Genomic DNA, 72,089 nt, shown 5'->3' with positions numbered 1-72,089 from the left:
AACAATCTTTCTTAGAAATAGAAGAGATTTTAGAGGACATCTAGTCTAGCTTCTTATGGTAGCAGAAAAAAACCTTTTACAAACATCCTGATGAATCAACTTGTAGCCTTTGTTTATATGCTCAGTTCAGTGGGAAACTCACACCTTCCCGAGGCAGCTGACCTGGGATATAATTTGTTTCTGAGGACAACTGAAAAAAAAGACCGTTTAGCATGTAGTGTACCTGGAGATTGGTACTGACGTATCATTTCATCAGCATCTCACCTTTTATTATGATACTTGCATGGAAAATACCTTGTTTGGGTAGGCCAGAAACTATCTTCTGTTTCCCTTGACTCCCACTCCCCATGTTACACCAACAACTTAATCTCCCACCATCATTTGTTCTCCCAGAAACAGAATGAATATCCAGAAGTTGAAATGTGTGGAGATAGAGTCTAACTAGCAAATTTGGCTCCTGGGGCATGAAATACAGACTGTGCCATTAAATTGACTTTTGAATCACAATATGGTTCACAGTTGAGTGTTATAAATAGTGTGTTTCATCTGGTAATTTCTTATTGTGACACTAATTATTGCTTATTAGGTGTTCTGTATTAAAATCATTTGTTGGCTTTTTTTTTTTTGGTATTTCTTAAATTTGAGAGTTTGGGTACAAAGTCATATTACTGTGACCTGCTAACACTCTGCATGAAGGAAGAGATGGAATCTCCTGTGCACCAGTAACTAGAGCCTCCTGTGGCCCAGATGTAGGAAGCAAGGGGGGAGTCTCTTACACTGGTCCCACTTCCTAGTGATTTGAATTGAGGAAAAAGTAGGTTCTCCCATGGGTTGTGGTTTGGAATTTATATTCTGCCAGCACTCATTCAAATGCAGGAGTGGCTTATAATGGGATCTTTTTTTTTTTTTTTTTTTTTTTTTGGCTTAACAACAGGAATTTATTGGTTCACAGTTTCAGAGGCTAGAAGGCTTACTTCCTTCTGGGATCAGTATCTTCTGACTAGCCTGCAATCTGAGGATTCTTGGTTTCTCCATCACATGGCAATGCATAATGTGCCGTCTTCTTTCTCTTCCAGGTTCCATTAACTTCCATCTGGTATTTGCTCCCCATGGCTTCTCCTTCTGTATTCAATTTCTTTTGCTTTTAAGGACTTCAGCCATATTGGATTAAGGCTCACCCTCCTTCACTAATAACATCTTCAATATTTTATTACAAATGGGTTCACATCCACAGGACCAGGGGTTGGGACCTGAACATGCCTTTTGTGGGGGACATAATCCAATCCCCAATAAGTACCTATTATATACATTATACCATTAGGTACATGGGAGATAAAGAGATGCTGGAAGTTGGCAAGATTCAAATGAATTAATAAAGTAATAAGTTTATGTGAAAACTGCTTTATAAATTATGAAATCCTAGGCTGTATCGCTTTTTTGACACAGAGGCCACATTAAACCAGCAGGCTTTTACATCTTTATAAGCCCTGGGCTTATGAAACAGTGGTAAGTCTGCTTTGGACTTGGTTCACACTCTTAGCTCTCAAAAGCTGTGGGGACTGTGGTTGTGACTGTCCCATTCATGTCATCCTCTGTAAACCTACCGAAGTATAATCTTCACTCCAATTTGGGGATAAAAGGAAGCTGAGGCTAGTTTTGCCTTTTGAGTCATGCAGACATTGAGTGACTTGGATTTTCATCCTCACTGATTTCTTTTGCAAAATGCCCTGGCTTGTCAGGTGTGGGTAGAGAAACTATGGCAGGGCTCCCTTCTATTGCAAAGCAAAATGGAGTTTTACCGTCATGACAAATCTCTTTTTCTTTTCCTCTAGTTTTCATAAATGCCCAGGTGCATAAGCAAATGTCCTAGGACTGTCTGGGACTTGCTCAACATAACAATTTGTATGTTTTCTGTGTTTGAGGTGTTCTTTTGTCTTTTTCAATCATGGGATCTTTATAGGACATAAACTGCTGCTAGTGCTGAGCCTTGTTTGAGACTCTAGCAGGGGATAAGCAGAAGAGTAGGAAGCTAATATTTTAAAATTGCAGAGGAATGACTTACCTATGCTATCATAGGGAATTATGATCGTCCCAGTGTCGGTCCACATTTTGGTATAGATGAAGAGACACAGCGGCATCATTCCCAGTGCAAGCAGTGTGGAGCATGTGGTCATGCTGATGCTGAAAAGAAAGAGGCGAACTGATATGTCCATTGGTGTTTTCTAGCTGAGGGGCTTTTTCTTTTTTTGGCTCATGATTAGAAAGCCTGCAAAAGACTCTCTCAACCAGTGGCATCATCTGGTATGATGAGCATAAGTATACATGTGCACAAGTTTCTGCAGGGCTGGCTGTGGGCAAAATGGTGAGGATGCTATTTGGTATCTTGCTATTTTGTCTTGTGCTCTCCTTCCCTCCCCATTTGTTCTCAGGTATCGGAGAAGGGATTAGAAAACAGTATAAATACTGCACATTATTAAACAATGTACAAGGTGTCTGGATATGCCACCCTTTGAACCTCTGATCAGAGAACAACAAAAATATTTATATCAACCAGGGCTTCAGTGGGCTTTCTGTGGTGGAGACGGTATGAGAAGGGCCTCCCTGGACCTTTGGTGCAGAATGCATGTCTGCAGGAGGAGGCCTGAGTCCTTCCTTAAAGCAGACAAATTATTGCCCAAAGGATCATAGCTTGAGAAGAAAAGGAAGATGATTTAAAACACACACACACACACACACACACACACGAAAATGTGTAAGCAGGTAGGGTAAACCTTGGATTCTTAGACCTGAGAAAACCACTAAAAAATTTACCAAATATGGGTTCAGAAGAACTAGGGATTTCTATTACTCCTCCTGAGGGCGTTTGTTATCTTGGTAAGTAGATTTAGCTGACGAAGTGGATTTTGGCTTTTGACCTGCAGGAAGTAATATCAAGTGATGCTATTTGCATCTCTATTGCAACTGATGGAAGAGAGATTTTGGGGCAGTGGGCCTTCCTGGTCCCCTTCAGATTACATCAGGCACAGGAGCACATTCTTTGCCTGTGGAACGTCAGAAACCTGGGCTCTGAAGCCCAACCGACCGTCTGCGGTTGAAGAGGACGTTGCCACTTCCTATGTGAACTTGGGCAATTTACTTGAGTTGCCTGTCAAGCAAATTTCCTCATCTGTAAAATGAAGATGATAATAGTTGCCACCTCACAGATTGTGAGGATTAAATGAGCCAATGATGCCCAGTACTTAGGGCAATGCAGGGCACTTGTTAAGAAATAATTACTGTTATAGCCTTAAGTGTGTGTGTGTTCTGTGTTTTTGCATAATATAGAATCAGGAAACTGATGTATAAGGGCAGTTTTCCTGAGAGACACCCCCTAGGCACAGTATTGAGAACTATCAAAGTAATGATTTCTTAAAGGTCTTGTGTCCTGGAGGGAAAATGCTAAATATTTACTCCCTCTCCCCACCTCAAAAAGATACACTGTGCTGAGGAAAGCAGCCGAAGTTAGGAAATTCTGTTTTAATATATCTAAGCAAAGTTTTTACAAGGTGAAGTGGGGGTGGGAGAAGAAGTCTATTAGGTGCCTCAACTTCTCTAATGATCATTCTTTGCCAGGGATAACCTCACTTAAAATGTGTTTAAAAGATTTAGTTAAAATACTTGCATTAGTAGAGCTAAAACTATTGTGATATTATTAACCAATGCTGGAGATGTATGTAAAACACTTTCTAAAAAGTTCAATCTATTATGGTCATAGGTTAATTTAGTTTACCTATAAAATAGGATGCTAAGTCAGAGTCCTACGTCCTGAAAAACAAATTAATTAGTTATTAATAGTGCTTTGGGGTACTTTGTACTAATTATTAAAGTGCTGACGGTGGTAAATGATTTCCTCTCCTTTCCTTCCTGCCTCCTCTTCTTTCCTCCCTTCCTTCATCATTCTTTCTTTTCTTTTCTTTTAAAAAGTATATTAGAATGAATTTAAAGTTATTCCCATGAAACAATAATGTTTATTTACATGCATCCAAAATACTTTCCAGAGTGGAGAAGACAGGGAGCCCAGGATTCATCACACAGGACATCATGAAGAAAAGGCTGAGGATGTTTTGTTTTAAGCTGTGAGGACAACTTTTAGAAGAAAGTGTGTTTCTTTCTTTGTTTTTCTTTCCAATTTACTTTTGATGGTTTCAATTCTGATCTACTGATAAGACAAATTTATGAGGTAATATCATGGTTCTGAGTTTGGAGACAGCAGCTTCTTAATGACCAGGGTCTTGGAGAAGGAAATGGTTTAGATTTGGTGTATGATATTGACCATGAGGAGCTGAAACAGAGAATGGGGGCTTAAAATTGAACTTTTTCATACAAGAACAAAACTTTTTTTTCATACAAGAACAAAAGTTTCATACAAAAACTTTTAATACAAGAACAAAGTCAAACCACTCAAAATGAGATTAAAAACAATTCATAGGAAAAGGATTTTGAGGGGCAATATAGAGGAGAAAATTATTAAAGAAAAAAGATAATCATTTCATGTGAAAAAATTGGAAGTCCATAAATGGCAAAGATGTGAAAAGTAGCAATACTACCATGAATTTAAATTGGAATGAGAGATAATATAGTGTGTCTATAAATTAAAAAATCTTTTGGCTTTAATTCTTGGCTTGACTGCTAGGAAGAAATCTTGGGAAATAAAGGAAAGCAATCAATGAGAGGTCTGTGAGTGTTGAGGAATTCAATGTAGTCAGTGATAAGGAAGGCAAAACACTTGTAATTATTAGAAGTGAAGCAGCAAGTTTGAAGAATCAAAAGAAGTATAGGTAGATATGCTGGTTTGAATCTATTATGTACCCCAGAGAATCCTATGTTCTTTTAATCCAGTCTTGTGGGGGCAGACCTATTGTGGGTGGAACCTTTTGATTAGGTTGTTTCCATGGAGATGTGAACTCACCTATTCAAGGTGGGTCTTAATCCCCTTGCTGGAGTCCTCTATGAGAGGATAAAAGACAGATGAAACAAAGAGAGTTGAGAGATGCTTGGAGAGAAAATGCCCAGAGACATTTTGGAGAGAGAGAAAGCCATTTTGAAACTAGAATCCAGGGAAGAAGGAACCCATGTGACAGAGGAAACCCAGATGCCATTGGCCTTTCTTCAGAGAAGGTATCTACATCTTGATGCCTTAATTTGGAAGTTTTCATGGCCTCAGAACTGTAAATTTGCAACCTAATATATCCCCATTGAAAAAGCCAACCCATTTCTGGTATGTCGCATTGTGGCAGCTTTAGTAAACCTGAACAGCATTGAGACCAGAGAAGTGTCAAGTGATGGAAATAATGTAGAGCCATGGTTATGACCCTTGACAGGAGTTCTGTCAAGTTCTGGAAGTTCTGGAGTTGAATTCTGACTCTGACATGCACTGACTATATGACCTTGGTTAAGTTTCCAAATCTTATTTTTTTATCATCTGTCAAATGCAGAAAATATTAGTACCAACCTCAGAGGACTGTTTTGAGGATTAAATAAGCCATTGTATGCAAAGGGCTTCCTACTGTGCTGGGCACATACTAGTACCTAATAAATATTCGCTAGCAAAATAAAAATGAAAGTTATATGACAGAAACAAATTGTGATTGATTTGAGGGAAAATAAAGGAAAAAGCCAAATAGTATTGGGTTAGTTCTGTCCGAGTGGCAAGGAGATGGACATTTATGTGGTTGAAATGGAAAAGATTGCTTAGAATGTGTGATAAACTAGAGGGTCAGAGATCTGTAACAACTAAAATAAAAGTTGGCATTGGAATGGAAGATGAAAAATGTATAATGTTTGGTCAAAGAGAAAAGGGTGTGGGATGAAAATCTAGAAAATATTAAAAATGTGTAGAAAATTGGTGACAATGAAGAAATTGGAGAAACTGAGGAAGGATGCATAAGTAGAGATTCCCCAAAGAAGTAAAAAAAAGAAGAAATCGAGAAGAAAAAGTCCTTGCATTGTGTGACTGAGGCCATTGCTAAGAAAGGAGCAACTTGCTGTTAGCTTGTAGCTTGGGATAGGACAGACGCAAAGGTGCAAGGGAAGTTTCTGTGTCTTCTGAACCACAAGCCCTGACCAGCAGATTTATCTGAAAACATCATCTTCGCTTCTCCCTGAAACATTCTGTGCATAAGATGCCTGCAGCACAGCCATAATTTACGGGAAAATATTTGTGAACAGATTCGATTCAAAAACAACAATTTTCCAGACTGGGATGGTCAGAGAAGGAGTTGAAATACAACTTGCTGTATTATGGTGGATATGATTACATGGATATCAGAACAAGTATATCCTTCTATATTTTAAAATTTTTTTATTAAAATTATTTAAAACAACTAGAGATTGCAAAACCAAGGTCAGAAGAAATGATAGGGCGAGGGGGAAATATTTTGGTTTCTTCTCCCAGTAACCACATGCAGGAAAGAAAAAAACAGGTGTTGTCTTGCTGATATTTTGTGGTAAGAGTTGAATTAGTGAAGGTACCTATTAATATAAACAATCACATCACTGCTATTGCTAGAATTCAAGAGATGATGGAGAAGGTAAAGTTCCAAGAGTACAGAGTTGGAAATAGAAATGGTAGATAGGATTGCATCTAAAGAAATAAGCATGAGATTTCAGTTATCTGAGATCCACTCCCAAAGAAGAACACATTCTGGAAAACTCTTTCTCTGTGGCTGAGGCTTTGCTCCCTTGACTGGTTTTAAAGAAATATTTGAACAATTTTCCCTTAATGTTTACAATGTGTAATGTGATTGATCGTCTTACACAGCACCATAATTTAACTTTCTTCCATGATTCAGGGTATTGTGATACACATTCTTATTTGCTGTGCTAAACATACAGTGATGTCTTCTGGACTTAATGGGTTAACAGAGCTGTTTGTCCTTAAGATAAATGATGCAGAGACTGTTATGCTTTGTAAGTTCCTGTCTTTGCTTTGTAGGCATTTTGGTCTCCTCTAGGGTTAGGCTTTCTGGGTCACTTGCTGCTACTGGACTCATGTGTGCTTCTCCAGCACGCTGCTCCGTTCCTGAGTTCTTGTTTCTGATCCTCTGTGTGATGGGAAATTGTACAACAGAGCTTTAGAATTAGGAAAGTAAGTAGGTCCTGAGTGAAGAAAGTTTATCAGATTAATCAGAATTTACTTTGGGTTTGCAAAGTGTTTTCTTGAGTCTTGTGTGAGTCCTGGATAGGCGAGGCTGCTAGATAGATGACTTTGGGTAGAAGAGCTTATAATGAATGCTTTGCAAGACAAGGGACTCTGGGGGTGTGTGCTCTTTAAATAGCTAAAATTAAAAATTTTAATGTTGTATTGGCTTATTCTGATTTGTTGGGGGTTTATAAAACAGGTTCTAGCATGGTTTCATATTATCCTTTTGGATTTTGTTTCTTACTCCTTTTGTTATTTACAGGGATTGTTATACCAGGAAGACAGGATTATATAATCATCTCTGTTTCAAAAGAAATAAGATTTCCTTAAAACCACATAAAAGTGTGACTTGGAGCTTTTAGATTAGGTTTTAAAGCATTAAAAGTTTGCACAAGGGAATCCATTTCAACAGCCGTACATCCCAACATCACACATACGAATTCAGTCCGACGTCACATATATAATTCTATTGCACAAAATGGTTACACAGGGTGTAGTGTTACGTTGAGGTACAAGACTCTTCTGTTTTGTCCAAAAGTTACGAATATTGTGTAAAAGCTGTTTAGTTGAGGTCAAAGTCTCATATTCAATTTAGTTCATTCCCTTCAGTTTGGTAGGTGTTAGCTTTTACAATTCTCACCTATGTGAGTCTATGCCCAGGTCAAACTAAACTGAAGTTTAAAAAGAACTTATTGCTATATTGTGGTTCACAGATCAACTAAACCTAGTAGCACTTGGAATCCTTTGTCCTTTTACTGGACTTTCTTTAAAAAATCCATTGCAAGGTAGATACTGTATTTCCTTTTGTGAAAAACCAAGTAGTGGGATAGAATACACATTATATGACTTTCCTAAAGCTTCTGGAGAAATTTGTACAGTTAAGATGAGACAGCAGGCTCCCAATTGCCAAGTAGGCTCCCGATTACTCTGAAATGAACCCAGAATACAGTTTTATATTTTGCAGTGGTTACATTTCTATACTTTGAGCTTCTCTCTTCTGAGGTTAGTATCTGATGATTAATCGAGCTGATTGCCTACTGTACAGTATTTAATAAGTACATGTTAAATTAACACCTGGATGTTTCTCAGAAATGCATACCTTTCATAGGAAATGAAGAATTGTGAGGTAAGGAAAAACATATTTGTCTATCCAACTTAGAGCATTAAAATTCTTGGTCTAGTCACATTAATGCTTTGTCTGATTTCAATTAATTTTATACCAGTTCTAGTTCAGACTGGCACAGGATGAATTGGGCAAATATTGCAATTTAGATTACTCTGTGGGAAGCAGAGAAACTGTTTTCTGTTTATTTTATAGTAAAGTAAGCATAATTAAAAAAAAAGCTGCTGTGAGATGTTTTCCTTTTCTCCTTTAAAGCCAGTAAAGGTAAAGCAAGTGTAAGAATTCTTTCCTAGGTTTTATACCAAGAAAAAGCTTGTTTAAGGAATTAGTTGTCTTTGGTGGAGTTGACCATTGTTCCACTATAGAGACTAATGTTTAGTGAACAATTTGATTCCATTATTGCACTCAGAACTCCCCATCCCCACAAAGACAGATATTTTTGCTAATACCGACAGGGAAAACTTTCTCAGCAGCAGCTTGTGGCTTGGAAATGATTTCTTTTTTGGAAAACTTTGAATCTTTTCCTGGAGATAAACAGCAATTATCCAACTCCCTGTTAACTGAGTTAGATTAGAGAACACAAATACAAAAATTAACCCTCAAATTCTGATAGCTGAGCAGCCCTGCAGGATAGTGAGTGAACTCATTTATCTTCTCCTGTTCAATTCTTTAATCATACATTAGACCAATGGCATATTTGATGGAAATTCAGAAGGCCATTGGTTTCTGAAAAGATCAAGTCAATGTGATTGTGGTATTTTGAGGTTTGGATATCTTACCTCAAGTCCATGTCGCCATCGGCCCAATAGGCCAAGATATTGGAAGAGGTTCCTCCAGGACAGCACCCCATGATGAGCACCACCACAGCCTGGATGGGGAGGATGTTGAAGGCCACGGACAGGATAAATCCCATGAGGGGCATGATTCCAAACTGACAGAGGAAGCCAACGCATATGCCCCATGGCCGCTTTATGTGCCCTAGGAATTTCTTGATTTCTACATTGCATCCCATGGAGAACATCACCAAGGCCAACAGGATGGTAAGGATGATGCTCATGATGACACTTAGGATGTAGTTGAAATTGCTTTCAGGGAGCACACAGGAATCCCCTTGGCAAACTGCTGCATTGGCCAAACAGGCTGTCGAATTATTCATTGCTGGGTTTGCTGCCAAGCCCGTAGAAGCACCTGTCCTACTGTCTGTCCTGGCTCTGCTGCCAGTCAAGATAAGTAATGCTTATTTCAACCATGTCAAACTTTTAAACCCTCCTAAACACGTGTCATTTGGTGTCTCTTTCAAAAACCACCTCAGAACGGCAATAAAAAACAATTACTGCTAGTATGTCAGTTTCAAGAGGTAATATTACAACACAGCACAAATTATGAATCATAAAAGTTCAGCAAAATTACTGGTCCAGACAGAGAATTATAATTAATCATTTATTGGCATGATAATGAACCATGGCATATAAAAGAGCTGTGTTAATGTTTAATTCTATGAAGGTTTATTTAATAATTTCAGTTAAGTGACACTCAACAAGAACTCTGAATAGATGTATTTCTCAAGTGGAGCCGCTAGAGAGCGTATCGTTCCCTTTTAATTACTGGGAACTTGGATTCTGAAGAGTTGAGTGCCTTTGTGGCAAGTTTTATAGCAAATCAGTGGCAGACCCTGAACTAGAACCCAAATCTCTAATTTCCTCCCCTAATAGTTTTGGTACTCTGAGTCTGTCTCCTTGTAATTGGTGTAAAACTTCCATAAAGAATATTTAAGTTTAAGAAACTTCTAGGGCCTTGATACAATCCTATGGGAGAGGAACATTGAGGAGGATAGAATGTTTTCTATGTTGCATGGTGGGAAGGAGACTGACTTGTAGAACCACCTTCAATTACTTACACACACAACTGTGTATATGTCACCATAGTAACAAAGTGCTTTATAGATAGAGACCATACAATTATTTAGAGGGATGAACCTTACAGGGTTCAGTCAATGTGACAGGCTCTCTTTGTGCTTGGAGTCAGGAGTTGATATTAGAAATTTCTTTGGGGGGGGTGATTTTTGTAGATGTCAGATAGTCAACCTCATTAGGGGTAGAACACTGTAACTAGGCATATAGGGAAGATAAAAAAAAGCAGAGGTAGAGGAGAGTGTTCCTGCTCTCAAGAGTTTACAATCCCATCATTGAGTCAAACACAGAATAAGAATAAAATCAGTTATTTATATCATGATTCACAATTTATAAGACAAATTCTAATTTATTAATTAATTTAATCATCTTAGGTAGGCATTCACATCCCCATTGAATAGATGAGAACTTGAGGATTGAAGATATTGATTGATTCAAAGTTACCTAGCTAGTAATTGGAAAAAACTGGAACTTGGTTCTCTGACTATTGGCTTGGTGGAGACTTGGAACAATGCCTCAGAACAGAGTTTTTTAAAATTCAGTGTATATCGATTCACCTGGGGGTCTTGTTAAAATGCAGATTTTGTTTCTGTAGTTCTGGGGTGGGCCTGAGATATCTGCATGGCAACAACTCCCCAGATGATGTTGATGCTTCTTGTTCAGGGACCACACTTTGAGTAGCAAGGCCTTAGAATACCTAGCTGAGGGTATTGTACCCAATTTTGCATTAGCTTGTGAAAACTAAACTTACTAGTCACAACTAAGAGCAGCATTTACAGAGCAACTCAATTTGAGGAAATTAACCTGCTATAAATTGAGTAGATATGAGCTATGGGCAGGGGAGTGGGCCATCGAGTAAAGGAATACATATATAGAGCTGTTGGGGACCTAGGGATGATGTCCCTTTAATCTGGGTTTGAGTTGCTGGGAAAAACCTGAGCCACCTCCTTAAAAGGTGACAGTGATTCATATGCACGGTTAATGAGACTTCTCTCCCAGGACTGTACCTCTTCTGCTGTCACACTCCACTGCCTGCCTTTCTTGCTTGGGTGGCCTACCATTAGCTCTGGCCTGGCTGCCTGCCAATTTGTGGGAATCTCTCCTGTCTCTCCCTGCCCCCCCCTTCCCCACCCCTCCCTAAAGCTAAATGATTAGCCAGGTTAATTGCCATAGGCAGCCTCTCCTCCCACTCTTAGATGTGCAGTGATTTGACCCTGTTCCACCGGCCCCTTCCGAGCATCTCTGGAACTGACCTCTGGCCCACTTCTTTGATCAGGTGTCAGCCAGCCTGGGGCAGATGAGCCAACTGCTCCCCCTGCTGCTAAACCTCAGCATCTGTCAGTGTTGACTCTTCTCCCCCAAGACTGGGTGTGGTGGAGAGGAGAATGGGGACACCTGAAGCGTGTAGCGATCAGCTTACTCAGTCATCGCCTTGGTTTATCCTAACCTCAGTCGTGACATGAAACTCAGAAAGCTAACTGTATCAGTCAGCATTCTTTAGAGAAACAGAACCAACAGGATATAGATATAGATATATGTACATGTTATAAATACCTATTATTTATTAAGAGATTTGATATAAGAATTGGCTCACTTGACCGTATGGGCTGGCAAGTCCGAGTTCCATAGGGTAGGCTGGAGGCTGGAAATTCCGGTAAGAATGATGTCAGATTCCTGAGTACAAATTCCTTAGGCTGGAAACTTGGGAAGGGGTGGAAGGCATAGTTTTGAGGCAGCATTTCTTCTGATCCTGGGACCTTCATTTCTCCCTCTAAAGATCTCCGACTGGGTGAGGCCCACCCCCGTTACAGATGGTCATCTCCTTTACTTAACGTCAGTTGACTGTAGATGCTAATCCTACCTATGAAATACCTCCACAGGGACAACCAGGCCAGTGTTTGACCAAACACCTGGACACCATAAGCTAGCCAAATTGATACTTAAAGTTAACCTTCACATGAACCCAGGACCTACCAGCAAATAGCTTCTATTATTTAACCCAGTCTGGTCTCCAAAGGAAAATTGGAATCCTGTGGATTAGGAGAAAGGATTTGGATTTTGAAATTTCTCTTAAACTTCTGAAAGGCTACAGGGCATGGTACACAGAGCTCAAGACTGGCATATTTAGACACCCTCCTTTTAAGTCAAAAAGGTTTTCCAGGGTGGGCAACGTGATTTGGGCCATGCTTGTTGCTCAATTGGCCACATGAAATCCCCTTAACCTTTCTGCCCACGCTGCTGGAAGCAGAGAAGAGAAAGCGAAGAGAGCAGAAAGCAGGTTGAGAACAAAGCTTTTCTCAAATTTCAGATGACTTGCTAAGGAGATTTGAGGCTCCCAGGGGCAGGATGCTTTGCATATAGACAACTTGCAAATGAGCAGTCTGTTTGACTAGACAGAGTGTTACAATTCTAGTTTAAAAAAATGTGCCAATGCATTTCTAATTTTCGCATTGTTTTTACATAAATTTGCACATTAGGCTCAAGAGGACTTAAATTCAAGTATTGGAGTAATTCACAATTCATTTGTACCCTTAACTTCAGCTGCATTCAAATCCAGGCATCAGACCATGATAAATTGAAAATATCTAAATGTATAAAACTCATTCTTTTTAATTATAACATATATTTGGGGAACAGATTCACATCTGAGTGGGTGGCCAGGAGTTTGGGGCTTGATTTTCATTGTCATCTTCCTCCATTTTTTCTGCTCGGTTTCTTCATGCGTTGGGCTCACATACAGGGATTTTCACGAAAGCGGCAAGAGATTTCTTCTCCTGTCCTCTTGAGTAGAGACATAGAGGATTGTGGTTTTATTCAATTTCTCAGGTCCCCTTTGAAACCTCTGTACAGTCATACCCGCAGTGGTTCCTGTGTAGCAGCTTCAAGAAGTGAGGGTTTAATAGCTTTACAATGTGGTTGCCCTGAAGTTCACATGACAAAAGATGAGCTTTCTATTTTCTATTATGTATCATCAGGGATGGCTCTATTCAGATGAGAAAGCCATCTGGGATTTGACTGATTCTGTTAAACAGTTCCTTCTGACTGAAATGGTCTCCCTTTCTTTTTTTTTTCCAGTTCCTCCTACTGACTGATCTTTTATGGAACCTAAAAGTCTCCCAGAGTCGTTTTTCTATTGAGTCACTAGTGACCCTCTTTAAGGCAAAAATACCCTGGGATGAATGGCATATGGATGACTAGCTGTCCATTCATCTTGTGAGGCTTTAAAGGAAAAAGACAGCAAAGTATTGGGTAGAGGAAAGTGGTAGAGAGGGTCTAGAGTATACTGAAAGGATAAAGCACTGGATTTGGAATCAGATGATCAGAGTTTAGATCTGCTTCTTTTGAAAATACTTTGTAAACTGTTAAGGCCTTTGTGAATGTATGTGAAGACTTATTAAAGTTGGGAGGCCAGTATGGTCACTTTGGAAATTTTACAGCTAAACATACACACACTCTATGACCCAGTCATTTCAGTCCTGGGTATATATCAAAGGAAATCCATAAATTGAGTTCCCCAAAAGACATGAACTAGAATGTTCGCAGTAGCTTTATTCATAATAACTCCAAAGTGGAAACTATCCAAATGTCCATCAAAAATAGAATGGATAGGGCAATATATTCACACAATGGAATTCTATATATGAAGTAAGATAAATGATCTACCACCACAAATCTAATGCTGAGTGAAAGAAGCCAACACCAAGAGAGCACATACAAAAACAGGCAAAGCTAATGTATGGTGGGAGAAATCAGGATGGTTATTAGCCTTGGGAACAGTGAAAGAGTGGACACTGAAATGGTCCCAAGTATACCGTATCTAAAAAATATTTGGTAAGGACAGACGGGGGAAAATATATATATATCAAGACCTAGAGAAGGGAAGAGACAACACTGGACTTAAGAAGAAGTTGCAGGTTAGCAATATAGTGTGTAGAGGTTGGAAGTATAAGTGGGTGGGGGGATAGGGACTGGGAAGGTGGGGATAGTGGGGTGGATATTTTGCTTTCATCATTTTAACAAGGGTTGGTGCTGTTAACCATCCTGTGATTCAGTGATTTTGCTGCTGTTGTTACCAATAAAATATTTTCTAAGTGTCTAAACATATTCAGCTTTGTAAACCTTTAATAAAATATTTTTGGTTAATCAATCCTAGATAACTGTTCAAGCAGATCCTCCTGATAGAAGGCAGTCTTTGTAGCCTTTCTGGCCGTTAGTCACCCACAATCTTAAAGTAGAAAATTAATTCATGTATTTTGTTAGCGTCTCCTGTTGCCCCTTGCAAATGTGATAAAACTTTTGTTAGTCACATTTTTGACTTTGCATTTAGAATCTTGATAAATAGTAAATTTCTGGGAATCCGTGACATACCTTGTAGTATATTGAATTACTGTTCTCAGCTAATTCTCCTGGCTTCCCTGTAATAGCATCATACAGCCACACCTGCTGAAAAGTGACTCACAGTGTTTCCCTGTTGAAGGAACATACCTCCTCACCTGTGCCAGTTTGGATGTGTTATGTCCCCCAAAACTCCATGTTCTTTGATACAATCTTGTGGGGGAAGACATATTAGTGTTGATTAGGTTAGAACCTATTGGAGCTATGACTCATTCAACTGTGAGCAAGACCTTTCATTGGATTATTTCTATGGAGGTGTTGCCCCACCCATTCAGGGTGGTCTTTATTGGATTACTGAGTACTTTAAACAGAACCACACAGGCCCAGACTCAGAGCAACTGACAGTGACATTTTGAAGAAGAGCTGCAGCTGAGGGACACATTTTGAAGACGGCCTTTGGAAGTAGACTTTTGCTACAACAGAGTTCTCTCTGGAGAAACTAACAGAATACCCCCAGACGACTAGAGAGAAACATCCTGGGAGAAAGCCTTTTTGAAACACAACCTGGGAGCCAAGGAAGAAGAAACCAGCCTTGTGCCTTCCCGGATAGCAGAGGTGTTCCAGATGCCATTGGCCATTCTTCTGTGAAGGTACCCTATTGTTGATGCCTTACCTTGGACACTTTGTGGCCTTAAGACTGTAATCGTGTAACCAAATAACCCCCCTTTATAAAAGCCAGTCTATTTCTGGCATTTTACATAACAGGCAGCATTAGCAAACTGCAACACCACCCAGTTGCTAAGCTTGGGTGTCAAGCCAGTGCTTTGGCCAATTACATGTGAGAAAAAGCAATGGGTATGCCACTTCCAAGCAGAAGTTTTTAGAGCCGTTGTGTGTTTGCACAAGATAATTTCCCTTTGCGATGAGAATAGCAAGTCCTAACTAGCTGCTGATCCTTCATCTGGGTTCTGGAGTGAGAAAACACGGGGAGCAGAGCCACAGTTGCTCACAGTCAACATGAGCTATAAATAAGCCTCTGTGCTGTAAATCATGAGATTTTTGTTGTTGTTATTACATAAAATATTAGTCAGGGTTCTCTAGGGAAACAGAATCAACAGGATATCAAATGAGATTTTTATAAGAATTTTCTCATGCGACTGTGGGGATGGGCAAGTCCAAATTCTGCAGGGAACAGAAGCTGGGAACTCCTATGAAGGTCTTCTATGAATTCCCAAAGAGAAGCTGGTTGGCTGAAGTAGAGATGGAAATTCTCTCTTCTGACTGCTGAAATCATCACTTCTCTTTTTAAAGACTTCAACTGTTCGAATGAGACTTTGCTCATTTTTGAAAGCAGTTTCCTCAGTTGATTGTAGATGCAATCAGCCATAGATGCAATCAACTTACCGATGATTTAAATCCATGAAATATCCTCACAGTAACAATCAGGCCAGTGCTTCCTTAACTAAACAACTGGATACCAAAACCTGGCCAAGTTGACACCTGAATTTAACCATCACACATACCATAATCTAGTAAAAGCTGCATGATACGAAATATAGTAAAAAAGCTGCCTGATACTTATCTGCTGTAATTTTCAAGCCAATCAGATAAGGGTTTCCTGTAAGTTTATTAGGAATTGCCCCTTAATTAATTAAGTGATCATAAAATGGCACTATCATTAAGAAAAGTGGAGAACTTGAGTTCCTACCTGAATCTTTAAACTCTTTGCTTGATTCTGCCGTTGTATTTTCAATCATGTTCTCCCAGCACCAAGAAATGGCTGAAAAGGTAGATAGATAATTTCAAAGAATGTTATTAAGACCTTTGCTCTTTAATCATTTACTCTATAAATAGATCAAGTTTGGCTTCATAGAAAGGGTTGCTAGGGTCTTAAATTATGTCCATCAAGTTAATAACAGCTTGGGACATTGTGAGGTAGAACAATATGGATTATGACAGTGTAGGTAGGTATTAAAGCCACTATTTTTTAAAATGTAATTTTATTGAGATATATTCACACACCATATAATGCATCCAATGTATACAATCAGTGGTTCACAATATCATTACATAGTTGTGCTTCCTTCACCATAATCAATTGTAGAACATTTGCATTACTCCAGGAAAAGAAGTAAAAAGAAAAAAGAAAACCCCAAATATCCCATACCCCTTATCCTCCCCTTAGTGTTGTACTCTACCCAATTTAAGACTTACAATAAAGGTAGGTTAACTAAGACAGGGTAGTATTGTCAGAGATAGATATATAGATCAGTGGAACAGAATAAAACATCCAGAAGTAGATCCATATAAACACAGGCAACCAGTAAAGCCACTATTTTACTCACAGATAATTGATATTTGGAGGAATTAAGTGATATGCCCCAAATCACAATGAGTATATGATACACCTGGGAGTATCCCCTCCCTCCATCCCTCCCTCCCTTCCTTCCTTCCTACCTTCCTTTCTTCCTTCATTTATTTGGAGTTTCCTCAGAGCCTTGGACCACTCTGGGCACAGCACTGTATCAAGCAAATGCCAAGCTAAGGAAATGACTCTGTCTTGCTAATTTCCTATTGTTAATGAGAAGAATGGCTACACAGAAAATTTATTCATATTCAGTGCATGGACTATCCCCTCTCCCTCATTAGAACACTGCCTCTGGCAGTTGTAATGTCCCATGATGTGGCAGCAAAGGAAATACTTGAGACTTTGATGTCTGTATCTCAGAAAGCTAATCATTCCCTTATAGCTTAAGGCTGACTTAAGGCACTTAGTTCAATGGAATCTCTACTCTTTGCCCTGATTTGGTTGTTTAGCAGGAACTTTCTAAGAAACTCAGCTCAACTTCCTTACACGTAATGTCTTGTACCTGGATCCCTCATCTCAGCCAGATTGTGCACGTTACTACCAACTCTTTCCTCCTGATGCCTGACATTTCACACATGGAGAGATGCCCTTGGGAGTTAGTTGGCTTCACAGTTGTTTGTACCTCAGCGGGGATTACGGGCTTGACCATTGCACATCCAGTACATCAATCATGTCAGAAGGCCCATGCTCAGTGGTACTTTGAGCCTCTCTAATACAACACATGCCCTAACAAGTTGGAAGAGAGGGCTTTTTAGACTACAACTCTCCAAGTGGCAGTAGCAGATAATGAAGCAGAGTAAGCAGTGTTGGATCTATGCCCTTTGGTTGTTTCTTTTTTTCCATGTTTCTTCACTTGGATTTCCTTTTCAGTACCATAATAGCCTGTCTCACCATCTCCTCATCAGGCATATACTCTACGCTATATTAAGAATTCCAGTTTGAGGGAGAACTAGACCAAACAGACAATCTTTCTTTGACTTCCTTAGCACTTCTGAGACAGGCTTGGCTTTTCAAAGGAAGATCTATTAAATACTAAAAGTAAGGGAAAAAGTATAAATAAAATACAGGTGAGCTTAAAAACATCTTAGAAAGTTCCTGCTAAATAACCAAATCAGGGCAAAGAGTAGAGATTCCATTGAACTAAGTGCCTTAAGTCAGCCTTAAGCTAAAAGGGAATGATTAGCTTTCTGAGATACAGACATCAAAGTCTCAAGTTTATGGATTTTCAAGAATGCAAGAGGGGTACCTGGGTTGGGGAGAGATAGTGAGTGTAGAAAAGGTAGTCAAGGGCAGATTCTCAAGATATTTGCTTGACATGTGAAGGAATTTGGAGTTTTTCCTGTACCAGGTTTTTGATCAGGGTAATAGAATGAAGGAGCAGAAATGAATTTGGGATACTAATTAAAATTAGAAACAAAGAAAGCTTGATAACTGGTGGTCTTAGGTGTTAAAACTGAAGAAGTCAAAGATAGACTCAAACTTCAAGTTCCTATTTGATAAGCACGCCTCAACTTGATGAAGCACAAGAAAACCGGCTTGGGGTAAAAAGGATAAGATGAGTCATTTTTTTTCTTTGGTACATGTTGAATATGAGCTAATTTGGGACATTCAGGTAAATTTATCTTTTAAATTTAACTTCATAATTTTTATGTGATAAATATTTATTAGAATTCAACTAAATGCAAAATGTTGAAGAAGGAAATAAAAAAAAGTCCATATACATCCACCAGAAATAACTGTCATCAATATTAAGCAGGCATCAATCCAGAGGTACTCTTATGGAGATAGACAGAGAGAAGGATGAGGTCTTTCTGCTTGCATCACAAGAGATAGGCTTACAAAAATGGGGTCAGGATATGCATACTATTTTAAAAATTAAATGTATTTAAATCGTTTTTATATGATTTTAACGGAGTAAACAAAATTAAAGGAATTATAGAACTTTAGGTAAGTATTGAGAGGGTATTATAGAATGTGTGAGATGTTGAAGGCATTTTACAAACACATTCAATTGTATGCAATGCTGAGTGAGTCCTTAGGAAAAAAAGGATGAGAAAATCAACAGTCTCACAAATCTTCCCTACTTGACCTTTAACACTCAGATTTTGTTAACTACTGTATATTGAGCACCTGTATGAGCCAGGAACTGTTCTAGAGGTTTAGGATACAGCAATGAAAAAAAATCGATTGTTGTCCTTGTGTAGCTTGTAGTCTACTGAGGGGGAGATAGAAAATAAGCAATAGAAATAAATATGACAACTTAGAAAATGAAAAAAATAATAGAAAAAATAGAGTAAGAAGGACCAGGAGTACCAGGTATCAGAGTGAGAATAGAAGGTTGTGCTATTAAATAGCTCATTATAAAGATAAGATTCAAGAAAAGAGTTAGTCAATCAGATATGTGGGGATAACCATTCCAGGGACAGGGAAAAGCTAGCTTAAATTCCCAGGGTATGACATGTATTCCAGAATCAGCAAGAAGGCCAGCATGTCTGGAGTGGAGTGAGTAAAGAGGACATAGGAGAGGAGGACAGATCATTTACAGGCTAGAAGGGCAGATCAATAGGGCCCTGTGGGCCAGTGTAAGGACTTTGGTTTTATACACTGAGTGACATGGGAGCATTATTAGTATATTATTTTTTTATTGCAATGATTATAATATTTACATTCTACTCCATAGCTATAATTTCTGTAGCTGTTTAGTCTTTTTAAATGAATTTGGTGCTTATTATCAATCATTTTATGTTAGTGTTTTAGTTTTCCAATGCTGTGTAAAAAAACCACCCCCAAAACTCAGAGATTTCAAAGAGCCATTACTTTATCTCTCATGACTCTGTGGGTTAATTGGGCTCTGCTGGGTGGTTTTTCCACTCCACATGTTTCCAGATAGGGCTACAGTCATCTGGGAGCTTGCTCAGGCTGCAACATCTAAGATGACTCACTCACAGGGCTGGCAGTTGATGGTGGCTGTGGTCTGGAAGCTCATTGGGGCTGCCAACTGCAGCTCCTACACTTGGCCTCTCGGTGGGGCTTGGGCTTCTCAAAGCCTGGCGCTTGGGTTCTGAGCGAGAGCAGACCAAGGATGAACATACCATGCGAGAGGTAGCAAAAGCTGCCAGTCTCCTTAGAGGCGAGGCCTGGGACTGGCATTTCTGCTGCAGATTCAAGGGTAGGAGAAATAAACTCCACTTTTCATTAGAGAGAATGACAAAAAATTTGCAGCCGGTTTTAATTCACCACAGATGGCTTCTCTATTTTTGAGTTCAAAAAAATTTATGATTCTTTTTTCAATTTTGTGTAGTCCATTAATTAGTTTTATCTAGAAAAGCTTGTGCTGCTTATATTCCCTAGTACTTTCATGTTTGAGAATGTCTATCCTTTTCCCTTCCCATTCAAATAACTTTAGCAGGTAAAATATTCTTGTTCAACATTATTTCCACAGACCTTTATAGACATAACTTTATTGTCTTCTTGTAGTCAATGTTGCTGTGGAGAAGCCTGAGACTAGGCTAATCTTTCCTCTTATAAGGAGTATTTTTTTCCTGCCTGAGTACTGGAGGAATTCATCTTTTGTCTTTGAAGTTCAGAAACCTAATTAAATCATATCTCTGGGTTGATAATACTATATCTTTGAACACTATATACTCTTTTCATGTTTAGCTTCAAATATTCCTTTTCAGGAAGAGAGTTTTCTTGTACCCTATCTTTGAATACTTTCCTTGTTTTGTATTTCAGCTCTTATATTTATAGGAAAATGAATTATTTTATTTGAGAACCCATGTTAGCCCTCCTTTTCTGTTGTCTCCTTTCTAAGTTTTAAAAACATCTTTCCACCTTTTCTTTGCATTTATAGTGATTATCTCATATCTTTTCCATATCTGTTTAATTCCTTAACATTTCCAACTTTTTTTACTTTGAAAATGATTTTTTTTTGTACTCAGATTGTTAACTTAGTTCTGCAATCTCTCTTTTCATTTAATTAAGTATTTCTAAATATTAAAAATTTTATTTTACTGAATTTATTTTCAGTTGTTCTAAAGGGGGAATTACTCAAAAGGAATTTCCTTCTTTTCTGTATCTTGCATGCACTGCACTGTGATTTTCTTTTCCTTTCTTTTATTTTCCTTTCCTTCCTTATACATTCCTTTCTCAGGAGAATCCTAGTACAGTTGGTAAATATGAGGTCAATATGCTACAATCAAGTGCTTTTCCATATAACAGAAACAAACAGGATATAAATTTTTAAAATGAATCATTTAGGTATAGAAATAATCAAAACCCAAAAGATGTGTAAGGCCTTATGTAGAATATTATAAAACATTACTTGAAAGATAGTGAGGAAAATCTGAATAAGTACATCAAATATCATGTTCATGGATTAATGTTTGTCTCATTAATATGTCAGACTTTGAATTGCTCCATATTTTTGCCAATATATGGAGTAGTCTTTTTAATTTTATCCATTCTAGTTGATATGTAGCAGTATATACATATTGTGGTCTTAATTTGAACTACCCTGATGCATAATGATGTTGAGCACCTCTTATGTGCTCTAGCTATTCTAAAACCTTAGCAACAGAGAAAAAGAAAATTATATAGAGATTCAGTATTCATAATCCTTTGTTAAATTTTATCTTGTCTGTTGCTACCCCTTCCTCTAGTTCAATAACTTCCCTTATCTTCAGGGATGTCTAGGCACTGACCACCCTAGCTTGTTCATGTTGAAAAGCGGTGTCAACATTACGGGAAAAGGGGATGCAACTGGTTGATTTTCTTCAAAAGTCTGTTGCCTCTGGGTTTTGGGACTTAGCTGGCATAGGATCTCTCTGGAGGATTTAAGTTTCTGAAGAATAAACTTAGTGAAACTTTTATAAAGTCTCAGACAGGGACCTACCCGGGGTTTTTGGGACTACTGTCGACTTGAGCTTATCATGCTATGGCCATTTGGGATATTTTGATTATCTTCTTTAAGGAAGTGCCAGTTCAATTCTGGGAAGAATTAGTACAATTATGCACAAACTCTTCCAAAAAATTGAAGAGGAGGGAATGCTACCTAACTTACTCTTCTTGGAAAGTTTGATGGAATTTACTTGTGAAGCCATCTGATCCTGGGCTTTCTTTGTTGTAGGTTTTTGATGACCTTTTCAATCTCTTCACTTGTAATTGGTCTGTTGAGGCCTTCTATTTCTTCTAGAGTCAGTGTAGGTTGTTCTTGTATTTCTAGGAAATTGTCCATTTCATCTAAGTTGTCTAGTTTGTTGGCATACAGTTGCTCATAGGATATACTCTTATGATTTTTTTTTTAAATTTCTGTGGGGTCAATAATAATTTCCCCCCTCTCACTCCTGATTTTATTTGCATCTTCCCTCTTTTTTTCTTTGTCAGTCTAGCTAAGGGGTTGTCAATTTTATTGATTTTCTCAAAGAACCAGCTTCTGGTTTTGTTGATTCTCTCTATTGTTTTTTTAATTCTCAATTTCATTTATAGCTGCTCTAATCTTTGTCATTTCTTTCCTTCTGTTTTCTTTGGGGTTAGTTTGCTGTTCTTTTTCTTGTTCCTCCAGGTGTGCAGTTAGGTCTTTTTCTCTTTTTTTTAGAAATAAGTAATAAAGTTTATTAAAGAAAAAGAGAAAGATACATGTTAAAGAGATAATGTGGGCATATTCGAGGGAGAAGCATGCCTCCGTTAGGTCTCTGAGTTGAGCTCTTTCTTCTTTTTTAATGTAGGTATTTAGGTCAATATAATTCCCTCTAGGCACTGCCTTCACTGCATCCCCAAAGTTCTGATATGTTGTGTTCTCCTTTTCATTTGTCTCTAGATATTTACTGATTTCTCTTGTAATTTCTTTTTTGACCCACTGATTGTTTAAGAGCGTGTTGTTTAACTTCCATATATTTGTGAATTTTCTGTTTCTCCATCTGTTATTGATTTCTGGCTTCATTCCATTATGATCAGGGAAAATGCTTTGTATAATTTTAGTCTTTTTAAATTTATTGAGACTTGTTTTGTGACACAACATTTGGTCTATCCTGGAGAGTGATCCATGAGCACTTGAGAAGAATGTATATCCTGCGACTGTGGGGTGCAATATTCTGTAAATGTCTGTTAGGCCTAGTACATTTATCATATTATTCAAGTTCTGTGTTTCCTTATTGATCCTCTGTCTAGATGTTCTATCTATTGATGAGAGTGGTGCATTGAAGACTCTATTATTGTAGAGATGTCTATTTCTCCCATCAATTTTGCCAGTGTTTGTCTCATGTGTTTTGGGGCACTCTGGTTAGGCACATAAATATTTTTGATTGTTGTTTCTTCTTGATGGATTGCCCCTTTTATTAGTATATAGTGTCCTTCTTTGTCTCTTTAAACAATTTTTCATGTGAAGTCTATTTTGTCTGATGTTAGTATAGCTACCCCTGCTCATTTCTAGTTACGGTTTGTGTGGAATAACTTTTTCTAAACTTTCACTTTGAACCTGTTTGTGTCCTTGGGTTGAAGCTGAGTATCTTATAGATAGCATATAGATGAATCATTTTTTTTTCCTTAACCCATTCCACCAGTCTATATTTTTTGATTAGGGAGTTTAATCTATTAACATGCAACGTTATTACTGTAAAGGCAGTACTTTCTTCAACCATTTTATCCTGTGGCTTTTATATGTCATATTTTATTTTGTCTATTTTCTTTATCCTTTTAGTTACCCTTGCTTATCTTCTTCAATTCTACACTCTTTTCCAAACTTCTCTCCTCTGTCTTTTCCTTTCAGCCTGTAGCACTCTTTAGTATTTCTTGTAGGGCAGGTCTTTTATTAATGAACTCTCTCAGTTTCTGTTTATCTATGAATATTTTAAATTCTTCATTTTTGAAGGACAGTGTTGCTGGATAAAGAATTCTTGGCTGGAGGTTTTCCTCTTTTAGTATCTTAAATATGTCATGCCACTGCCTTCTATCCTCTATGGTTTCTGATGAGAAATTGGCACTTGACCTTATAAAGCTTCCCTTATATGTGATGAATTGCTTTTCTCTTGCTGCTTTCAGAATTCTCTCTTTGATTTTGGCATTTGACATTCTGATTAGTAAGTGTCTTTGCACACGTCTATTTGGATTTATTCTGTTTGGAGTACATTGTGCTTCTTGGATGTAACATTTACGTCTTTCACAAGAGTTGGGAAATTTTTTTATTTTTTAAATTTTTATTCATTTTATTGAGAAATATTCACATACCATGCAGTCATACAAAAAAAGCATACATTCAATTGTTTACAGTACCATTACATAGTTGTGCATTCATCATCAAAATTAATTTTTGACATTTTCATTACCACACACACAAAAATAATAAGAATAAAAATTAAAGTGAAAAAGAGCAATTAAAGTAAAAGAGAACACTGGGTGCCTTTTTTTGTTTTGTTTTGTTTTGTTTTTTCCTTCCCCCATTTTTCTACTCATCCATCCATAAACTAGACAAAGGGGAGTGTGGTCCATATCGCTTTCCCAATCACATTGTCACCCCTCATAAGCTACATTTTTATACAATTGTCTTCAAGATTTATGGGTTCTGGGTTGTAGTTTGATAGTTTCAAGTATTTACTGCTAGCTGTTCCAATTCATTAGAACCTAAAAAGGGTTGTCTATATTGTGCATAAGAGTGCCCACCAGAGTGACCTCTCGGCTCCTTTTGGAATCTCTCTGCCACTGAAGCTTATTTCATTTCCTTTCACATCCCCCTTTTGGTCAAGAAGATGTTCTCCATCCCACGATGCCAGGTCTAGATTCCTCCCCAAGAATCATATTCCACTTTGCCAGGGAGATTCACTCCCCTGAGTGTCAGATCCCATGTTGGGGGGAGAGCAGTGATTTCACCTGCGAAGTTGGCTTAGGGGTTGGGAAATTTTTGACCATTATTTTCTCAAATATTCTTTCTGCCCTCTTTCCCCTCTCTTCTCTTTCTGGGACACCCATGACATGTACATTTGTCTACTTCATGCTGTCGTCCAATTCCCTGAGACCTTGCTCAAATTTTTCCATTTTTTTCCCTACCTGTTCTTTTGCCTATAAGATTTCATATATTCTATCCTCTAGTTCACTGATCCTTTCTTCTGCATCTTTGAATCTGCTGTTGTGTGTCCCAATTGCATTTTTTATCTCTTCTATTGTGCATTTTATTCCCATAAGTTCTATTATTGATATTATTATTTTCACATGCTTTCAAATTCTTTATGTCCATCCAGTATATTGCTTATATCCTTTATCTCCTTTTCCACATTTTTCTGCCCTGCTTCCTTCCTGCCTGGAGCAGGGTTGAAAAGAAACTGCCAGATGCTTTCTGTCCTGTGTGGGTTGTAAATTAAGCTGTGCTGGGAGCTGGTACCCAGCAGTCTGAATTCGCTGATCAGAGCCGCAATTGGTGCCCAGCTGTGTACCACCTCCTCTTCCTGGGAGAAAGGGCTTCTATTTCCTGCCAGGGAGTGACTCCAGAGGCAGACTGCCATGTCTGTGGGGATGGGCACCAGCCTCCACAGCATGGAGAGATCTACCCACAGCTCGTTACCGCAATTTATCATCTCTTTCTTCCACTCATCTCTGGGTGGTATTCTGTGTTCTTCTGGTCTCTGAAACAGTTGTTTCAGACAGTTCCTGGCTATTTGCTAGCTGCCCTGGAGGAGGAACTGAATCTTAAAACCCCCTACTTCACCATTGTTGGCCCTGCCAAGTGTGTCCCAGAGCCACCGGTGCCTTCCCATTGACCCCGCAGGGTGAGGCTCTTATCTTCGATGTGGACACAGCACCGCAGTCCACAGGGCCCAACAGGGCGGCCTTTGCTGAGGCTCAGTTCCATCAAAAAAAGGCGAGTTGGATGCTCTCTCCTGGCCTGGGGGTGCAGCACAGTAAGTGTGGTGCTCACGTTTTAGCTGAGTATGTGTGCCCCCTCCACGGCCCCTTTGAATCTCTCAGCATCCAGGCATCTACTCAGAAAGGCCTGCAGCACGTTTTCATTGCGGTACCAGCTGCATCTCCAGGACAGTAGGCCCTGTTGGGTGGGCATGAGCAGCCCTGCATCTCTAGTGCCCTATGCTGTGGGTCCTGCCTTGTCTACCTATTGCCATACACAGTACTTGCAGCCTCCCCGAGGTCTTGGCGCTGATCCCTCAGGCCACGGAGCATGGGACAACCCCTTGGAAGGACAGGAAGTGCAGTGGGAGAGATGCAGTGCTAGCTGTTGCTGGGCAAGCAGACTAGGAGCTGGGCCCCGTGTGGCAAAGAGTCAGGAAGTGGAGGGGCCCAGCTGGCCAGGAGTTTGTTCAGTAAGCACCGCCTTAAACCTTGCATTGCAGTTTATTGACTGCCTCTTTCTGTCTTTCACTCTTACCATTGTATTTGCTTCTTGCTCATGTTGTGACTAAATATCACAACCATGTCTGTCCTTAGAATTTATTTTAGTCCAACCTCCTTATTTGACAGAAGTGGACATTGCTGTTACATATTTTGAAGAATATTCCATTTCATTTCTTCAAACTACTCTCTCTCATCTTCAAAGATTATCTCTCCCAGGAAGCCTAATTTCAACCAGGCAACTGACAGGCAGTAGGGGTTGGAGATGGCAGCTTTTGATTCTTATGTGTTGGTTGTTCTGATTTCATAGAAAGTAGTTTTCCAGTGACCTTGTTTAAAAATATGCTGATATGTATGAACTATCACCAAAACCTTAATTCTCAAGTTCCTAAGAAGAAACATTAGAGAAGTAAGAGGAATATTGTATGTAATTCAGTGCTATGGAGAGCAAACATTTTATTTTTTATGCATTAAATATTCTAAATGTTGTCACTATTGCTAACCCTTCTGGTATTTGGGACATGTTAATTGAACCTAATGATAGAGTGTCTGGAGCTAATGGTACTGTGTGGGAAAGCCTTGTTTAAAAGTTTTCTTGGGTTTGGTAAAATGTATACTTCCAAAAATCAATGGGTGTCAATTTCTATAAAGCAGTGTGAAGCATCACAATTTACTTGCACATAGGCTTGATTTTCCTATGGCAGAAAATTTCATTGATTTGGAAGTCACCCATCAGAATGTCCAAAACTATTGCTGAGTACTGGCCAGAAAGAGCAGAGCTTCTCAGATGTGGTTAGAACTCCAAAAATCTTTGCCGCATCTAGAGGAATATTACTCCAGAATTCTGGACTATTCGGAAAGTTGCTGCAACCCCAACAAATGCTTAAATATTTAGCTATGATTTACTCCATCTGCTTCACTAAGGATTGTCTTGATCTTAACATCTGATAATTATTGAGGAGAACATTTGGAATTTTTGCTGTGTGGTAGGATAATTTTTTTTTTTTTCTGTAAGAGTTTTTATTTATTTTTTTTCTGTATGAGTTCCATATTTATTCCAAGAGGTTGACTAGTTTAGGTTTCTGTAACTCACAAAATGGTAGGAATATTGCATTCTTAAGTAGGAACTAAGGTGAAGGCCATGGGAGGGGGAGGTAGAGTGGACAGCCAGGTCTGATTGATTTTGTCTTTGGCTCTTGCTTTTATGTTATTTTCTCAAAGCTGGTCTTAGGGCTACACTCCTTTCTCTTAGCATGTGTTTCACTGAGCTCATCCTTCCGTGACTTTTAAAGAAATAGAGAACCAGGATTAAATTAGTTGCCTATAGGAACAGAGCTGAGGAAGCCCATCGAGTTGTTTTAGATTAAGGGTTGTAGAACATGCACATACACACAATACACTTTGCTTTTACATAGAAGTTAGGGATACCAAAGACAAACATGTCCTAGAGCTTAGCTGCTCATGGAGTATCTAAAGTATGTTTGTAGGTAGTAGAATTTTGGTGAAGTCCCTTTGTCCAATTGTCATGTCTTCCAGTTTGTTAGTGCAGAGTGGATGGAATTTATCAGCTTTTCAAAAACTGACTTTTTAAACCACCTTTCAGGAGAACAATGTATGAACCACAGTGCCAAATTATTATTAATTTACAATGGACAAAATTCTTTTCCATAATTCCATTTATTTAATCCAGATGCTTCTTTTGCAGTGTCAGGGTAGCTTAGAGGTACTCAAAATTATGCTTGTTGGTTATGGAACAAGACTATAGAACACAGTCTTGAGAGTTTTTTTTTTCCCAGGCCATGGAAAATCTGTGAATACTCCCTGATTTACAGATTTCCCAACTCTAGAGTGAGCAGCCCCAGATTAGTATTGTTCTTTTTTGAATAATACTCAATAAAGACTGAAAAATGTCTTGGACCTGACTTACTTTTCTTTGACTCCTTTTGAATATTCCTTTGAAGTTCAGATATTTTTCCTTCAGAATAATAATTTTATTGCCTAGGCAACATTTTCTTGATAACCAGACAAGTCTTTATTAGGCTTTGAGACTGCTTTTCCAGATTTTTATCCAGAAACATCCTTTCCTTTAAAAGACTTTTACAGAAAGCCTGTTTTTTCACTGACATATTTATTTCATCAATTAAATTAACAGGGACAACTGTAATTTTAAGTTTTTGGTGGGCATTACCTAATTCTATAAATTATATTGATATGTTAATATACATAAACATATTCACACATTTTATATCAAATGTATTATTTTATATCAAAGAATATTTTTTCCCTAAAAAAAAAAAAAAAACAAATTGACATTCTTTTCTCAAGAGAAGAAAGGAAAAAGAACATTCCTTTGAAATAGAAGCTGGGTTTGTTATTGACATAGGATTTCTTGAAAGGAGTCTTGAAGTGGGAGAAACACTTCAAGAACAGTCTTGAGAGTTGTTTTTTCCCAGGCCATGGAAAATCTGTGAATACTCCCTGATTTACAGATTTCCCAACTCAGTAGAGACTGAAAAATTTCTTGGCTCTGACTTGCTTTTCTTTGAATTTTGGTGAAGTCCCCTTGTCCAATTGTTATGTCTTCTGGTTTGTTAGTGCAGAGTGGTTGGAGTTTATCAGCTTTTCAAAAACTGTCTTTTTAAACCACCGTAGAATACTGTATTCTATTTCCAACAGTATTAAGTGAAGAGTTACTAGACAGGTTTTTATCTTTGAAAGACTTTGAAAGACTCTGCAAAGCAGTACCAAAAGGCATAGGTAAATCCTGATAGTGGCAGGTTTTAAGATGAGCTGGTGGCAATTGTCCCCAGTTATCCCTGGATGGTTTTAAGAGCCTCTGCTGGGGATCCAGGGTTGGAAGAACTGGCAATTTAAAAGGACACACAGCAGTATGGTAAAAAAAAAAATGAAATGTCACAAACATCTTGGATTTTTCCCTAACTCCAGACCAAGGTAAAGAAACTTACTGTCCTATTTTAGAACTCTGCACTATTCCTACTGATTTTTAAATCTGTTCTTGACCTTGCTCTCATTTTGTTTCAATTTTCCTAACCATGGTTCTCAGTTCACTCAGTCATGCTTCCCCAAGGGCCCAAGTGCTTTATTTTTTTTTTTTTTAGGGTGGATGTTAAAAGGGAGATGAAAAGTTTGTGGTGGGAGAAGTGGAAAACAGGTGCTTTCAAAGTCCCTTACCAATCTTGGTCCCATCTTCTTTCCTTTGTCCATAAGTCAGTCCCATTGATGATTTCTGGGTAAAAACATAGCCTATGAAGTCCTGGGTGATGCTGTGAACTTATCCAAACTCTAGCTGGAACTCTGCAGACTTTGGAGAGGATACTAGAGAGTATATTAAAGCAAGGGATAGATGGTTGAGCTAGATAACTTTTACAGTTCTTCAATCTCTGAGATTCTATTATTTCCCCAAATCTTTTATATCTGTTATTATGAACATAGGCTTTCGTGACATGCTTACTCAAGATATCTCTATTGACATTTAATATTTTTTTAAATGTCATGCTATTATCAATTATATATGAAGTTCATATTAATTTATATGTATGCCAATTTACCCAAAGTAAGAAAACTTGGTATATTTTTGAAATATAGACACTTTTGAGTTATACAAGTATAAACAAAATTTGCTCTAATAGTTTCCCATTTCTGTACTTTCTCCTGACTCTGAAAATGGCAGAGGCCATTGATGATATTTTGCAGTTAGAGACTTAAAAAAAATCTTAATAGACTCTTAGGTTTGGTATCACTATGCCATCTAGGGACAAAAAGGCCTTCCCCAACAATTTTACTTATTTTAACACCATAATTTATTAGGAAAGACTATACTAAGCTAACCTTCCCCTAACTCACTGCCTTAAGTAGGTCATAAACACTGAGACCAAAGCACAACAGACTTTGTCACTCCTAGCAGCAAGATTTTTTCCAGAAGATGGAAATCCATTCATGGGTACTATCATTCTTTCTCTCTTTCCATATTAAAAATGTTTTTTTTTGATTCCTGGTATCCCAAGTAGCTGAAATTTAAATCACAACATATTTGCTAGAAATCCTAGCCATTGAGAAGTGGGAATAGGCCGTATCCTCTTCAGAGAATGGGGTTTGGAGTTTTTCCAAATTAATCACTTTATGTATTAGGTAGCCTCATTCAATGCAAATGGAAAACCACATACTTTTAATATTCATCAAGTAGCCTCGTAAAGGACACATTTTGAAAGTCACTTAGACTTTAGGGCATTCGGCATATGTAAGTTTGTATTTTGATAAGTCAGACAGTAAAGTTACAATACACAATCCTAAGTACATCTCTTTGACTCATGTTAGGTTTTCTTTAAATTTCCTACCAAATGCTTAAGGATGTTTTTACTTATTGTAAATCCATAATGACTAACCTTAAGTTAAACAGTTACTTGAAAAAAACTTACGTGATTCTCTTCTCTTCAGCTCAATCAAGCCCACTATTGTCCAGTATCAGGGATATGCATACCTATTAGCCTCAGATCCAGACATACTATACTATAGCTCAGATCAGGACGATTTAGGCAGACAGCAAGGAGGGGAAACATAATGAACCACCATATGCTTTCATTATGTGAGATGGCACAGTTTTGCCTGCCTTCCTCTGAATATTTCTTCCCTTGAATTTGAACTCACATGATGAGTGGATCATTAGTAACAGAAAAAGGATTACTCTTTAACAAATGCAATTAAAAAAATGAACATTTAAAGTGTTTGCAGGAAATTCCATAAGCTTATTTAATTTTAATTTCTAAAATCACCTTTTTTATAGAATGGCAACATAACTAGTGGTTAAGAGCATGCATGGATTCTGGAATCAGGCTGTTGGGTTTGAATCCCAGCTTCAGCATTTACTGTTTGTGTGATTTGGGGCAAGTTAGAAAACCTTTTTTGTGTCTTCATTTCCTCTTCCATAAAATGGGGATATAAATAGCACCTACTTCATTGAGACAATGTGAAGACTATGTAAAGCATCCAAAACATTTAATGGCACATTTAATACATTGAAAAGACACCATCTCTCACTTTGGTTAAAGTGAAACAAACCAAATATAATCCTGCGGTTATCTTATGGGAAAAAAAGTCTTCATGCCAATAAAACAAACATAATCGACTACTATAAGTAAAGTACTACACTAGGGAGAGCCTGAGAAGTAAGAGTGTGACTCCAACTGTTTACATAAAGTACGGTTAGTTAGGAGGTAAGAGGGACAGATAACCAGAAGTCCAATGAGGAAGCTCATATGGCAATCTCCTGAGGTACCCTGCATGTGTCTCTCTCATGCCACTTGCTACCCTGCATCATTATTGTCTGTCTACAAGGCCATCCCCTGCCTTTTGACTGTGGACTCTGTTTTATCCCCATCAACTAACACAGTTCTTGGAGGAAAGGAGTCACGTTCAATAATATATTTGTTGATTAAATGAATAAATACGTGAATCTCTTTGGAATGAGATGGATAGGGAAGCATTCACTGAAGAAATGAGATTTGGCCCTGGTTTTGAATGATGGGAAAATTTGCATAAGAGTAAGGTGACCAGATATATACAGGGTGTCCAGTTAAATTTGTATTTCATATGATCAGCAAATAATTCTTCAATGCAAGTATGTCCTATGCAATATTTGTGACATATTTACACTACAAATGTTTTAGTTATTTAAATTTCAATTTCAGATAAGCAATGAATAACTTTTAGCATAAATGTATCATAAAGATTGCATGGGATATACTTATATTAAAAATTCATTATTTATCTGAAATTCAAATTTATCTGGACATCTGTATTTTTATTTGCTAACTTTGGAAACCTTAATAAGGTAGAAAGAGAATTGAAAAAAATTTTAAGTTAAAGAAATGGTGAGAGAAAACTGGAGACATTTTTACTTTTAAGAATATTTGAGTCTTTGGGTAGGAATGTCTTAATGGAGAACTCTGATAGGGGACAATGCCAAAATTAATTCTTCTTCCTCACTGATCTTCTTTTAAAAAAAGGTACCTTCCAATTTCTATACACCCCTTCCTTCACCACCCCTTGTATTTTTTTTTTTTTTTTTAAAGAACTCTCTGCCACATATGTATTAAATAAGGTAAATAGCAAAGGGTTTCCAAGAGGCTTAGCTTGTTTGGTAGGGTTTCCAAGACACTTAGCCATTTTTTCATTGAACCTGTAAAGATACCTTAAATGCTATCGCCTATATAACAGAAATGTACATTACTGTATGTTCAGGAAAAAAGTGGTTCAGGAAAAAATGAGTCACAATAAACATATATTTAGAAACCTCCAATGGCTTTATTGTAACTCTTAAAAGTAGAAACTGAAGATCTTATTTTCTTTAGAAAGACTCAACTGTGGACTTGGATTTTGATGATGCTATGTAAGTTAGTTGAAAGTCTTCCCTTTGCTCTTTTAATTTTATGTGTTTTAAATGATCAACCTGAGCTCACTCTCTGAATGTCAGCATTTCTTTCTTTCTTTGTTTTTTTTTTTTTCCTTTGGCTTGTTCAGTCATTCAGTCTTTTAAAGAATCTAGAAACAAAACAAAAAATTGATAATTTTTATCTTCATCAGAAGTCATAGTAACAAGTGTCCTCATTAACAGTATTTTTCCTCATCTTTTCCACCTGTGATGGTTGGGTTCATGTGTCAGCTTGGCTAGGTGGCCTAGCTGTCTGGTCGAGCGGGCACTGGCCTGACGACTGCTGTGGAGGATATTTGAGGCTGGTTAATAAACCAACAGGCTGGTTTGTCGGATCATCAGTCAATTGACTGCAGCTGACTGATGACTCATCAAGGGGCGTGCTTCCACAGTGAGAGAATGCAATTGGCTGGATTTGGTCCGGGTGATCAGCCGGTTTGTTGGATCATCAGTCAATTGACTGTGGCTGACTGATGACTCATCAAGGGGCGTGCCTTCCACAATGAGAGAATGCAATTGGCTGGATATGGTCCGGGTGATCAGTTGGAGGCTTATAAGCCGGACGGTTAGAGAACCTTCACTTCTTCTACTGCTCAGTGAAGCATTTCCTGGGGAGCTCATCGAAGTTGTTGGTTCATTTCCTGAGGAGTTGGTCAAAGTTGTCGGTTCGTTTCCCGAGGAGTTCGTCGGACGTCTTCCTTGGAGTTGACAGCTGTTGACAGCTCTGCAGAATTTGGACTCGTGCGCTCCCGCAGTTGTGTGAGTCACTTTTACAATCTGATAATCAGAGACATCTCTCATTGATTCTGTTTCCAAGGAGAACCCTAACTAATACACCACCTTTCGAGGTTAAAGCTTAAGACATTTAAAAGGCACAGATTCAGAAAGGAAAACCACAAGGATCAAGAAGCAGAGTGTGTGTGTGTGTGTGGGGGGGCGTGGATAATGAAATATGATTTATTTTCTATCAGCATTCAAAACTTTTTATTATTCAATCTAATTTCATTATTGTACATTTTTGAAGTGAATTGTTTACAATGAGAAAAGGTAGAGAACTCTAAATTTCAGGGGGATGAAAGAATGTTTAGAAATAAACCAAAGGAAAATTGAAAAGTATGGTCTCAAAGATTAATAGTACAGCTTTCCTTTTTAAAATTTTATTTTCTTTCAGTGAAGCCCTATCCTGGTACATTATGCTGGTCAGTGAAGAACATGAGGCACGCTGGACTGTCATCTGGAAATACAAACCACGAAGATTATAACACAAGGCTTAGCTGGCTTGCCACTTGTTTTCCTTCCTTCCTTCCTTCCTTCCTTCCCACCTTCCTTCCCACCTTCCTTCCCTCCTTCCTTCCCTCCTTCCCTCCTTCCTGCCTTCCTGCCTTCCTGCCTCTCTCCCTCCTTTCACAGTCTACTGAGGGTGTTGCTCATTGCCAATAATAGGAACAAAGGGGAAAAATAAATAAGTTGATATAGTCAGCAATATTTGTAAATTAAAACAGACTTCTTTAAATAAATAGGAAGTAAATCAAATGACATTTCTCCACAATACAATCTTCAATTTAATTTGAAAAATATTTATTCAGTGCTTACAGCATACTGAGCTCTGTTTTGGGCATGTCAGGGGATACAATGATGTAGTCTTTACTCTCAAGGTGAGTACTGTTTGATGGGGGAAAGGGAAAAAATCCATATGCAATGATTATAATATAAGCACTACAGTAGAATGCAATAAGGGCTCAAGAAGAGTTACAGTCAAAATACTAAGATCTTTGATGGAGAAGAGCTTATACTTTCCTGCAAGAGTGTGTTGACTTGATGGTTGTGGAGTGAGTTGCTACAATGGTGCAGTGTGGGAACACAGGTTCAGGGTACAACAGACACTTTCAGCAAATGGTCCTTTTATTATTTGCACAGTATAAAGAGTCCACAAAGGACAAATTTCTTTGTCACTTACATAGCACAAAGAATCCAAAAAAGCAGTTTCCTGGGGTGCCCCCAAACGGCTCCCGTTTGGAGTCAATAGATGGCAGTTCTGTGAGCACCACTTCCATCAGAGAATAGAGACCAATCTATACTGCTTGAGTGTGGTTTTTATCCACCTCAGGAGAAGGGAGTCCCATTCTGATAAGCATCTGGGGCTGCTTGTTCCCTGTTTCTGGTTTTAAGTTCTGGCCTGGCCTTTTCATTAGATTTAACATCTCTCCCAGGTTGTGGAATGGCACACAATAGAAAAAGAGGTAGAGGTAGCAGAAGGCTGGGAGAGAGCTGTTTAGTGTGTATTTGTGACTTCCCCAGAGAAAGTGGGGGGAGTAAGTGAGGCCTGAGTAATGGCTGCTTAACATTTGTCTGTGATTCCCCTAACAGTTGTGGTGAGGGAGGGTGCATAAAGAAAGTAGATATAGAAAATTATGAAAAAATATGTAGAGTAGATAGGGAGAAATATGGGAATTTGTTGAGACTTGGGGGAGAAACAGGGAAAGCTGTTTCTGATGGAAATAATATTGCAAGTCATTGAGGGGGATCACTAGGAAATATCAATATTCTACTTTATTTGTCAGGCAGTAGAAAACCATTGAAAATAATCAGAGTAATCTGGCATTAATTTTAAAAGTGTTTTGGATCAGGAAAGATTTGGGGGTAAGTAAGAGAAAAAAGATATTGGAAGCCATATAGATTCCAAGTAAAGAGTAATTAGATCCTGAAGAAGGCTGGTAGCAGTGGCTTGGAGATGAGGAGAGTTGAGAGCATAGTTATGTTATAGCCTGCTACTGTCTTTTACAGAGGACTGGTTACTGAAAGTCTAACTGCTATTTCTGGTTTGGGTGTGTTCCATTTCTCTTCCCAACACTTCCTCTATTCTGGGCATTCTTGGCTAGCCCAAGAAAGGGGAACAGGAACAAAGCCTGTGCAAAGTTGATGGCAAATTTTCTTTCCACTTGGATACAGCCAAAGCAATATTTTAAAACAATATTTCTCATTCTTCAAATCATAAAGTGATGGAAAAAAGACTCTCAGACAAACTTCAAAGGTGTATCTCTGCTGACTTACCTAGAGCCTACTCATGATGATCCCTTTACAGTACATGCACTTACATAGGTCTCTCCAATTGCACAGTCACCTCTGGTAAGCGTGTTGGGGGTGGGGGGCGGGGAGTGGTGTTGGAGGACAGGCATTGCATTGCATTTCCCAAGATAGTGAGAAGAGTTTGGAGCCAGAGGATAAATGAAAACCATATCTATGGGAAGTTTGAAGAATGGAGCCACAAAAGTCAAATTTGTCATCAGTCCTATGTACCAGAAAAGAGAAACACTCAAAAAGTCAGGAGTCATACAGAATTCAAAGCACACGTATTTGCATACCAATGTTCATAGCAGCATTATGAAGATCTGATATATATGACAATCTGGATGAATCTTGAAGATATCTTGTTGAGTAAAATAAGCCAGACACAAAAGGACAAATATTGTATGATGTCACTAACATGAAATTATTAGAATAAACAAACTCATAGAGTCAGTATCTAGATGTGCTGGTTTGAATCTATCATGTCCCCCACAAAAACCATGTTCTTTTAATCCAGTCTTGTGGGTGCAGATTTATTATGGGTGGGATCTTTTGATTAGGTTGTTTCCATGGAGATGTGACCCACCCAACTGTGGGTGAGATCTTTTGATTAAATTATTTCCATGGAGGTGTGACCCCACTGGACTCCTTAAGAGAGTAAGGGGCCAACACAGACCCAAATGCTTGGAGATGTAGACAGAAAAATGCTTGGAGATGCTAACATAAGAGATGAAGCCCAGAATTTGCCCCAGAAAAGCTAAGAGAGGATCCCAAGATGCTTAGAGAGAAATGTCCTGGGAGAACAAGCAAGGATGCACAGGAGTTGAGAGAGAGAAGCTAAGAGAGACAGAAACAGAGACATTGTGGAGAAAACCATATTGAAACCAGAACCCAGGAGCAAAGGACAGCAGATGCCAGCCACATGCCTTCCCTGCTGACAGAGGTGTTCCAGATGCCATCAGCCTTTCTTCAATGAAGATATCATCTTGCTGATGCCTTAGTCTGGACACTTTTATGGCCTTAGAACTGTAAATCTGTAACCTAATAAATCCCCTTTATAAAAGCCAATCTATTCCTGGTATTTTGCATAACAGCAGCTTTAGCAAACTGCAACACTAGAATATAGATTACCAGGGGGTAGGGTAGGAATAGGGTATGGGAAGTTAAAGCTTAAAATGTATAGAGTTCCTATTTGGAATAATGGAAATGTTTTGGTAATGGATGGTGGTGATGGTAGCACAACACTGTGAAGGTAATTAACAGTACTGGAATATATATCTGAATATGGTTAAAAGGGGGAAATGTTAGGTTGTATATATGGTAATAGAATAAATTTTTTTTAAAAAAAATCCATGGAACTGCACTACACAGTGAACCTTAAGTTAAACCATGGCCTATAGTTAATAGTACAATTATAAAAATGTGCTTTCATGAATTGCAACAAATGTACCACACCAGTACATGGCGTTAATAATAATAATAGTGTGGCATATGGGAATCCTGTACTTTATGCACAATGGTTCTGTAAACCTACAACTTCTCTAATCAAAAATAAAAAACAAGAAAAAAGTTGGGAGTCAGGTAAAGATGGGAACATCACTGATGAAAACTGATTTAAAAATAATTTACTAGGACTGGGATATCTGGAACATGATCCAGTTGGGTGCTGAACTCTTGGGTAATAATAGCTAATACTTATTTAAAGTTCATTATGTTATACTGAAGCCTTCATACATTGCAACATGAATTTTTTCTCTCTCCCTGAATGGTGATATTCAATGTGTGCTTTTCAATGTATTGACATGTTTAGTCCTCCCACCAATCCTGTGAGGTAGGTTCTATTATCCTCATTGCATAGGTGAAGAGCTCTAGACAGAAGGAGGTAAGTGACTTGCTCAAGGTCACATAGCCTGGAAGTGATGAAGTTAGACCTTAACTTACAAAGAATAATGGAAAAAAGAAAATTATGATGGTAAATAGTCTAGGAAGGTTAAAAAAATAGTAAATCCAGTGTTTAGTGTTTCAATATTAAAGTCATAGAAACACAGGAAAATATTGCACACATATGCCATTGAGGGCTCATTATATAAACATAGATAAATGGTTACTTAGACTGGGTACTTGCAACATAAAGATTCAGCCTACAAAATACATATGTATGCATATATACACATATTTTTAATAACTATGCATGGAAATGTTAAAATTGGAGAAGGAAGTTTTTGGTGTAAATTTGTTATCCCTCATTACTTCGATTGAAATTGTGTACATGGCATAATAATATAAAGATATTTTTCTCCTCTTTCCATTCCAAACTGGTAGACTTTTTCTGAAACTCTGAAATGGGAACAAATATATTTGTCTTTACGGTAAATGGGCCTTCTGCTCTTGGGCATTTGTTTGGAAGCACATTCAAGATTTAGGGCGTATCAAGAGCTGGGGCCTTAGGCATCCGTCTGAGTCAGCTCTGGAAGGGCAAAACAATCATTAAAGAAGTGGATGCTGGAGAGGACCTGGTGACTAAATGCTTTGTGGGAGCTACGTGCTGAGCCATGGGGGGAGACTACTCTTTCAGGAATATAGGGTGATTCTTGTTGCTCTAAGAAAAGTAATTGTCAAGTAGTTTAACTGGTTCCTTGAGAGAAGTTGTTGGTTTCCCTCCCTGATAAGCCAGATGGATACTTTGAGCCAACTTTCAGAGGGGTGTGTGGATCACGGCAAAGGTTACTACCTCTTCAAAAATGGGAAGTACTTCATAAACCCAGCCATTGGATAAACATGCTTGTTGAATGCATGTTAGTTTTGCATCAGCCAATTATAGAATAGCTGTAACTTTTCTACAAATAAGTGTCTTTCTAGAAGCTGTCAGGCAGAGCCCAGCCCTTATGGTCACTGGAGAAGCCCATTTTGTCCTGTTCTCTGGCATATGAGTAGATCCACATGGAAAGTTGGGTCAATTCTTAAAATGGTGAGTCACCAGCCAGTTTCAAGGGACAGCAAACTTGCATTATCCTTCCCCTTCCTGAGAATTATAAGTCCCTTCCAAAGCCATGACTATCTCTGTCTGTTCCCGTAGAGCACTGCTGTTGTGTTTTCTTCTCTGCTTCCCTTTTTCAGTTGAACTTTCCAACTGACTCCTCTCATTGCTGCTGTCCTCCTTTGGGGGTGAGCACAGTTTACTAGGAATCCACAGAGGCAGCTAGGTTGGGGTGGGGGTGGGGTGCAGGTAAGTAATGCTGAATGGTAATCTACATCACAGAAATGAAAGGCACAGCTGACTCAAAGGTGAGGTTTAATATGAATTAAGTCAGCATGATGGATATGAAAGTGTTGAAGCAATTTATTGTGAGTAAGGCTGTTCTCAAGTCTAGATAGAGTAAGACAGTCCGCCACTCCCCCTCTCCTATGTCCTTGGGTCTGAATTCTTTTCAGTAGAGTGTTTAGTATCTTGAAAAATGAATTGAAGTTGGTACATGAATTAATAACTATTTATTGGTGTAGTTAAAAACACTGTATCTTGGTGGTTATAATGACCACTCTGTAACATTTTTTCCCACCCTGCTGTCATGCTAGGAAGTGCGGTTTATTCTTATTTATTTGAGGAATGAATATTCATTTTTGGGATATACTAGGCTCATTGGTTTTCTTCTTCAAGTTGTCCTACTTTTGACTATTAGCACTTATTAGCACTTCTTTTATAAACATAGGTGGTAGAAAGAGGAGATAAAACTTAAGTTATTTAAGTGTGGTAGATATTGTTGTAAAGAGGAAGGGAAAGACTTTTGGATGGTAGGATGCAGTTATTGGCTCATTAATTTCAATTATGTGGTCACCTATTAGCACAATAATTAAAAATTGGCTGTTTGTGGGAAAACAAGAGACATAAAACTCTTTAGTGAGTGGCTGCCCACAAGGCACTTTATATGCATGCAAAAATCTTCATCCTAAATAATAGTGATAATAATAATAAATTTAAAGATGAAGCTATAATCAGCAATTAAAGTTTATTTTAAGTTAAAAGGTTAATTATTTCCATATCTGAGGGGCTAAATCTTGAAGTAGAAAATTTGTGACTTAAGCCATCATCTAGTTGGATATGTAGGGTAATAACCTCATTAAAACTGTAGTGTGAAAGAGATTCATTTCATGTTTCAACAAGGTCAAAGGGATAGAAATAGGAAAGAAGTTAGTTCAGCAGAAATGGTCTACCTGATATTATTTTTATATGTTTTGTGTCAATGAAATATCAGGTAAAATAGACAAGCTACTTATTACCATTTGGGGCAGAGGAAAAAAAAAAAGCAGGTTATATGGTCTGACTCTACAAGATTATAGTTCCAGTGACTTGAGTAGAAATAGCCAGAAGCTATTGGCGGATGGGTGGTTTGTTTAGATTTCTTTTGGTTTTGATTTAGAGAGAAACATTTATTGAACATCTACACTTATTGAACACTGCATTATGGTCATTTTTCACTTGCTAACTTGTTTGATTCTTCTGATAGCCTTGTGATTATTGACAAATGAGAACAATAATATTTATAACATTCATTACCAATAGTAGATTCAGTGATTATTGATCAATTGTTGATTATAATATGCAGATATAGATCTGATTGGTGAGGAAACAGAGATCAAAGGAAGACTGCACCAAAAATGGTTACAGCATGCTTTCCTGGACACCAAAATTAAATCTAAAAACATGTGTGAATCCTTTATGATAGTTCAATACAGCAAGACAGATAGATAGAGCACTGCAGAGTTTTAGTGACTGTATTAAGCTAGTTGTCTTCCAGGACAGTTAGCATCAATCTATGTCAACTCTCTTGACTATGCCCCTAGTAATATGGCTTGAAATATCCATTCTTGACAACTAGGGAAACAAGGTGTAGCGAAGTTAAAAATCTGTCTACAAATTCTTTGACACTCTTCCGTTCAAAAGGTGAGTCTATTTCTGCTCATCTTGAGTGTGGACCAGACTTAATGACTGCTGATAAATAGAATGAGGCAGAAATGATGGTATTTGACTTCAAAGACTATGTCATAAAAGGAATTACAACTTCTCCTTTGCCATTTCTTAGATAACTTCTTCTGAAGAATGTCAGCTGCCATATTGTGAGCACCCTAAGTTTACTCTATGGCACGATACACATGGTGAGGACCTGAGGTCTCCTGTCGAAAGCCATGCTACTGAATCATTTTGAAAACAGATGATTCAACCCTATTCAAGCCATCAGATGCTTGCATCCTTGGCTAATATCTTGACTGCAACCTAATGAGGGACTTTGAGCCAGAACCACTCAGCTGAGCCACTTTAGAATTCCTTATTTAAACCAGGAGGTAGTAAGTATTTATTGTTGGAAGCCACTAAGTGCTGGAGTAACTTGTTACCCAACAGTAGATATTTAATACATAAAGGGAGAGGATATATGTGTGAGCAGAAATCAATCTATATTTTTGGAAGGAAGCAACTTGTTTTAGCCAAAGAAGATAGAAACTGAAGCCAAGCTTGCTTGCTTATGCTTAATTGGGGAATACAATCCGAGGGAAGCAAGAGTGAGAGAAAAAAGAAAAGCAATGTGAGGAATATGGGGGAAAACCTCGAAGTGGTGCCTAACAGAGTTGGCCACAGCTTTTCAAAATGATGTAGTTGGTTGCTCAGTCATGTGGGATGTCTCCAGAGAGGCAGAGAGCAGTATGGAATCATTATGTCCCCAAACAGTCAAGTGGGGAGGAAGGGAGAATAATTTATCTGTAGGTTTCTTCCTGTCTGTCTGCCTTAGGTCAAAGTGCTTCCCATGGGGCATTAACTCCTTGTACTTCTTAGTAATGTTATTTTGTCACTTGGACAGCCACTGGGAAAAGCCATGCCTTCTACAGGTCCAGCCATATTAAATCTGGCTATTAGAGCTGTGATTGTTTTTGCAGTAATGGGTGGGATAGAAGCAATGATAAAGCTTCACTTTTACTCCCTGATGTTAGGAGATGAGGCAAAATGACTGCATAAATGGTGTGAGCCTTCACTAGGGCCATTGTGGCCAGGAAGTAAAGCCAATGGCTGAGGTCCAAGGGTAGATGGGGCTGAATGAATCTGGTATAATGCATGACTTGGTCTGGTATTCAAATCCAAGGCACATAATATTTGAATATGAAGACTAGAACATTGTCAGGGAACTATGTAAGAGCATCCTTGCAGAAGTTGCATCTTGTAGTGATTAGCAATTAAGACTGTGAGGTTTAAATAACAGTTCCTATGCTTACTAGCTGTATGACTTTGGGCAAGTTGTGTAGACTTTATTGGCCTCAACTTTTTTTATTTTAAAAATAGAGATAATAATAGTGTGCATGTCTTAAGGTGTTGGGAACTTTAAATGAATTAATAAATTCACAAAATTTGTAACTGTCCAGAGTAACTACTAGATAAACATTAGCTATTGTTAATATCCCTGCCTAACAGGAAATAATGTGTATGAAGAACAGATTGACAACAGCATAAGAGCTGAAACTAATAAATGAGTGGATGAAATGCTTATAATGAATATAGATCAAATCCTGATAAGAATATTTTAAATGTAGAAGGCAAAACAGGTATGAAATTCGAGTGGCAAATTAACAATTGGATGTTTTCTGTACACTTGTGTTTGGAAATGGAATAGTAGTGAATTCTTCTCTGATTATTCCTGGTCCCATCATGGCCAATTAGTAAGAATATGGGAATAGTAACATTTTGTTAACTACCATTTATGTGGCAGGGATTGCTTAAGTCCTTTCGTATATATTATCTGATTTACAAAGACCTGCCAAGGGAGGAAGTTCACATCATTCCTGCTCTCCTACTAATTTAGTTGGACTTGGGATATAGTGTGTTTCAAAATACCAAAATCAAACAATCAAGTAAAGGAATAAATAGAATTGGGGTCAATTTACCAGATTGATACATAGATCTTAGATACATAGATCTCTCTATATAAGGCAAACAGTGGCAATGATGGCTAAACAAGGTCAGTAGAAAAAGAAAATTAAGTTATCCTGCTAGGAAACATCTGGAATGTTGGATGCCAGAATAGGGAGTGGAGAAGAAATAGCATACTTCAATTCAACAGATGTTTCTTAGTGCTCATTACATGCCAGGCATATCACTCAACTTGGGTTCTACCAATATGAAAGACATAAGTTCTTGACCTCAATGTGCTCTAGGAGGGTGGTGAATATTAATCAACAGATGACAATAATTCAAAGTGACATGTTTTGTAATAAATGTATGTAGAAATGCATTGACAGAATAATTGATATGGGAGTCACCTCCTTCTGTAATTAACTAGAATACTGGAAAATATGCATGAAATAAGTTTTTATATATCAGACAATAGGCAGAGCAGGCCTGTGATCCCAGAGAGAAGGAAAATGAGCAATGTGAACCTTATCATTGTCTCAGATTTCTGCTGGAAAGTGCATTCTGGATTGTGGTGTAGGTAGGAGAACACAAGCAGAGCACAGCGGGTCCACTGTGCTGCAGAGACAGATGATGAGGAAGCTAGAATCAGGAAAAGAACTCAAGAATTCTGCATAGGAGTTTCCTTGATCTTTGGCTAATAGTTTTTATATGCATAGGATGAAACTCTGTGAGGCCGGGCAAAGAACAACTACAGTGGAACAGTACATGAGTTAGGAGACATTTAAGCTTTGACAAGTTTGATTGAAAATCATTGTTGAAAAACATTGTTGAACTGGGGTATATAGTAGAGACTCCAGAAGGTCATACCTTAGTAGAGCTAAAATAGTCTAGAGTAAAGGCTATTCTAGACCTGCTGTAACAAAGCTTAAAAACAAGCATCAAAAGGATTAAGCTGATATCTAGCTAACTTAAATACCTATCAAAACAAACACAACATTCTTATTTGAAGAAAACAAAATCTCAATCAAATAACATTCAAAATATTCAGAATCCAATTAAAAATTACAAGACAGGCAAAGGAACAGAATAATGTGACCTATAACTAGGGGAAAAAGCAGACAACAGAAAAAAAACAATAAGTGACAAAGATGACAGGATTAGCAGAAAAGGACTTTAAAACAGCTGTTTTTTAAATTCAATTTTATTGAGATACATGCACATAACGTACAATCATCCATGGTGTGCAATCAGCTGTTCATAGTACCATAATATAGTTGTGACTTCATCACCCTAATCCATTTTTGAACATTCAAAAAGAATACCCAAATCATCCTCCCATCACACTCTATTTCTTATTTAGTTTTTTCTACTCATCCATCCTTACACTGGGTAAAGGGAGTGTGATCCACAAGGTTTTCACCATCACACTGTCACCCCCTGTAAGCTACATAGTTACACGATCATCTTCAAGAGTCAAGGCCACTGGGTTGGAGTTTGATAGTTTCAGGTATTTACTACTAGCTATTCCAATTCACTAAAACCTAGAAAGGGATATCTATATAGCATATAAAAATACCCTCCAGAGTGACCTCTTAACTCCATTTGAAATCTCTCTGCCACTGAAATTTTATTTTGTTTCATTCCACTTCCCCCTTTTGGCCAAGAAGATGTTCTCAATCCCACCATGCTGGGTCCAGGTTCATCCCCAGGAGTCATATCCTGTGTTGCCAGGGCAATTTACACCCCTGGGAGTCAGGTCCCACGAAGTAGAGAGGGCAGTGAGTTCACCTACCAAGTTGGCTTAGCTAGAGAGAGAAGGCCACATCAAGCAACAGAGAGGCACTTGGGACACACTTAGGTAAAATAGCTGTTTTAAATCAGCTCAAAGATTTAAAAGAAAACATGAACATAAAAAGAATAGAAATTAAAGATATGAAAAAGTACTGCATGTAATTCTGGAGTTGAAATGTATAATAACTGAAATGAAAAATTAACTGGATAGACGTAATACTTGATTAGACACTACAGAAGTAAAGTCTAAGAACTTGGAGACAGCAATACAAACAATTTGAATTAAAGCACATAAGACAAAAGGATGAAAAAAGTGAACAGAGCCTCAGTGATCTGTGGTATCATTTCAAACAGTCTAACATATGTATATTTGAAGTTTTAGAAGGACAAGTGGGGGCAAAAAAGTATTTTCCTAATCCCTAAAAAGGATAAACACACACATGGACACACACACACATAAACAACCTAAGATATATCATAATCAAATAGCTGGAAAGCCAGTTACAAAGAGAAAAATCTTAAGAGAAGCAAGAGAAAAAACACTATTACATAGAGGGGAACAAAGTTAAAAATTAACACTGATTTCTCATCAGAAACAATGCAAGTCAGAATTATAGGTCAATATCCTTAATAACATAAAACGCAAAAATCCTTAACAAAATGCCACCAAATTGAATCTAACAATGTATTAAAAGGATAATTCATCATAACCAAGTAGAGTTTATCTCTGGAATGCAAAATTGAGTCAGTAGTTGAAAATCAATGTACTTCACCATATTAACATATTAAAAGAGAAAAATAATATAATCATCTCAATAGATGAAGTAAAAGCATTTCACAAAAATTGAACAGTCATTTATGATAAAAACTTGAAGCAAACTAAGAACAGAAGGTAATTTCATCAAACTGATAAAGGACACTTATGAAAAAACTTGTATCCTACTTACCGAATATTTTCACCCTGTGTTGGTTTGAAACTGTTACGTACCCCAGAAAATGCCACGTTCTTTTAATCCATTCTTGTGGGTGCAGACCTGTTGTGGGTGGAACCTTTTGATTAGGTTGTTTCCATGGAGATGTGACCCACCCAATTCAAGGTGAGTCTTAATCCTTTACTGGAGTCCTTTAAGATAGCTCATGGAGAGACAGAGTTTAGAAAGAAAATGTCCTGGGAGATGCAAGAAGGACCCACAGAAACTGAGAGAGCCATTTTGAAACCAGAACCAGGAGAGAAGGACCAGCAGACACTGCCATGTGCCTTCCCATGTGACAGAGGAACCCCAGATGCCATTGGCCTTTCCTCAGAGAAGGTATCTTCCCCTTGATGCCTTAATTGGGACATTTTCATGGTCTTGGAACTGTAAATTTGTAACCTAATAAAACCCCATTGTTAAAAGCCACCCCATGCGGGATACTGATTACGTGCTTCGACTTGGCGGGCCTGGGCTGGGGGACCTGATCAGCCCCTGGGGAGGGTGGTGGGCACGGGCGACAGCGCCCTCCACTGCCCCCCAGGCCTGAGAAAGTGAGGCCGGAGGCAGGCCCCATTTCCTCACCCAAAATACCACCGTTAGGGGAGGCTTGCCGGAGGGAACCACCTTTTCCCCACCCCCTTATCTTGCCCGGACACTCCCTGTTGCCAGTGCAACTCCCATCACCACCAGCGCGCATACATTGTTGCCAGACACCGTTGCCAGAGCAACTCCCGCCCCTTTTCAAACAACCTCCGCGCCCTCTCAGAACCAATCCTAACCTCCGCACCCTCTCAGAACCAATCCTAGCCTTTATCCCCTCAGCATTGGCTTGTAACAACCCCCGCCCTCTATGCCAGCCTATATAACCTGTGCTCACCCCTAATAAACGCTCTTGGCTTTACCCCCCTGAATAAACCCCCCTTTTGTTCTACCCCTACTGGAGGAAGAGTGTCTTGTCTTTCCCTTCTCGCCACCCTCCACACCTTGCACGCCTCCGCCGGGGACCGGGCCCAGTCCCCCGCCTCGCCCTCGCCTCCGAGAAAGAGCCCCCGCCGCCGGTACCCTCCGAGCAACGCCGAGAGCCGAGGGTTCAGCAACCGGCCGCCCCCCCCCCCCCCAGACAAATCAACTGCGACCGCAACCCCATTTTCTGGTATATTGTGTTTCAGCAGCTTTAGCAAACTGAAAACATGTCCGAAGATTGGAAACAAGGCAAGGATAGTCACTTTTACCACTCGTGTTTAGCATTGCACCAGAGCTTCTAAGCAGTGCAATATGGCAAGAAAAATAAGTAAAAGGCCTTATTTTGTAAAGGAAGAAGGAAAATTGTTTTGCTTTAAAGATTAAATGATTAATCATGTAGAAAATCTTTAGGAATCTATAATCTACAAAATACATGTAAGTGATTGCCTGGCAAGATTGTAGGATATAACTTTATATTAAAAAAATCAGCTGTGTTTCTATATACTAGTAAGAAAAATATGTAAAAAGCATAGAAGAATATCAAATGCTTATAAATAAATTAAATGAAATATGTGTAAGACCTGTACACAAAAATCTAAAAAGCACTGCTGAGAGAAATTAAAAAAGACCAAAATAGAGATTTATTTAGATTTTAAGACTCAATATTAAGATTTCAATTCCCCCGATTGATCTAGATTCTGTGCAATCCCAATCAAAATCCCAGCAAGATTTTTGCGGTTGAAATTCAGAAGTTTATTCTGAAATATCTATGGAAATGTAAAGAATTATGTCTAATGAAGTGAGGTTGTGGAATATCAGAAATCATACACTGTCGGTGGGAACTCAAAATGGCGCAACAATTTTGAGGAATAGTCTGGCAGCTTCTTATAAAGTTAATCATACACTTTCCATATCATCCAGCAATTCCACTCCAAAGGAAATGAAAATGTATGTCTACATAAAAAATTGTATTCAAATGTTCAGAGCAGCTTTATCCATGATAGACAAAAGATGAAGACAAACAAATGTCCAGCAACAGATGAAGTTTTATAGAAATCATGGCAAATCCATGCAATGGAATACCACACAACAATAAAAAGGAATTATCTAATGAAAGATGTGACAATAAGGATGAATCTGAAAAACATTCTGAGCAAAAGAAGACAAAAAGGAAATCATTCTGTGTGATTCCGTTTATATGAAATTACTGAGCAGGCAAATCTCATTTATCATGACAAAGTGTAGGTCAGTAGTTTCTTTGGGTGGGGTGGGATGGGCTTGAATAGAAAGGGTTACAAAAAGGAACTTTTTTGCGGGTGATGGAAACAGTCTATATTTTTAATGTAGTGGTGGTTACAATGGTGTATGCATTTTTCAATATGCACACATAAAATGGGTATATTTTATTGAATGTAAATTATGCCTCAATAATGTCTGTTTTAAAAGAACAATATTTGATAGGAAAAGTCATAAATTCATCACTGAATCATAAATTCAGTCCAACATTTTTAAAGAACATGGCGGCCAGACGTCTTCATGGAGAGTCGCCGGGGTTTCCTGTTTCAACGGTGCTTGAAGGGAACGTGGCACTCGCCCTCCATCGGCCGGCCACTCCGAGCAGCCCTCTGCCACCATTCCAGCGCCACGCAGCTGCCGCCTCCTCCTCTCCTCAGCCACCACTATGACGACCACATCCCCATCGCAGGTGTGCCAGAGCTACAACCAGAACTCAGAGGCCGCCATCAACTGCCAGATCAACCTGGAGCTCTACGCCTCTAACGTCTACCTGCCGATGTCCTATTACTTTGATCATGGTGATGTGGCTTTGAAGAACTTTGCTAAATATTTTCTTCACCAATCTCATGAGGAGGAAACATAATGAGAAATTTATGAAGCTGCAAAACCAATGCAGTGGCCAAATCTTCCTTCAGGTTATCCAGAAATCAGAACAAGACAACTGGGAGAGCAGGCTGAATGCAATGGAGTGTGCATTACACTTGGAAAAAAGGGTGAATCAGTCACTACTGGAACTGCACAAACTGGCCACTGACAAAAATGACCCTCACTTGTGTGACTTCATTGAGACACATTACTTGAATGAGCAGGTGAAGTCCATCAAAGAATTGGGTGATTATGTAACCAACTTGTGCAAGATGGGGACCCTGGATTCTGGCTTGGCAGAGTATCTCTTTGACAAACACACTCTGGGAAACAGTGATGATGAGAGCTAAGCCTTATGGTATCTTCCCCAGAGTCACAGGGTGACTTCTGTGGTCACCACGGCAGTTGCATGCATATTGGGTTTACCTTTACCTTTTCTGTAAGTTGTACCAACATCCACTAAGTTCTTTCATTTTGTACCATTCCTTCAAATAAAGTAATTTGGTACCTAGAAAAAAAAAAAAAATAGCATGGCATTTCAAATGCCTTTAGCTATTTTATGGAACTTTGCATATATTACACTATTGATAAAAGGAATGAGATCTGGAAGGTTGTTCAAGATGTGTGAAACATGCAAGTCACTGACAATGTAGTATGCTAATAAAAATACATCAACAAAAGTTGTATTAAGCAATTATAATATGCCATGCACTCTTCCAAATGCATCATATTTATAATCTCTTTAATCTTCACAAAACAGAGGTGGGTACCATTGTTATATACATTTTGGATGTGGGGAAACTGAGGCATGGAGCATCAAGAACTTGCTAAAAGGTCATACAATAGTAAGTGTGGAAAAATAAAGATGAGAGGGGGAAGGAGAGGAGAGGGAGGGAGAGAGGGAGGTGGGAGAGAGAGAGAGGGAGAGAGAGAGAATGCTGAGGTGCTAAGGGATTTATGAGAAATTAAAGAAAGTAGGTTTTATTAGCATGAGTCTTGAAGGACTATTAGGCCAATAAGGGAAGGGAGGAATGACATCCAGACAGGGGAAATGGCATTTGTACAGTTGGAGAAGCATGATTTTTTTTTTCCTCACATATTAGTTACTCCAGAATCAGGTGAAAGAAGGAAAGCCTTATAGATTTTGCAAGGAGCTAGACAGGTTTTTCCCAATTCAGAAAATGTTCCCTTCCTTCTTTACTTTCTGTGTAAGTGAACCTTAAAGCATTTCCTGCCCCCCATATTGCTTTAATGACTAAGCGCAGAATGAGCAGGAAGTGCCCTCTCTCCCTGGTACAGTTGTTGGAGTGCTCCTTGTGTCATACTCCATAGTTCAACCCCCCCAAATTGTACAAATATTTGCACACAGGCAAATGTTGCTGAATTTTTATGTTCAATGTGAGCTCCCACTGAATGCAGAAAGATGAGAAATATATTTTATCTTATTTATTTTCTGAATTCAGAATTTTTATTTTTCTCAGTTCAAAATTTGTACAATTTGTAAATCAGAGAGATACCATTTTAATTTTGATTTCATTATTCCAAACTGTTTAGGATACATAAAATCTACTATCACTCTAGAGTTCTTAGAACTTACATAGCTTCCTTTTATAAGACAATTGACATCTGCTTGTTGTCATATTTCTTGAATTTCTTGAGCACATAATGTCTGCTAGGCACTTTGTAAAACTTGTTACCTACAGAGTTCGTTTCCTACTGGTACATTTGCTACTTTAATAACCCTGGAAGTTGGAGATATTTTCCATTGTCCACATTTTCCATAAGGGAAAACTGAGGACAAGGGTAGTTCAGTAATGAGTTACAAGGACAATCAACAGGCAGAATGAGGCCTGTTGGAATCCAAACCTGTGCTTTCAGCCATTATGCTATATTGAAAAACAACATGAATCCAAATTTTGGGATCAACTTTTTATTGTCTGCAGCTTGTTTGCAGATGCTGTCCCAGTACATCTTCTCTATCATGTTTGCATTTGAACGTTTGGTGCAATACTTGGAGGTCTGCAGAGACTGTTGCTGTTGATAGATGTCATCTCCTGTGAGTGCAGTTGGACAAGTTTCCTCAGATGTGAACGACTCACAGGCAGCCTCTGACAGTCTCATGACAGAATGGTGAGTAGCATGAGACAGCCATTTGTTTTGAAAGTGCTCTTGATGCCACAAATGCTTTGTCATCTGTCTAAAACCAGTGCTGCTTTGTTAACCAGACTGCCATTTCTCTAAGGGCAGCTTGGTGAGTCAGACAACTACCACTGCAGTTACCTGTTAATTTCAGTGGTGATTTAATGACTAAGTGCTCTCTGGTTAGCTCTGAAGATCGTATAGTCCAAAACGAAACAAAGAAACACCAATGTGGAGATAAAATAGAAGACTATGAGATAAGGCTTTTAAAAATATTTTCAAGAATAGAGACTCTTAGCTGCCAGGGGCCTGTAATCCTCCAAAAATTACATGCAGACTGTTGTGTGTATGCATTTATGTCCATTTCTTAAATTATTAAATATTTGTTATTAAAGCTGTCTATAACTCAAAAAAAGATTAAGAACTCCTGCTCTAGTGAAAAGAGGTTTGGGATCTTGTTTTAGTTTCCTTTGCTGCTCAAGCAAATACCATGACATGGGTTGGGATAAATAATGGAATTTATTTGCTCATGGTTTGAAGCTGGGAAAAAATCCAAAGTGTCGTCAAAGTGATGTTTCCTCCCTGAAGACTGTGGCGTTCTGGGGCTGGCTGTCTGCAATTCTCAGTCCTTAGCTCTTCTGTCACATGGCAATGCACATGGTGACCTTTCCTGGCCTTTCCTTTCTCTTCTGGGTTCCACTGAGTTTCAGCTTCTTGATTCTGTGACTTTGTCCCTGTCTGTCTGAATTTCACTCCACTTGTAAAGAACTCCAGTAATAAGATTAAGACCCATCCTGATTGGGCTGGGCCACACCTTAACTGAAGTAACCTCATCAAAGGGTCTTATTTACAATGGGTTCCCACCCACAGGAATGGATTACATTTAAGAACATGTTTTTCCAGGGTACATACAGCTTCAAGAATCTGAATTCAGTTTTTTTTCTTAATGGCAAATATTTAGAGAGATGCAGACTTGATTTCTATTGCTACCAGAACAGGCTAAGATTTTAAACTAGAAGCACTGATAAAACCTAAGTCCATCATAGTGCCTGCCCTCCAATGGCTTCAATTCTTTGGTATCATGGCCTTTATGGAGCAAAATTTGAGACCCTTTTCACCTCCTTCATATATATATATATATATATATATAATAAATGTAGAAATTATATATGTAATTTCCTAAGTATAATTCCTAAGTGTGCATGTACATACATGTATATATATACTTAAGAAATTTTAATTGTATGGTACCTTTTTCCCCCCTCTTCTATAGGTTTCAAAATTGCACAGAATTTTTCTGTGAAATCGTCACCACACCCTGTGAAACTGATGGTTGATGAGTTGAGTACAGTGTCTTAGCAAAGGGCAAAAATATTAAGTAACCAGTTCAAAGTCATCTCTTAAGTCTGGGACAGCCCAGCTTCCTCTGTCATTGAAATTCTCCATTTACCAGGCAGGGTCAGCTCTCTGAGAGTGGAGAGTATCACAGGACCAAGGCAAAATGACACACTAAATAATGGCACTTAAGCTCTGCCGTTTCACAAGCACGTATTATGCATTGTATGAGAAGTTATGTTTCATAAGGACAATCTTTAACTTAAGCAATATGTCCTGAAGATGTCTTACAAGGGCAATCAAGATTTAGCCAGGGGGCTAAGTGGGAGGAAGTTATACTGTACAAGGTGAGTCTTTGGAGACTCTGAAAAACCCATTAACGGAGAAGTTATTAATGTCTTTTTTTAATGCAGCTATAGTACAGAGGCAGACCCCAAAGAAACCAATCCACATTATGAAACATTTTACAGAAATCCATTTTTAAAAAGAGGAGAATGCTATAAATGAAGTCTTGAGGTGGGAACTGAATACGTGCCTGGTGTTCTGGGCCAGCTATGGATTTTCTAAAGAGTAAAAGGAAATTCTCCTTTTGGTCTTCACTTTGAGACAAAGAAATAGAACAAAATCTCTGAATGTAAAATTTGATTATCTTTATTATTTTTCTTTTTATCAGATTTAATTTTCTTCTTCTCTTCTCTCTTCTACTTCCCCTTCCCAACTCTAATATTTCCAGGACTCTACTAACCTGAATTTAACTATAAGTTTCATTGGGTGTGGAATGCAAGCACAGACAAGAGGGTCCTTTAAGAATGGTGTGAAAACTCTAGCCTCAGGAATATGCTATCTCTGACCTATTATCAGAAGGGAATAAACTTAGATATTTTTTTTCTCCCATAGAGGTAGCAGATTTGCCTTCATTTTCATTAGACTGAGAGTTCCTTGTTAAGCACAAAGTGTGATTTATTCAACTGTATAATCCCTTTCCCATAGCATAGACCTGGTATACAGTAGATGATCAATAACTGCTTGTCAGATGAATAATTTCTGAATCCATTATAGCATTTAGTTCAACTAAGTCCATTTAGTTCAACCATTACATAATCAGAGACTTCTTCCTATGTGCCAGACCCTCTGCCCATTGCTGGGTACACAGAGATGAATAAGACGTGGTCCTCACCTTCAAGGACTTTACTGTTTGGTGAGGAAAGGGGATCCATTTCTGCCACTGGTGGGTGAGGGGAAAAAAGGAACTATAAGCAGGTGTTCACTAGATAGACAAGGGAGGCAGGGAATTCCAGAGAGAGAGGCAGCTTGGCCAAGGGCAGGGGTACATGAGGCTGCAGCCTAGGGTGTTTGGATGCTTGTCTTGCCAACATTCCTTGTGACCATGGAAAGAAAACTGTTCAAAATGCATGTTGGAGTATGTGAGTGTGTGGGTCATGGTGAATGACCCTGACACCCCAACACGTTCTGACCAGTTAGTTTTATGGTCTCCAAGAACATATATTTTTAAACAATAACATGCTCACAGATGCCAAAGAAATACATGAGACAACTGAATTAATATTTAAGCAAATGCAAAAATCTTTCTTGAACTTAGCTCTCCTGACTCTCAGGGTATAGTGGTAGGTAGGAAGAAGAGCAATACAACCAAGTAAACACCATAAAATAAAACATAAAAAAATCTTTATTTGCCTTTCTTCAGTGTTGATTCAGTTACCACTACACGTTTCTCTGTACCCATAGCATCCTGAAAGCTAAAACCTTCTGTAGGGAGCCTGTGAGTAACTCTGCTTGGTGATTTCTTTATTTAAAGTGTCATCCTTGCCTCCACCACTCACTCTGGCCAGTTAGCTATTTTTTTTTTTTATTAGAGAAGTTGTAGATTTATAGGAAACTCATACACAAATAGATTCCTCATATACCACTCTATTATTAACACTTTGCATTTGTGTCCTGAAATCTTTAAGATGCAAGATGGAGTAACCAGGTGAAAGCTTAGCTCTGTGTTCTTTCATAAATCACTAAACCATTTTGATTCTCAATTTTTTCATTTTAAAAAGGAATGTTGGAATAAGTGATCATTCTAGCTCTACATTCTATGAGTGTAACAATTCCTTGTTTGAGTCTCACTTAGAAATTACTTTCTCTACACCTGAATCTGGTTGGTCTGTCTTACACTTCAATTTGTCTGTTTTCTTCCTCTTCCTTTGTTTTTCCCTTTCTTCTACTTTAATTTTTTTCTCCTGGACACAGAAGAAAAACTAAAACTTTGGTTACAACTGAGGTTACAACACAGATGTAAAAGATGATTTTTAAATAATTTGATCTGTGTTGGAGGGTTTAAAGAGAATATTTCTGACTCAATTTAATTTTAAACTTTTTTAAGGTGGGTTTTAGCCTTTTATTGAGAATCTGCTAAAAGCTCTTTCCTCTCCTTCCACACCCCCACAAGCTTGCATATACTAGCAGGAAATCATCTCCCTCCCCAAACCTATTTAGTGACCTCAGATTAGGAACCTTTGCAGATCCAGGAATCAAAGGTGGGCAGGGAAATGGGAGATTAGCCATATTGCATATATCACATTTATTTTAGGCACAACCTGCTTTTGTTTATTCTCTTTTGCTTTTTCTAATTTAAACTGCCACAAAAAACTGGACCTTGCATGGGTGCAAATCACGGTTTTGTCAGGTGGCTAGTTTGAAAAAGCATGTGTGTAGTCCTGTGTGCTCCTTGGAGAAGGGCCATAGACCCTGCCTCAAGCCACTCATCTGGGAAAAGCATCATTCAATTCTCATGCTACAGGGGAATGCAAACTAGGTGGATGGACTCAACAGGAATGGAATAGTCATAAAATGTGGTCAGGAGTGCAGCTGTGGTTAGGTCTCCCCATTTAAAACCTTTATATTTTGTGAGATACCCTAAATTGCCTGCTCTGAGTTTTATAGGATGATAAGCCAGGAATGTGGGATTCTACCTACTGTGTAAAAAAGATGGAGACAACTAAAGGGGGAGTGTGTTTGCACTTTTGGTATTCTTTGCACAGTAGTCAGTGCTCTGTTTAGATAAAATTTGCAGCCTGTGCACTTAGGGAGGGCTGAAAGGCAGTCGGTGTTGGAGAGATAGGGCAGGGTAGGAGTGTGCCTGTGTTTGTGTAAGTGTGTAAGACATATTACTAGCTAGGCTCTGCCTGCTGCTAAGGAAGCTCATTGAGCTTTTTTGCCTCTTAACTGTTAAATCTTCAAGGCAAAACTTAGAACTGAAGACACAAAAATAGCACTCAACATCATTCAAACATCTGTTTCAGCACGATGACTTTTAGGAGATAAAAGATTTTTTTCTTAATAAAGGAGTAAAGGGTTTCATTTTGCAACTTTAAAATGTCAGCTGTCAGCCTTGCTTGCATAGCACATAATGCTCAAAATAATGCATACAGGAAAACAAAGTCATTCCTATTAAAAGAACATCCTTGTAAGTACTACATATTATGAGGGTTGGGGTAATCTTTCAGAGTTTCACAGTATTATGATTTAGAGAAGTTTTTTTACATTTTTTTTTTACCTGAAGGAATGATATGATTGTTTTTTGGTTCTCTGTTTTCCCTTTTTTAAAAAAAAAAAAAAAAAAAAAAAAAAAGAAAGGAAATAAGCATTCTCACATGCATACTTGTATTGTAGGAGGGTATCCTAAGCGGCCTCATTTTTTCAGGCTATCAGGGCAGTGAACGTCTGGGCTCTGGGCCACTGAGGAATTTAAGGATGGTTCTTTGAGACTTCTTACTGTGCCACCTGCAAGTGTGGGTCCAGGGATAACTGAATTGTTTTAACAAGATCCTCATCTTGTTATTTATTTGATTTGCTTTGACAAAGATCCTCACCTCTTTTGGTTATTATGAGCACCACCACACCAGCAGTTCGATAAGAATTGTAGTTCAGTGGGAAATAGTGTTACTGTCTCCTATTTCTGTTGTGCTCATTCTCCCAATCTGGCTTTGGGTAGTATCCTGCTTTTAGCTGAGGCAGACAATGTATTAATGTCTTATTGCTGCTGTAACAAATTATCACAAACTTAGTGGCTTAAAACAGTGCAAATTTATTTTCTTATAGTTCTGGAGGTCAGAAGTCTGAAATGAGATAATGTGTACAACTTGCCTGGGTCCAGGTGAGTATTCAATAATGGAAGCCATTGTTAAAAGACTTCACAAGCTTGCTGTCCCCTGGATTTCCATACCTCTACTCTGTTCAGCCAACACTCATAGCTGAGACCTCAAGAGGTGTTTAGGACTCACATGTTCTAGACAAACAATTCTTCCTTTACTCTGAACCCTGATAATCAAACACTTCTTTCTCTTTCTTCAACCCTGATAGACAAACAATTCTCCTCCACCCTCAACCCTGATTCTGCACTATATTATTTGCTTTATCCCATCCTGGCTCACTCTTCATTACCTCAGCCCCTGATGACACCTGGTCTGGGGAAACATCTCTAAGCCATGCCCTGGTGGTGAGATTTGCCTCCCTGGGTCCAGGAACAGTGGATTGTCCTGGTCTAATGGAACTTTGTCTTCACCAATTAGCTTGTTGCTTGGAGTAAGCCAGGATCTTCTTAACATCAATGTGTTCTGTAATTCTCAGATCTAAGGTCAGAAATCTTCTTTATATGATCTAAAATGTTTTCTTATGGTAAAGATTTAATCATGAACCTATATTTTTCTCATGAAGTCAGTGTTAGCTACATTTTAGAGATTGCAAATGATAACTGCACTGCAACTGCTAATACCAAAGTGTTAGGTACTTAGCAGATGTCATCTCATTTAATCCTACCTAAATCCCTACAAGGTAGCTACCCTCATGCCCTTTAACAGATAGAGATTGTGGTTCTGTGATATTGGTGATGGATTAAGACCACACAGCTAGTTTTGAGAAAAGTTGGTGTTCAGATGGAGGTCTGTCTCACTTTTATAACACGCTGCCTTCCTTTCCAAAGAATAGCGTGTCTGGGATTTTCTTCATCTACTCCACACAGCCACAACCAAAATTCAAGTTTCTTTCCATAGAGTGCTTTTCATCTTTGTTCAAGTAAGGCTTCCTGACATAATTTCTGACAGGAGACTCTTAATCGAGTTCTTAGCGGGTTGAAAAAAAAAAATCTTTAAACCCTTCTTCACTACAAAAATTTTCATTGTCTACACAACTTCGCTTCATTTGTCAGGAAATGATGGTGTCTCAGGTGGGCTGTAGCAGCTGACGTGCCACACAGAAACCAGCTCTCAGAGACCGTGTTTGCTCTGCTGGTCTATCCTGGATCAGTAATGGCAAGGCAGCAGTCAGCTCTTGGGGACAGAGTTTATGCTGACCCTTGATCAGGGTTCATGATTCCATGAGTTTATAAGGGAAGGGGGAGAAAGAGTCAACCTGGCTGGATGGAAAGTAAAAGATTTACTAAAGCACACCCCTGGGTAAAAGTGTGTTTTGAAAGCCTTGCTGGCAGCTTCTCTGTGCTGAAGCTCCCGTGAGGTCTGGATTATTTTAACAAAAATAACGCTTGGGCTAAAGTGGCCTTTTCATTTTTGCACTTCCACTGATGCCGACAGTGCTTGCAGTATGCGGTTGAATCTTGCCAGGCTCAGCCACACTACTGGGAGAATTGAGCTACTTGGGAAAACAGCGGCTTCGCAGCAAAAAGCCACCTGTTGATCTGCTCTGCTTGTCCATACAGGAGTCAGTTGGTAGCCACTCCAAACCATCAATAAAATGCAGCCTGGAGGGAGATGATTTGTTTTAGCAGCCAAATGTTCTGGATTCAATACCTCTTCATGAACCAGAAAAATAGCATTTTCCTGTTTGTCTCTCTTCAACTAATCTCAAATTCTTCAGGCATTATCTCTAACTGCCGAGTCTCAGTGTTTCCTTTCAGACTTTAGTCAGCTACACGAGGCAGATGTGTTTGTCTCCTGTGTGCTTCTCGTCATTTATAAGTGCCAGTTTGTAGTTTTAATATCATTTCAAATGTCAAGGCTCTGGCATGATTCTAATTTTAGCCTCTTTCTATCTGTCTTCCATTGTTTACAGAAATGACATAAACATTTTTCTGCTCAGTAAGGATCTCCAAAGCATTTCACCACATTTGTCTTAAAGTTCTGAGTACACTTGGTTCCATGCGGATGTTCTGATATTTTTAATCTCAAGGGAGATTGTGTCACCATCAAGAGGAATTTGCGTGGTTCGTACGAACAGATGTTGGATAGGTTGTACAGGTTTTCCAGGCTTTTCAATTCCTCAGCATTGTGGGTTATAGAGTTTATTATGCTGTAATTAATGAGTTCTGTGGCTTATTGGATATTATAGTCTGTGGTATTTGATTTGATTGCCTGCATATAAGATGGTTTAATCAAATAGTGGCTTGTTCCCCTTTATAAACACACAGTCCAGGAGTAGGCACTCCGGGTGGACTGGTGCCTCAGTGAAATCTCCATGTCCCTGCCCCTCTGATCATTCCCTTCTGCCGACCATCCTTACCTTATGGCTACTGCTTCCCCATTTACCATCTCATGGCTTCAAGATGAATGTTCCCACTGTAGCTTCATATTCATACTCCAGGTTGGAGGAAGAGGAAGGGTCAGCAGCAGATTTTTTTTTTTTTTTTTTTTTTTTTTTTTGGGACAGGCAGTTCTCCTCAGGGATTTCCACCTGCATCGCACAGGCCAGCGCTTGCTCATCACATGGGCTAGAACTACTCATGACCCTGCTCTCCTTCTCCCTGCCCGTGCAAGGGAACTGTGAGACTGAGTATTCCTAGCAAGGCATATTTCTGCCCTGAACAAAACTAGGCTTCTCTAGTAAGCAAGAAAGGGGAATAGATGTTTGGTATACATTCTGCCTAAAATATCTATCTTAACTTAATTCTCTTCTGATCTTATTATCAATTCCTTTCTTTCATCTGGTCTTGCCTTTGGAAGGCTTTCTTTGGTGTTCTTGTTTCTGACACATGCTTCTCTAGACTCTCAGTGCTCTTCCAATTAATCTCATGCCATTTCTCACTCAGAGCCCTTAACAGGTTATAGGCAACTCGGTACGAAAACTTTAAGTATCTTGGCTTCACTTTCAAGGCTGTGCATTGTTCTTTATTCTGGCAATTGAGACACACCTCAGGCCTGTTTTGCGTCTATGACTCTCTGGTTTTCTGTGACTTGTTTCTGTATGTAACTTCAGAATCTGCATTTTTGTGAGATTTACCTCCCTAGAAGTTCAGTACTTCCATCACTCACTCTGAAGTAGGTTTCTTCCTTTGGGCCACTGGACAACTATCTGCCCCATGACCAGTATCTCTTAGACAGTCTCAAAAGCTTTAAGCACAGTCCTCCTTAGAGACCACAAAGGCAAGAACCTGTGCCAGGTGTTTTAGTGTTGTGTGCATAAACCCTGAGTGCACTGTAAACGCATTCCCTTAACTTAATGGGTTTGAATTGTCAGGGGGGCTTGGGAGAGACTCAAATTGAGGATTTTCCCTCTAGCTATTGCTTCTATTCTGGTATAACCCATGACCATGGGAGGACTGATGCAATTATTTGGACAGAAATATGAATTAATAATTTTTTCTCTCCAAATTGGAGAAGTGCTGAGTGGAAAGTTAGAATTCCTTGGTTCAGAGAGGGTGAGGATTAGAGATCGATCATTCTGGTAGTCAGAAGCAGAGCTAGGCGTGGAATCCAAGTCTTTGCATATGTACTCATAGGCCTTCTTCCCTCCATTATTTTTTTAGGGGAAAGGCTTTATCCAGCTTCTCCTGTGCTCTGAGAGTAGGAAGGCTGGAATTACCAAAAAGCCTGACTAGTGTGGAGAGAGGTGGGCTGCTCTGACATACCCAGCCACCTGGTGCCAACAGGTAGAATTGAAATAGCTTTTGGGAAGACCCTAAGGATTGTAACTAAATATTATATTTTCTATCATGTTGAACAGCTTAGCCGCCCCTTTCTACACTTAAAAAATACTTTGTTACTACGAGTTAGCACATTGCAATTGCTTCATGTAACTAGCCTGGAAGAAAAAAAAAAGTACCTGATTTCAAAGGAAAGACAGACAGAAATGTATTTAATACACTATGTATGTAGTGTAAAAGTCTTCCACATAGAGATCGATCACCTCATAGATTTTCTTAATTGCACTTTTCTCTTATGTTCAATTAATTGCATCAGTGACATGATGCTTAATGCTTGTATTCTAAAGCTTCCTTAGCAGTTACTATGGCTGTGAGCCTGTGCTTTAGAAGGTGATTTTAAAGGATACCGAGGCCTGAATCCCACTCCCTGTTCCTACACTCACCCTATTCTGGATTAAATGGTCTGAGGTGTGTGCTGGGCACTGGAATTTTTATAAGATAAAATAAATAACAACAACAAGAATAAGACAAACTCCCCAGATGATGCTCAAGTGCAATTAAAGATTGAATTTTGTGTGTGTCTACCAAAATATTATTTAAATTTAAATAATCAGTTTTCATGAACTTTAGTATACATCATATTTTTCTATGTGGCATGGTATTAATAGGCTATTTAGTGTGATTTATATGAATACAGACTTTTGATATCCAAGATATTGTGCTCAATGGTATCTTACCTAAAACCATGTCTTTGTTATAAATGGTTTTATAGGGAATAGCTAATCAATCATCTCCCATTAAGGGGAAAGTTGATGTGAGCATAAGAAGAGGAGACTGAGATTTTATAAGTAATTAAATCATTCAAATCGTTACTTAACCAAAATAAAGATATTGGCTCCTAGGCAGATCATGATAATTTTTCCTCAATATTCATTCCCCATCTTCTTTAATCACAGAACCTCCAAATGGTAGCTGGAGACATGATTTCCTGGAAGGAAAACTAAATCCCTTACCTCTTTCACAGCTGGTGTGTCCACATATCAAATTCTAGTCCATGTGATGTGAGCTGAAGTGGGAGGCATCTTCCAGGAAGGATATGTAAACCCCAGAGCTGTGCTTCTGCCCTATCCTGGCACTTGTGCTAGAGCTGGAGCAGCCGTTTTGAATGAGGTTGCAGCACTGCGGTGAGATGGCCTGGCTTCCTAATGACTGTGCACCATTGTACTTAGTCCAGTCCGTGCAAGAGAAATAAATTATTTCTTGCTTCAGTCCCTGTTATTTCGTGTTTTGTTTCTTTAAGATGAACTGAATTCATCACCTGTATTATAATTAGATGTGTTGGTAATGAATGGGGAAGGAGTACAAAAAACAGACGGCCTGACTCAGTCCATAAATGTATTCAAAAAAATTCTGGGCCCTGAGAAAGCCTATTCTGTGCTGTTGATACACTTCCAGTGTCCCTGTCCTTCCTTCATAGTCCATTTGTGTTTTTTTTCTTTGTGTTGTGGTAACATATATACAATTCAAAATTTTTCCATTTTAACCACTCTCAAGTATACAATTTAGTGGTAAAATTGCATTCACAATGTTGTGCTACCATTACCACCATCCATTACCAAACTTTTCATCACCCCAAAGAGAAATCTTTTTGATTATACTTTTGGCTCTGCTACTCTAGTTGTATTATTTCTTCTTTCTATCTTGATGAGTTATAATAAAAGTTGGCAAAACCAAGAGGCAAAAGAGGTGATAAAACTTGTACCTCCAAGTATTTAAAATTGCTTCTCTATGAGCCTCAGTATACTACTTCCTCAAGGCTCATGCCTGCCCTAGGGGTTCTGAGTACTGCATATTGGAAGAATGAATTATAAATTGATTAGGATTAGAGGTTAATGGAAATTATTTTTCAGACTAGATTCAGCATTAAAGTCCTTAAATTAAGGTAAGTCACTAAGATTTTGGTGTCTGTCTGCTACATCAGTGGCTTTCATAAATTAGTAAAATTGTGTATTGAAACCAAAAGTACGTAAGTGCAACAAAAACCAAACTCAGTTAAAAGATAGTGAAGAATTATCTAAACAACTATGGCAGGAAAACAGTCAAGTCATGGCACATCATCAGGTCAGAATCAACCACTCACTATCACCTCATGGAAGTAAAAATGGCTGGGGCAAGGGCATGCGCTAACAGAGTTTGAGAGGACTGGAAGTAGTCTTCTGTATCATTCAGGTACTTATTCGTGGACTTATATCCACTGGCCATCATGGAACGTGGTACACGTCATCTGCTCAGTTAATTTAGAAATACTAGCTGAATTAATAGGTACTACTGAAAATGTTTATTCAGAATTTATAAAAAGATTTTGAAGTAGAGTGTTCAAAAAGAAAACAAATATACATTTACAGATAAGAAGAATGAGCTATATAAGGAAAGGTAAAGAATTAGCACTCAGCTTGTGGATAGGAAGTTTAAAACCTGATAACGGTTTTAAAAGCATCTGTTGACATAAAGACTTAAAGAGGACTAAACAAAATGGTATGATTGAAGATGCTTCACAGACTTCTTGATTTATATTGAATAAGGTGAGCCACTGCACTTGTTGGAAGACTTCACATGGTGGAAGAAAAAAATAAGAAAAAGATTTCACTGTGAATTAAATTTTAAAATTCAAAATGACTGATCTAATTATTTGACAATAAGTCATTTGCAATATTTTGATTGACTCAAACCTATGGCTGAAGTAAACACAATTTGTTATAGAGAACAGGTAAAGGACAGCAAAACTATTTAATTGAACTGACTATATATATCTAGCTCAAGTTTTACAAATATATCTGCAAAATTCTTCTAATTTTTAGGTTCTGAAAGTCAGAGAAATGATTAATTAGATTGGGAATTTGTCTCTGTAGTATAAGATTGTCTTGACAATAGATGGAAATAATGGAGTTTCTATTCTAAGAAACATTCTCCCCAAAGCAATCTTGTCTTTACTGGGACTAGATAACAAATTTTGAAGGTATTCCCTTCAGGTTCCCAAAGAACTCATGAAAATGAAGAAATTTCAGTTTTAAACTATCAAAATAAAGGAGAGGGGATACAGATAGGCTAGAATTGAAATCCAAACCCATCAATTGTACCTTATATTTTATTTTACTGAAGTGAACAGAAAGCTTTACTGCCTATATCTACCCAAACACAGAGAATCAAACAAATTGAGTCAACTATTAAAGTCATATATATTTGGAAGCCTGTTTTGAGGCCACAGATAAGCTTGATTGCCATTAAAGAGATACTTTGTCTGTATTTCCCTTTAAAATTATATTTCTTTGAATAATTGAAAATTATACATAATCGCAATAAACTGATTTGTTTTTCAAAAGAGACAAAGTCAATGACCATGTTCTGCAATTATAAATAAACATGAATTGGCAAATAACTATCTGGTTAAATTGTTCCACCTGAACAACTGAATAGAAATCAGCATCTTAGCACCTGTCCCCTCATTTTTAAACCCAAATGGTAATGGGTCTTTTAAAACTCAAGATTACACTTTGCCAATATAGTCAAACTACATAAAAAGTTTTTCTTACCCAGATATTTCAAACTTGTTTGCTTTTTTAAAATGAAGACTCTAAATAATTTTTACATTTAAATATTTCTCAGCAATTTACTTTTTCCATTATCTTCATCTTAATATAATTTTGTAATAATCAGAGGAATTTTATTCATAATCTACCTTACTGAAAAAGAAAAATAGAAAAAATAATAGTACAATTATAAAAATGTGCTTTCATCAATTGTAACAACTGTGCTACATCAATGCAAGTTGTTAATAATCTAGTGATGTATGGGTATCCTCTATTTTGTTCTGTACAGTATTGTTCTGTAATCCCACAACTTTTCTAATTAAAAAAATAACAAAAAGAGAAATAGAAATATACTATCAGATCAACTATGAATATAGAGATTTAAAGTTCATGTTAAGTCATCAACAGTCTTAAAAATGGTTTAAATGCTTATAGCTCCCTTGAACTTATACAATAATTGTGGGAAACTCAATGGCCACACAATTACAGCAATAGACTCATTCATTTGTGGAAGTCATTTAGAGATTATCTAGTTTAAACCGTCATTCTATTTTTAAATAAAATAAAAGTAATATTAATATTATTATATGCTCATTTATACTAATAAATGGTCATTATAGAAAATTTGAGAAATACAGAAAAGTATAAAGGAAAAAATACCACAGAATCTCACTACCCTGAGATGTTTTCTTTCTCTCTCTCCCTTCCCTCCCTACTCATCTTTACATTACCAAATCAAACTTGAAAATATTACACTTCCACCAGCAATGAGGGTTAATACTACTTTATTACACCTGTGCCAACATTATCAGTATTGTAGTTGTAAATCTAATAGGTAAGAGTAGCATTTCATGGTTTAATGCACACTTCTTTAATTACTTGTAATGACACTTTTTTTTTCCCAAATGTTTGGCCATTTGAATTCACTCTTTCATGAATTTTCTGGTTATGTTGTTTTCCACAACTGGCGATTGTGATCTTAGTATTTTTCTTCATAACTTTGTATTAGCATTTTTCCTGTCATATATATTTTAAGTATTTTTCTAAAACTGAAAACATTTTAATTGACAGTATATTTTTATGTCTTGGCAATAATCTTCTTTCATTGTTCTTCACAAAATGCTTTTTAATGATCTGTTGTGAATTTGCCTTTTTTTCAAATTTTTGTATTCTTAAAAATCATTTTAAGGTCTAAAATTGATATTTTAATTGGGATTATGTTTAACCTACAAATTAAGTTGCAAAGGATAGATATTCAGTGTACACATGCAGGAGCATGGATGCTTCTGATGATTTTATTCGGATTTTCTTTTACTTTGTTCACAACACATGATAGAAAAAAATATTTTTGTAATAATGTACCTTGGAAAAATGTTAACTGTTTTCTATGTGCTTATAAAAACTACAAGTTTTTCCACAAAGTTATTATTGATCTATTAAAAAAGACTTGATTTTTGTTTATTTATCTTATGTACATCCCATTTGCCAACTTTCTTATTAATTGGAAGAAGTTTTTCAGCTTATTTATATAGACCTTCTCAATACACAGCCACATCAACCATTGCTAATGATGCTATTGTGTCATCCTAATTATCTTCCCGTTTTCAGTTTCAGAACAAAGCTAAAAGAGAATAATAATCGTAACCTTCATTTAATGGGGTTGATTTTTATGACCTCCTTTGCCCCCACCCCCACCCCCCAATAATGGCTATGACTTTTGATATGAGATCATTACTCTGCCTTATGTTCTTATTCCTAGATTTTTAAAAGCTTATAAAATGAAGATTAATGTTTGAATTTTATTAAATATAAATTTTTAACCATCTATTGAGGTGATTGCAAGATTTTTCCTGCTTGGGTTTAATATATTATAATGCTAGAATCTTTATTATTAAAACATCTGTAGATTTGTTTTTGATTTTGAAGAATTATAAATTTGCTAGTATTTCAGTTAGGACTTTTACATGTACATGCAGAAATAAATGAGACTTATCCCTAATTTTTTTTTTTTTTGTTTATTAGTGTTGTGGTAAATTCACAAAATGAATTGTTCAGCTTATCTTTTTTCCTAGGTGTTGAAAAAACTTCTAAATGACTGTGGTGGTTTGAAGCTGTGTGTATCCCAGAAAAACATCTTAAACTTAATCCATTCCTGTGGGTGTGAAGCCATTGTAAGAACGACTTTTTGATGAAGTTATTTCAGTTAAGGTGAAGCCCACCTCAATCAGGATGGGTCTTAATCCTGTTACTGGAGTCCTTTATAAGCAGAATGAAACTCAGATAGAAAAAATCACAGGGAGAACAGCCAGAAGCTGAACATCAACAGCATCTGGAAGAGAAGGGAGAGACCAGGAGACACCACCATGTGCCTTGCCATGTGACAAGCTAAGGACCAAGGTTTGTGTGCAGCCAGCCCAGGATGCCAGTTTTGGGGAAGAAAGCATTGCCTTGCTGATGCCTTGATTTGGACTTTTCCCCAACCTCAAAACCACTAGCTAATTAGTTCCAATTGTAAGGTATTTGCTTGATTTGCTGTACTAAAGGTTGAAATAATTCATATGTGCTCCCAGAGACATATTGTTTATGGATTTATTCAATTTTTTTTACTTCCTTTTAATGAGCTTGTATATTTTGTATTGTTTCAGGATAGCCTCTAGTTTGAAATCTATCAAATTATTAACATGGAATTATATAGGCATACCTTGGAGAAACTGTGGGTTTTGTTCTAGACCACCACAATACAGCGAATGTCTCAGATAAAAGTTATGTTTACACTATACTGCAGTCTATTAAGTGCAATAACATTATGTCTAAAAATGTACATACTTTAATTAAAATGTGACAGAGACATGAAGGGAGCACATGGCTGTTGGAAAAATTGTGCCGATAGACTTGCTTGATTGAAGGGTTGCTACAAACCTTCAATTTGTAAAAACCCAGAATCTGTGAAGTGCAATAAAGCAAAACACAATGAAAGGAGGTATGCCTATCCAAAGTATTTATTGTCTTTACATTTTATTTTCTATTTTTTGATTATGGCTTTCTTGATTTGGTATTTGTTATTTAATTTATTCCCTATGAAGCAACTGTTTATTAATTTATATTAATTTTAATTTTCCCTGCACTTATTAAGTTTTTTCTTTTCTATTCACAAATTTATTATTTTCTGGTTATCTTATTTTAAATATTTTAAAATCTCTTCTATTTATTAAATCAATAATAGTTATGTTTTCCATTTAAACTACTGCATATTCTCAGGTTTTTAATATAACTTTATAGTCAATTTTGGTGGTCTTGTAGTTTTGTTTTGCAATGTTCTGTTTTCATTTAGTTTTTGCTGTTATTAAATCTTTGAAAACTTTTTAATATTCAAGATTTTTGTTTGTATGACCTGAACATATTAATTTATAAATTTACAGTACTCTACATTTTAAACCTTAACTACACATACCCTATCCATACCTCATTCCACTGGTAACCTATATTCTAGATTCTGACTTTATGAGTTTGCTTATTTGAATTATTTTATATCAGTGAGACCATAAAATATTTGTCCTTTTGTGTCTGGCTTATTTCACTCAACATGATGTCTTCAAGGTTCATCCATTTTGTTGCATGTATCAGAAATTCATTGCTTTTTTTTTTACAGCTGTATAATATTCCTTTGTATGAACATACCACATTTTGTTTAGCCATTCATCATTTGATGGATACTTGGTTGCTTCCATCTTTGGGCAATTGTGAATAGAATAATGCTACCATGAATACTGGTCTGCAAATATGTGTTTGAGTCCCTGCTTTCTACTCTTTTGGGTATACACCAAGTAGTGGGATTGCTGGGTTATATGGTAGTTCTATACTTAGCTTTCTGAGGAACCACAAAACTGTCTTCCACATGGCTGTACCATTTTACATTGCCACCAGCACTGAACGAGTGTTCTTATTTCTCCGCATCCTCTCCAACACTTATTTTCTGTTTTTTTTTGATAGCAGCCATTTTAATGAGTGTGAAATGATATTCACATTGTGGTTTTGATTTGCATTTCCCTGGTGGCTAATGATGTTGAGCATCTTTTTAGGTGCTTCCTGGCCATATTTGTATATGACCTTTTGGGAGATGTCTATTCATGTCTTTTGCCCATTTTTAAATTGGGTTGTTTGTCTTTTTGTTAAGTTGAGAATTTATTTATATATTCTATGTATTAAACCTTTATCAGATATATGGTTTCCAAATATTTTCTCCTATTGTGTAGGTTGTTGTTTTATTTTCATGATAAAGTTCTTTGAGGTACAAAAATTTTTAATTTTGATGAGGTTCCATTTTATCTATTGTTTCTTTTGTTGCTTGTGTATAGTCTAAGAAACCATTGCCTAACACAAGGTCCTGAAGATGCTTCCCTTCATTTTCTTCTAGGAGTTTGATAGTTCTAGCTCATATATTTAGGTCTTTGATCCATTTTGAGTTTTTGAGTTTTATTTTTGTATATGAGGTGGGGTAGTGGGTCTTCCTTCCTTCCTTTTTTTTCTTTTTTGGCAAATGGAGATCCAGTTTTCTCAGCCCCATTTGTTGAAGAGACTATTCTTTCCCAATTAATGGTCTTTGACCCTTTGTCAAAATCAATTGGCCATAAATGTGAGGGTGGATTTCTGAGCTCTGCATTTGATTCCATTGGTCTGTATGTCTGTCCTTGTGCCAGTACCATGCTGTTTTGGTCGCTGAAGCTTTGTAATATATTTTAAGATTGGGAGGGGTAAGTACTCCAACTTCATTCTTCTTTTTCAAGATAGATTTAGCTATTCAGGGCCCCTTACTCTTTCATATAAATTTGATGATTGGATTTTCCATTTCTGCAAAGAAGGCTGATTGATTGGGATTGCATAGAATCTTTAAAGTGTGATTTGGGTAGGATTAACATCTTAACTATATTTAGTCTTCCAATCCATGAGCACAGGATGTCCTTCCATTTATTTGAGACTTCTTTGATTTCTTTTAGCAATGCTTTGTGGTTTTTTTTTTGTGTGTAAGTTATTTACACCTTTGGATAGATTTATTCCTAGATATTTGATTCTTTTGGTTACTATCATGAATGGAATTTTTTTCTTGATTTCTTCTTCTGATTGTTCATTGCTTGTGTATAGAAGCACTATTGAATTTTGTGTATTGATCTTGTACTCAGCCACTTTGCTGAATTCATTATTTAGCTCTAGAAGTTTGTTGTGGATTTTTCAGGATTTTCTGTATACAGGATCATATAATCTGCAAATAGGTTTACTTCTTCCTTTCCAATTTGGATGCCTTTTATTTCTTTTTCTTGCCTAATTGCTCTAGCTAGAACTTCCAGGACAATGTTAAATAACAGTGTGACAGTGGGCATCCTTGTCTTGTTCCAGATCTTAGAAGGAAAGCTTTCAGTCTTTCACTATTAAGTGTGATATTAGGTGTGAGCTTTTCGTATATGCCCTTTATCATGATTTCCTTTTTTACCCATTGGTTGTTTAAGAGTATGTAAATTTCTACATATTTATGATTGTTCCATTTCTTCCCCTGTTATTGATCTCTAGCATCATTCTATGGGGTTGGAGAATATATGTTGTATGATTTCAATATTTCTGCATTTATTGAGAATTGTTTTGTGACCTAACATGTGGTCTGTCTTGGAGAATGACCCATATGCACTTGAAAAGAATATGTATTCTGTATTTTTTTGGGGGGGGCATGAAATGTTCTATAAACATTAGGTCTTGTTGGTTTGGAGTATCATTCAAGTCTTATATTTCCTTATAGATATTCTGAGTGGATGTTCTATCCAATATTGAGAGTGGTGTATTAAAGTCTCCTACTATTAATGTAGAATCATCAGTTTCTACCTTCAGGTCTGCCAGTATTTGCTTTATATATTTTGGAGCTCTGCTGTTAGGTGCATATATATTTATAATTGTCTTCCTATTGAGTTGTCCCTTTTTCAGTATGGAATGACCGTCTTTGTTGCTTGTGATTGTTTTTGACTTAAAGTCTATTTCATCTGACATTAATATAGCTACCACAGCTCCCTTTTTGAAGGCTTTGTTTAGTTTGTCGCTTTCTTATCTTGCTTGTTAGTGTTTTCTGGATTTTTATCTTCTTCCTTTGGATGGTTCATCATTTCCTGTTTATTTGTTTCATACTCTTTTATTGCACACTGTACATTTTAATATTTTAAAATGTTAACTCCGGGATTTAAAGATGTCTGTTTCTTGATTTTGTAACCAGCTGGTGATAAGACAGGGATTTTCTTGAGCTTCAGCCCTCCTATCAGGAAGGTCTTCCCAAGGCAAATGCAGTGTGCAGGGTTTTCCCTGTCTTTCTGGGCCTCTGTCTTGTCCTGAGCTTTTGCTTATTAATTGTTTTGGAGTTTCCCTATTTATAGGTGTTTGTTTGACTCTCTGTTTCCCAGGAGACAGTTCTCCCACTCCTGGAAGTTTGAAGCCAGTGGGCCTTTTCCCAGGCTGTCCACCTGTATAGATTTTTATACTCCCTTCATTGTGTCAAGTTGCTTTTGCCTGGTGGGTGAATTCTGGGATGAGAAGCATGACAGAGAGGACTTTCCCAAGTCAGTCGTTCTCAGCCAAACAGGGCCAGGGAATGAAGTGGATGCAGACCAGCTCCAGCAAATGCAGCCCTTCAACTCACTGTCCTCCACAACCCTGAGGAAGCTCAGTGTCTTTGTAAGTCTCCACAACCACCACCCCTCTCGGCGGCAGATTGGAACAATGGCTCAGCCATCTTTGTCTGGGATGGGTTGAAGAAATAGCTGCCCTCAGAGCTGGGCCCTCAGCAATCTGAATTTGTTAATCAAAAGCCGTGATCAGTGATCGGCTGTGCCCACCCCTGATCTTGGGGAAGAGGATTTGTAAGTCCCTGTCTGTCACCAGTGAGCTAGTCAGGGGCTATACCCCAGGGAGACCTGCCACAAGAGTGGGGAATGAGCACCAGGAGCTGCTGTGCAGAGAGAGAAATTTACTGTTCTTTACAGTAACTTGAACTTCATCAGCCTCTTCCTCCTGCTCTTCCCTGGATGGTTTGTTCTTTTGGCTCTAGAATTTCAAAATAGATGTTTCAGAAAGTTCCTGTTTGTTTAATAGTTGTTTTGGAGGAAGTACTGAGTCCTGGAGCTCTTTACCTTGCCATCTTTCTTTCTTTCTTTTTTCTGTTTTTGCATCACTTAGATTTAGGGCAAGTCTTATAAGCATGATAAGTTTGGATTTTTACAAAAAGTCAAATCCATAAATCTTTGTGCTTTGAGTCACTAGTATAACTGATATGTTTGATTGATAATGTTTTTCTGCTGCTTCTTTTTATGTTCCTATTCATCTTATAGAATTGTTGAAAGGAATAAATGAAATAATGGTAAAGTTCCTGGCATATGATAAGCTGTGAAAAAACATTTTATGGGTGGTAACATATTCTAGAGGATAAGTAAACTAGGTCTGAAGTCCAGCTTTTTTAGTTAAAATGTCAGTTCTAACACTTACTAGCTATTTGTCTTGGAATAAATTACTGACTCTTTTTGACCTTTAACTTCATTCCTTAAAAAATGGGAATAAAAATATTATCTACTTCAAAGAATGGTTGTAAGGAATAAATGAAAGGAAAAAACCCCCACATGTATAACCTCTGATAAAGGGTGAGAGTTAAATAAATATTAGCTGTTTTGTTCTTTGCAGAATCTTGAATCTTGATTTTTTTTTTCTGTAGTAATTTGGAAAATACAGGTGTGCATCCATTTTTCATTCCACTAGTGATTACTTTTCAAGTTTTCAGAAACACATTGTAACCTAAGTTTTTCTAATTGTCCACGAGCAACAGTATAATAACTTCTTACTATTACCTACGTAAAGCACATTTGTATGGTATTTTTACATTTTTACCGTTTAGTTAATTAATCTGAGTTCTATTGATGCATAATTTTATTAGTTTTACATTTTGCCCTATTTTTAAAGGTTATTTAAAATGTTGGTGTTAATTTTATCTTATTAAAAAAAATTTTTGCTTAGATGTGTAACTGCTTGCTTAAACTTATTCAGTGCATGGTGTGCTAGTTTGAATGTATTATGTCCCCCAGAAAAAGTCATATTCTTTGATGCAATCTTGTGGGGGCAAACATATTAGTGTTTGATTAGATTGCAATCCTTTGAGTGTTTCCATGGAGATGTGACACACCCAACAGTAGTTGATAACTCTGATTAGATGATTTCCATGGAGGTGTGGCCCTGCCCATTCAGTGTGGGTCTCAATTAATTTACTAGAGCACTATAAAAGCTCAGAGAGGAGTAAGCTTGCTACAGCCATGAGGGACACTCTAAAGAACACACAGGAGCTAAGAGAGGAGCTGCAGCTTACAGAGACATTTTGGAGACGGCCTTTGAAAGCAGACTTTTGCTCCAAAGAAGCTAAGAGAGGACAAATGCCCCAAGAGCAACTAAGTGACATTTTTGAGGAGCTGAAGCCTAGGGAGGAACATCCTGGGAGAAAGCCATTTTGAAACCAGAACTCTGGAGCAGACTCTAGCCGCATGCCTTCCCAGCTAACAGAGGTTTTCCGGATGCCATTGGCCATCCTCCAGTGAAGGTACCTGATTATTGATGTGTTACCTTGGAGACTTTATGGCCTTAAGACTATAACTGTGTAACCACATAAACCCCCTTTTATAAAAGCCAATCTGTTTCTGGTGTTTTGCATTTTGGCAGCATTAGCAAACCATACCACTTGGTTTCAAGTTTGTTTAATGCCATGTAACTCATATATTCAGTTCTTTTTTATTAACTCTTGGTCATCTGAAGTATATTCCAAAGTTTGTTTTTCAGCCAATCTACATGAACAGAACTTTTTCTGTTTCCTGGCATAT

General features: G+C 37.8%; 1 protein-coding gene, 1 long non-coding RNA gene and 1 pseudogene across 2 annotated transcripts in view; 2 read left to right on the top strand and 1 right to left on the bottom strand.

Moving 5' to 3' along the window:
- The window catches only part of SLC10A2 (solute carrier family 10 member 2), a 19,895-nt gene extending 10,389 nt beyond the window's left edge, over positions 1–9,506 (bottom strand). The window contains exons 1-2 of the mRNA XM_037800212.1: positions 9,083–9,506; positions 2,063–2,181 (exon numbers count right to left, since the gene is read on the bottom strand). Of these exons, the coding sequence (XP_037656140.1) occupies positions 2,063–2,181; positions 9,083–9,459 (496 nt within the window). The 5' untranslated portion in view covers positions 9,460–9,506. The remainder of the gene's footprint in view (positions 1–2,062; positions 2,182–9,082) is intronic.
- A 38,522-nt stretch (positions 9,507–48,028) lies between these two features.
- LOC119507187 lies at positions 48,029–48,614 on the top strand (annotated as a pseudogene).
- A 1,643-nt stretch (positions 48,615–50,257) lies between these two features.
- Positions 50,258–60,678, top strand: LOC119507109. The gene is made up of 3 exons (XR_005211137.1): positions 50,258–50,394; positions 55,846–55,900; positions 60,642–60,678. It is a non-coding gene; the product is annotated as an uncharacterized LOC119507109 (long non-coding RNA).
- The last annotated feature ends 11,411 nt before the right edge of the window (positions 60,679–72,089 follow it).

The sequence above is a fragment of the Choloepus didactylus genome, chromosome 12 (genome assembly GCF_015220235.1).
Source record: "Choloepus didactylus isolate mChoDid1 chromosome 12, mChoDid1.pri, whole genome shotgun sequence".
Lineage (NCBI taxonomy): Eukaryota > Metazoa > Chordata > Mammalia > Pilosa > Megalonychidae > Choloepus > Choloepus didactylus.
The sequence above is the reverse complement of the archived record's forward strand: the minus strand, read 5'-3'. Positions and strand labels throughout refer to the sequence as shown.